A 62551-nucleotide genomic window follows, 5' to 3' on the forward strand; every position below is an offset into this window, starting at 1 on the left:
GACATTGAATAGGGTTTTTACTAAGGGATTCACATGGACAATGTCACTGTATACACCTACACATTAGATCACACTTACACAGGCCTGAGTCAGACAAGTCTTTTTCCAGTGTCAAACCACACACATCTATACGCTCAATGTTTCCATGGTGACCACAATGAACGAGCTGTTGTGCCAGTTGCAACCTAGGTCTAGTGTTCATAATAATGGACCGAGGCTTCCACATATCTACATAGCTGGAATACATGGAACAGCTTTCTCTCATGTAAACAGATCTATTCATGTCAGCCCTGGCTGAATCATGTCTAATTCAGGGAGCGTCCTAATTACTCCCTATTCCCTACATAGTGCACTACTTTGACCAGAGCCCAATGGGCCCTGATTAAAGGAGTGCGCTATATATTATAGGCAATAGGTTGCCATTAGGGACATGGACTTGATCTATCACTTTTGATCCCTCTGTAAACCGCCACCACAACGATCAACAAGGCTTAAAGGAAAACACAACATCATTTGGTCTTTCTCAAAAGTAGCTGTATATTGATGTATCTTTCTTGACTTTTTGGCTGAGCTGAGGAACAAGCTGTCTCAGAGATAGGAGGCCCTAGCCTGGTCCCAGATGTGTTTGTGCCATCTTGCCAACTACATTGGTGTGATTGTCAGCCAAACATGTTTAGTATGACAGCGAATGACAAGGAGTTTGGCATGGTGGCACTAACAAGACTGGCACTGAGGCTAAGATGGCTTCTCTCTGGGTGGGGGTGGAGGGAGGGCAGGGAAGGTTGTGGCTGGCTGGAGCTGGGGTGCCTTCCTACAGAAAGCATCACACATCGTTTACACAAGAAGGGGCAGAGGCTGATAGCAAGCACTTGCAGCGTTTGGAGTCAATTCAAGTTCAACTCAAAGTTATTTAGGAATGGAAATGTTTCAATTCATAATTATGATTTTTCAGTTCATTTTATAGGGAAATTCCTGAATTGATGGGAGTAATTGTTGAATTGGAATTGAGGTCCTCCAACCCTGTCCCTGCAGCAAAGACTAGTTGTATTGTGGTCGACGACAAACACTGGCTGATATTGTGATCATGATCACCATGGTAACTAGGAGGACCTAGGTTTGAAAATTATAGGAAATTTCCCCAAATTCCCAGGGTTTCCAGAAATCCCGGTAGGGATATTCTTGGAATAGAAGGGAATGTGTAGGAAATCTGGGTATCCTCCAACCAGGATTTCTGACCAGGGAATTTTGGGAAAGTTACTGGAATTTTGCAACCCTAGGAGGACCATAACGATCCTGGAGAGCGACGATGGGAAAGGAGAGAGGCTAGAGTAAGGAGTTGTCCTAGTGGTTGAGATTTTAAAGACGCTTAAAATGGAGTGGGGCTCTCGAGTGTAGTTTCTCATGGCCGTCGGCCAGCCAACCACTCCTGGAAATGTACTAGTATTTACACACAGAATGACTCAACAATAATCATCAAGGTAACATAATACAGACACTGACTCCACATAACATAACAGTCAACTTATGTAAGAGCCAGGACGTCAGTCAAAATAAATACTCAACTTCTATTAAGACTTTCTTATGATGATAATAATAATAACAACAACATGTAGAGGAATTGTAAACAATAACAATAACAGGTCAACTAAACCTCCAAGATTGCACGTTTTAACTGTAGCTAGAGACGCAAATGACATCTATATGCGACCTGGTAATATCGGGTTTATCAGTGTGAGCTATGCCGTCCAGTGCATTATCAAAACAAATACATTGTTTTGCTCAAAAATAGAAGGATTATATGTAACATATACAATTATATTATATCATTTGATATGTCATATGACTTTCATACCTGCTATCCAATAAATGGAATTCTGCATGCATTCTACAACACGTTGGAACATCAGCAGCATGATGACCTAGATATATGTTTCATATAATCCTTACATATATAGTGTCATATACTTTTCTGTCTAAGGAGTATTATACATCGCTTATCTATGTTGTCACAGATTTGATCCCAACATTAGAACATGATTGTTTAAAACCTCTTAAGGATCGGACCCTTTTCTCCCCCAAATGTTCACCTAAAATAACATACCCAAATCAAACTGCTTGTAACTCAGGACCTGACGCAAGGATATGCATATTCTTGATACCATTTGAAAGGAAACACTTTGAAGTTTGTGGAAATATGAAATGAATGTAGGAGAATATAACACATTAGATCTGGTAAAAGATAATACAAAGAAAAAAAACAATGTTTTTTTTTGTATTTTTTTTTACCATCATCTTTGAAATGTAAGAGAAAGGCCAAAACGTATCATTCCAGCCCAGGCACAATTTAGATATTGGCCACTAGATGGCAGCAGTGTATGTGCAAAGTTTTAGGACTGATCCAATGAACCATTGCATTCTGTTCAACATTTTGTATCAAGACTGGCCAAATGTGCCTAATTGTTTTTTTTCATAACTTTTCAAGTTCATAACTCCTCAAACAATAGCATGGTATTCTTTCACTGTAATAGCTACTGTAAATTGGACAGTGCAGATTCTCTCCTATCTGACTTGACTGCTGCAGGTTCAGATGGCGATGCAAAACATTCTGACAACGTTGCAGTGACGTAAGAAAGACATTGGGATGGAGGGATAGAGGAATGTAGCCGGGGATGTAAAGAGGAGGGTATAGACGGGTTTCAGGAGTCAAGTTGTAAAAGAATCCAGTCCAGGATGGATGAAGGAAATGAAGATATGTGGTCAACGGAGCATCAAAGAGAACCCAACCCTGAAGAGAGAAAGAGAGAGATTCTTTTTACAATAATTTTTGTGGGGGTTTTATGTGTTTTATTGAGCTAGGCCAGTGAAGAGAAGACAGGAAAGGTAGGAGAGACTGCGAGTCTGAATGACAGTAGGTCAGATTCCAACCCATGCCATCTCTGGTATCCTAGGCTGTGAGGGTCAGGGTTCGCGGCCCTGACACATTAACGCTTATTATTGAAAGCTATTATACAGTGCTATGTCAGGCGTTATAATTAGACAGTACGACTGACCTGGTGTTACTCCCAGAAGTAGCGGAGGTACCAGATAGTCTCGTTCTTCAGCTGAGGTCCAAACAGAGGGTTGGCCTGGGCTAGGATGGCTATCAGCCAGCTGCACACACACACACACACACACACACACACACACACACACACACACACACACACACACACACACACACACACACACACACACACACACACACACACACACACACACACACACACACACACACACACACACACACACACACACACACACACACAGTAGAGAACCTGGCATTAACTTATACAGCAACTAGAGAACCTGACATTAACTTATACAGTAAGTAGACTTAGAGATAACACAGAGTAGAGAACCTGACAGGACATCCATACTCACAATAACCAACAACAAACAGCTGTCAAGATCAAACTAGTGATGACAACCCTGTGAACAGAAAGAGTTAATACACATTACCATATCAGCTATCATCGCAAACACACACTATAACCTGCTTAATATGAACGACATCTTTGATATACAGTAGCTACTTAGCTACTACTGTGACAACTGCATTGCGAGCGGGCCAACAGCAGGGATGAGAGAGAGAGAGGATCGATGCGTATAAGGCTTCTGTCCAGGGCCCACTGTTTCCATCCCGTTCATTCATTACAATCCGAGATATAGGAACATATCCTTACAATGCTAAATATTTGCCTTAAAAAAAGCGAATATAAATATTTACCAGATTACCATTAATCAGATTACCATTATACACCATTTTTCGCTTCTGTTATGCGTTTGTATGGATAACGGTAGGTAGGACACCTACCCTCGGTTTGGTCCTTTGGGCACGAAAAAGGGTGCTACAATACCAACGAGCGCCCATAACGTGGTGAAACAGATCATCGGCAGCGCGAAAGAGCCCATCGTTACACCGAATAGATCACCGGCTGAAAGATAAATAAATATCAAATTGTGTCCTTAGCTAGAACAACAGCATCAACGGGTCCGCTGCGTTCCTAATCAAGAACCCCCTTGCAGTTTTCTCCCGCCTTCTCCCATTAAAACGCCTCTGATTGGCCGGGAGCATTGTGATTGCAGTCTTTGATTGGTTTAGATTGTGTGTGCGTCAGTATTAAGAAAGGAGCGACTGGCTAGTGGAATGCGTATAGGCCTAGTCTGACAGCAGATCGGAAGTGAAATGTAACAGTAACAAATTGTTGACACAATGTAACAATGTTGCCGAGTTAAAAGTAAGTATAGTTTGGACCACACTTTTCCCTAAAATTAATACACTGGTCACTGTAATGGCCTTGGTTATAGCTAATTATAAACTGGGTAATTCGAGCCCTGAATGCTAATTGGCTGTGGTAAATCAGACTGTATACCAGGGGTATGACAAAGTATGTAATTTTACTGCTCTAATTACATTGGTAACCACTTTATAATATCAATAAGGCACCTCGGGGCTTGTGACATATGGCCAATATACCACGGCTACGGGCTGTATCCAGGCACTCCACATTGCGCATAAGAACAGGCATTAGCCGTGGTATATTGGCCATATACCACACCTCCCCTGGCCTTATTGTGTAATTATAACTGGGTGGTTCAAGCCCTGATTGCTGATCGGCTGAAAAGCCGTGGTCTATCAGACCGTATACCATGGTATGACAAAACATGCATTTTTACTGCTCTAATTTAGTTGGTAACCAGTTTATAATAGCAATAAGGCACCTCAGGGGTTTTAGAATATATGGCCAATATGCCACAGCTTTGGGCTGTGTTTTAGCGCTTCGTGATGCGTCGTACCTAAGAACAGTCTTCAGCCATGGTAAAGCCATGGTACAGCCATGGTAAAGCCATGGTACAGCCATGGTACAGCCATGGTACAGCCATGGTATTGGCGATATACCACACCCCCTTATGGCCTTATTGCTTAAATATAATATGCTTAATCCGTCGGTTATTTTCAATGTGTTGCCACATTTAATAGCATAAATGCCAAGTAACAAACAACATGTGACTGAATGCTAAGTAGCCATGTTCCCAGCTGCTGTCATGCTGTAGCGCAAGTCAACAGCATGACTTCACCACAGACACGGATTTAGTTTTGTACTGTAGGAGATCTACATCTTTTCTCATACACTGAGTATAGCAAACAATAGGAACACCTTCCTAATGTTGAGTTGGGCCTTCATCACAGCCTCAGTTCGTCAGGGCATGGACTGACTCCACAAGGTGTCAAAAGTGTTCCACGGGGACGCTTCAAATGCCTCCCACAGTTGTGTCAAGTTGACTAGATGTCCTTCTGGTGGTGGACCATTCCTGATACACACAGGAAACTGTTGAGTGTGAAAACCCCCAGCAGTGTTGCAGTTCTTGACACAAACCAATGTGTGTGGCACCTAGTACCATATCCTGTTCAAAGGCACTTTTCTTCCATTCACCCTCTGAATGGCACACACACACACACACACACTTAATGTCTCAATTGTCTCAAGGCTTAAAAATCCTTATTTAACCTGTCTCCTCCCCTTCATCTACACTGGTTGAAGTGGATTTAACAAGTGACATCAATAAGGGATCGTAGCTTTCACCTGGATTCACCTGGTCAGTCTGTCGTGGAAAGAGCAGGTGTTCTTAATGTTTTTATACTCAGTGTATATATAATAAATATAGCTGGACAATGTTACTAATGGAATCATAACAGCATTATTTCTCTTCACACCAGATTAGTTCCTTTTCTCCAGGATCTCCAGCACTACTTTCAATTGAATTGAATTGAATTTTATTTGGGTTAAAAAATAATGCATCCAACAAGATGTGCATTTGTTTACTGAAGGATAACATGTGAAAGCATTATATAGGCCCAATGAAAACACTTATTTCCATAGTGGTCCTAGATGGTAGCCTGGGGTACCGGTCTTTTTGGGGGTAACATCCTTGTCACTGCTGTCATTTGGCAAAAAAGACACGGAGTGTCAGGGAGTGTTTCTCCTTTGCCAAGATAATCTATCTACCTGACAGGTGTGGCATATCAAGAAGCTGATTAAACAGCATTATAATTACACAGGTGCACCTTGTGCTGGGGATAATAAAAGGTCACTAAAATATGCACAAAACACAATGCCACAGATGTTTCAAGCTTTGAGGGAGTGTGAAATTTGCATACTGACTGCAGGGATGTCCACGCCAGCCTAACCTACACATCCAGCGTCTTCACCAGCGGGATCGTCTGAGACCAGCCACCCGGACAGATGATGAAACTTAGGAGTCTGTCTGTAATAAAGCACTTTGTGGGGAAACACTCATTCTGATTGGCTGGGCCTGGCTCCCCAGTGGGTGGGGCTATGCCTTCCCAGGCCCAGCCATGGCTGAGCCCCTTCCCAGCCATGTGAAATACAGTTATATGAACTGTAACTCAGTAAACTCATTGAAATGTTTGCATGTTGCTTTTATATTTTTGTTCAGTATATGTTGAAAGCAGGTGCTTCCACACAGGTGTGGTTTCTGAGTTGATTAAGGAATTAACATCCCATCATGCTTAGGGTCATGTATAAAAAATGCTGGGCAGGGCATGAGACAGCATTTTCCACCACTGTCAAAAAAACACCAAATTCTGGAATTTATTGTGAAAGAATGGTGTCACATCCCTCCAATATAGAGTTCCAGAGACTTGTAGAATCTATGCCAAGGCACATTGAAGCTGTTCTGGCTCGTATTAAGACACTTTATGTTGGTGTTTCCTTTATTTTGGCAGTTACCTGTATGCGCTCCATTGTATCAACTGTAGGGTTGTACTGCCAAACTACATTCTGTACATTTCCTTTTCAGACAAAGGGCATAGTGTTACATCACCTCCCGTTGAAATCTAGCCAGACTCCCTCTCTCTTTTCTCTCTCTCTCTATCTCTCTCTGTGTATCTATCTACAGTGTGGCAAAAAAGTATTTAGTCAGCCACAAATTGTTCTCCCACTTAAAAATATGAGAGAGGCCTGTAATTTCCATCATAGGTACACTTCAACTATGACAGACAAAATGAGGAAAGAAAATCCAGAAAATCACATTGTAGGATTTTTTATGAATTTAGTTTCAAATTATGGTGGAAAATAAGTATTTGGTCACCTACAAACAAGCAAGATTTCTGGCTCTCACAGACCTGTAACTTCTTCTTTAAGAGGCTCCTCTGTCCTCCACTCATTACCTGTATTTGAACTTGTTATCAGTATAAAAGACACCTGTCCACAACCTCAAACAGTCATACTCCAAACTCCACTATGGCAAAGACCAAAGAGCTGTCAAAGGACACCAGAAACAAAATTGTAGACCTGCACCAGGCTGGGAAGACTGAATCTGCAATAGGTAAGCAGCTTGGTTTGAAGAAATCAACTGTGGGAGCAATTATTAGGAAATGGAAGACATACAAGACCACTGATAATCTCCCTCGATCTGGGGCTCCACGCAAGATATCACCCCGTGGGGTCAAAATGATCACAAGAACGGTGAGCAAAAATCCCAGAACCACACGGGGGGACCTAGTGAATGACCTCCAGAGAGCTGGGACCAAGTAACAAAGCCTACCATCAGCAAGGGCATTGAAGATGAAACGTGGCTGGGTCTTTCAGCATGACAATGATCCCAAACACACCGCCCGGAAATGAAGGAGTGGCTTCGTAAGAAGCATTTCAAGAGTGGCCTAGCCAGTCTTCAGATCTCAACCCATAGAAAATCTTTGGAGGGAGTTGAAAGTCCGTGTTGCCCAGCAACAGCCCCAAAACATCACTGCTCTAGAGGAGATCTGCATGGAGGAATGGGCCAAAATTCCAGCAACAGTGTGTGAAAACCTTGTGAAGACTTACAGAAAACGTTTGACCTCTGTCATTGCCAAACAAAGGGTATATAACAAAGTATTGAGAAACTTTTGTTATTGACCAAATACTTATTTTCCACCATAATTTGCATATAAATTCATAAAAAATCACTACAATGTGATTTTCTGGATTTTTTTTCTCATTTTGTCTGTCATAGTTGAAGTATAACTATGATGAAAATTACTCATCTTTTTAAGTGGGAGAACTTGCATAATTGGTGGCTGACTAAGTACTTTTTTGCCCCACTGTATGTCTGTCTGTCTGTCTGTCTCTCTCTGTATCTCTCTTTCTCTCTGTCTCTCCTATATATATATATATACAGTACCAGTCAAAGGTTTGGACACACCTACTCATTCCTGAGTTTTCTTTATTTGTACTATTTTCTACATTCTGTACATTTCCTTTTCAGACAAAGGGCATAGTGTTACATCACCTCCCGTTGAAACCAAGCCAGACTCTCTCTCTATCTCAGCATCTGTCTGGTATGATACCATGTCAACATGACATGTCCTATGCCTTAACAGACATGCTACAATGTCATAAGAATGTCACAAAAAACCTGTAGGCAACAAACAGAGATTTTATTTACATTTTATGGCATAAATCATCCCCATACATTTCCAGAAATGCTATTGACAGCTAGAGGAAACCTAATAGATCAACATTGAAGATGTGGATTAAGCCTAGTCCAGGACTAAAAAGCATTCTCATTTACAGATTTTAAATTGAAATAACTTTTTAGTCCTGGACTTGGTGTCTGGGAAACAGGGCCTAATTTAAATAAATAAATGATTGAATGAACTCTGACCTACAAAGCAAACCAATCAATGTTTAGATCAGGGGTAGGCAACGAGATTCAGAGGCGGGACGATTTGTGTCGGAGCAGATGGTTGGGGGGTCCGGTACATAATAATCATTTGGTTGTCTGCTTTCCCCCTGCCGCAAGGTACTACCAAGGACACCTTGACTTGTGTGTACACTGTGACATTCAACACTGTGACATTCAACACACACACACACACACACACACACACACACACACACACACACACACACACACACACACACACACACACACACACACACACACACACACACACAAGCACACACAAGCACACACACACACACACACACACACACGCACACAAGCACACACACACAAGCACACAAGCACACATTCACACACTTGAGTCTGTTTGTTTGTCCATAGACATTTTTACATATTCAGATGTCACTGCATCCTTCCAAGTTCTTTGTGTCATCTCTAGCTGTGTAAACACATTATCACCAGTAAAACACCAGTCTCTAGCCCCATAGAAAAGCCTCTCCACACCAGGGTCTCTAGCCCCATAGAAAAGCCTCTCCACACCAGGGTCTCTAGCCCCATAGAAAAGCCTCTCCACACCAGGGTCTCTAGCCCCATAGAAAAGCCTCTCCACACCAGGGTCTCTAGCCCCATAGAAAAGCCTCTCCACGCCAGGGTCTCTAGCCCCATAGAAAAGCCTCTCCACACCAGGGTCTCTAGCCCCATAGAAAAGCCTCTCCACACCAGGGTCTCTAGCCCCATAGAAAAGCCTCTCCACACCAGGGTCTCTAGCCCCATAGAAAAGCCTCTCCACACCAGGGTCTCTAGCCCCATAGAAAAGCCTCTCCACACCAGGGCAGCAATAGGAAAATGACAGTAGAGGGTTTAGTCATATTAAAGCTCTATAGCAGCTCATGGTTATCATGTCACTGCAAGAATGGTGATGGTCATTCCTTCATTCTAGAATCAACTCTTTTTTTCTATGGGTTTTACATTCATCATCTCTCTTTATTGCTCTCTCTCTCGCTGTCTCTCTCCCACTCCCTCTGTCTACCTACTTCTTCCCTCGCTCGTTCTTTCTCTATGACAGTGAACTATCGCCACCTAGTGGTTTAAGGGATACTTTACTAGTCTGACTATGGACTCCAGGCTGTAACTTTACCCGGGTTGTTTACCGGACACAGATCATGTCAATGTACTAGAATAAATTCGTATAACACTACAGTATATTGTAGCGTTCAGTTTTTTTCACCAAATGGCCTTTAAGTAAGTAGGAACTGAAGTTTCAATATCCCGAAACAAGCATATCAAAACATGTTTCCTTTCAAAGCTCCCCTGATATTTTTAATGAAATTCACATCACAGTCCGCGGTTAATTTTAAGTTTCAGCTTTCATTTATTCATCTTCAGATGATATCTGAGTTTCATTATTGCTTTGCCAAGAGAGTGGTCGTGGCAGGCAGACACATGCCCACATGCAGGAAACGTTGCGGTCAAGCTAGTCTCGTGTAGCCCTACCTAACTATACAAGCTTTCCATGCGCAACCACACTTAGGAACACGGTATCAGGTGGAACTCGGATTTGGACGAGAGAGCGCTCGTAAAGCTTAGTGTAGAGGCGCATAGATTCTGTCTGTCGGATAGCTTGATCATTTACGAGTGTCAGATGTAGCTCGTCCGCATTCAGGAAACGGCGCAGATAAAGGCAGTTGAACGAACAACTAAGATCGATTCACCCGGCGGTTAAACTGTGGGGTAACCGCGGTCAATACTGGCACTTTTATCTAGTTTTAAAGTGATATACTTTCAGTGTTTTGTATATTTTGTATTCGAGTTGATAATGCTGGATGGTCGAACTGATGAAGTTCACAAGAGACATTTGCCGACTGCTGGGTATTGGAGGCGGTAAGTAAAAGTAACTGCGAGGCCACTGTAAAGTTATTGAACTCATAAATGTCTATGTATTTTACGTGTGTAGTGTTTATCGATTATCGATTTCTCGCTGGCGAGTCTACTCGACTGAAGACAAGTTACACAAGTTAACATGCTCCTATGCTGTGTGATAGCCTATTGTGATCACAAATAGGAGTGATATTATTTTGTTTATGTTAGTCATGTATGTTCCTATAAAAGGTTGCCTTGTATTTAAAGCGGTTGAAACCATAACAAGTCTGAGGGAGGAACTTGGAAAAATGTAACCTCTCTCAAATTCATAGTTCGAGTTACGGATGTAAGGACGGATCAGCCGTGATATCAAAATGATAGTTTTATTCATTTTTTGAGCCTGTATAGTGTTTGTTTACATATACTTTGTTTACAAACATTGGAGTAAAACAAGCTTATATTTTGGGTTCTGATGGGGTGCAACAGTTGAACTAAGCTCATGAGGATCAATGGATATATATATATATATATATATATTTAATTAATTTTAGTCCAAAAATGTATGTAGGAACTGCAGATTGGTCCTGTTTTAAATAAAGTATATTTGCTTTTGGGTTCCCGAGTGGCACAGCGGTCTAAGGCACTGCATCTCAGTGCTAGAGTTGTCACTACAGACCCTGGTTTGATTCCAGGCTGTATCACAACTGGCTGTGATTGGATGATCCATAGGGCGGTGCACAATTGACCCAGCGTCGTCCTGGTTAGGGTTTGGCCGCTGTAGGCCGTCATTTGTAAATAAGAATTTGTTCTTAACTGACCTGCCTTGTTAAATAAATCAAAATAAACCATTATTTTTGCTCTCTCACTCACAGAATCAGTATGTTTCTTCTTCAGTCCTTTGTGTAGGCTTTTCTGTCTCTCTGCTCGATCTGCATGTGCCGACACGCCACATCGGAATCTGAGACTTTGTTTCCATTATGCTTACAAGACACGGTGCAGTGCACATAGCTAAGGGGACACAGTCCTCTTGGCTCGAGGGTTGTGTGTCTTTGTGGAACAGATCTGGTCCTGTGTTGCTCAGATGGTAGGACCATGGGGCCTGTAATTCCAGGGTAGTGGGTTCAATTGCCGGGACCACCCATATGTAAATTGTATGCACGCATGACTGAAAGTCGCTTTGGATAAAAGAGTGTGCTAAATGGCATATGTTATGACATTAACTCTGGATGAATCTCTACCCTAAATGTAAGAGAACAAATTGATGACTAATTCCAATAGAACGCAGTCACCAGTAATTCCCAGACTCTTGTTTAAATCTAAAGGCCTTCTATTCCCTAGTTCCTGGTTTAGTCTTTTGTCTCAAATTGGTTTTGTGGTGGTGAATTCAGGACGCTTCTTCTATAAGCCAAGGCCACAGAGGACTGCAGTGTGTATAAGCCAAGGCCACAGAGGACTGCAGTGTGTATAAGCCAAGGCCACAGAGGACTGCAGTGTGTATAAGCCAAGGCCACAGAGGACTGTAGTGTGTGTATAAGCCAAGGCCACAGAGGACTGTAGTGTGTGTATAAACCAAGGCCACAGAGGACTGTAGTTTGTATAAACCAAGGCCACAGAGGACTGTAGTGTGTAGCTAGGCCTGGGCTATTGCACTCACTAACTGACATTGCTCAAGATACTCTCTACATGACCAAGATGCACTCTACATGACCAAGATGCACTCTACATGACCAAGATGCACTCTACATGACCAAGATGCACTCTACATGACCAAGATGCACTGCAATTGACCAAGATGCACTCTACTAGACCAAGATATAGGAATCAAACCTGCAATAATTGGGCCATGCTTTTAACAAAATGTCAATACACACTTCTGTGAAACACATAATGAACCCTTGTATGTGGATACCTGTAATGTTCCACACTTCCACAGTAGACTAACAGCATGTATTTAAACAGTAATAATCCACACTCTAATTGATACCCCCGATCAACAAGTTGAGAGAGAGAGAGAGAACATGGATTTTGGGATATACATAACATTCCTCTCTTCCACAGTAAACTAGTTAAACATCATTCCCAGGCTATTTTCAGCACCTCTGATTCCGTCAGATGAAGGTGTTGCAACAGCATCCGAGCAGAGAGCAGAGAGTCAGCAGACAATCTGGTCATTGTTGTTGTGGTATTCAAATGAGAGGCACCTGATCGCTGTCATCACACTGAAGAGGCCGTGTAGGTTTGACGATAACATCTGGGGCTGTCCGCGTTCCAAATGGCGTTCCACCTGGAGGAAATATTTGACTTTCAGTTTGATTGTCTTTTAGCTGCCTGAGAAATCCTCTTCCGTGATGACTCACACACACACACTACAGTCCTCTGTGGCCTTGTTTGGTCAAACCAGAAGGATGTCTTTGTCATAAGAGAATAGAGGGAATGGATTAGAGCTGAACTGATCCATTATACGACAGGGGAAACTTGGATTTTTTGCTGACACAGACAGAACCCACCCGTCTGTTTCATTGGGCCGATGAGGGTGATGAGGGTGGTATGGAGATGGGTTGTGTTGTGTGTATTCTTTGTGGGTGACTGTGTGGTGGCTAACTACTAACAAAGTGTTCTGCTTTGATTTGACTCCCTTCTGTCTTCTTCTCTGGTCTGTCAGCCTAAGGCATTATGGGTGACGGGGGGGAGGGGTACTTTGTCTCTGAGTGGCAGGAAACCACAGGCATGCAGAGAGAGACATATAAATACCACCAATATTTATCTGTTTATCGTCCCCCGCTATTCGAACTACAACTATTTACACATTGTTAAAACAGCTGATAATATAACACTTGAAATGTCTATTTTTTTCAACCTTTTTAAGTGCAATGTTTACTGTTAATTTTAAATAGTTTTTTGTTTGATGTTGTTGAATTAGTTTCTTCTCACTTGTTTATTTCACCTGCTTTGGCAATGTAAACAGAGTATGTTTCCATGCCAATTAATCCCTTTGAATTAAATTGAGGCAGAGAGCGAGAGGCAGAGAGCGAGAAGCAGAGAGCGAGAGGCAGAGAGCGGGAGAAAGACAGATGTTCAGAGAGAGAAGGAGTGGCAGAGGGAGTGAGACTGAGAGCATGGCAAAGAGAGAGAGACTGAGAGCATGGAAGAGAGAGAGAGACTGAGAACATGGCAGAGAGAGAAGGAGTGGCAGAGGGAGTGAGGCTGAGAGCATGGCAGAGAGAGTGAAGGAGTGGCAGAGGGAGTGAGGCTGAGAGCATGGCAGAGAGAGTGAAGGAGTGGCAGAGGGAGTGAGGCTGAGAGCATGGCAGAGAGAGAAGAGAGTGAGGCTGAGAGCATGGCAGAGAGAGAAGAGAGTGAGGCTGAGAGCATGGCAGAGAGAGAGACTGAGAGCATGGCAGAGAGAGAAGAGAGAGAGGGGGAGGTAAAGTCCTTCCCTATCAAAGTAGTGTAACACAAACAGCTTCTCTGCTGGCCTTGGGAACCAGATACACAGCATGGTTTTCATATCGCACCAGAAAGAAGGGTGGTTTTTCTGACAATGCTGCTGCTCGTTTTTAGCAGTGTAAGTCGTGTTTCAGTCATTGTTTATTTCTAACATAGGCTCAGTAAGAATTGATGGAAACAAAGACACAAAACTAACTAATATAAACTAATATGAGATGTTTAGACGAGGGTCGTTAAGGAGGGCACTGAAAAGTTTTGACACAGAAATTAGTTTCTTATTTGAAGAGATCAGGAAGTACCTTCCAGTTTCTAAAAGTTTCCCCAGTTTTGTGACTACTGAACATGACCCAGGGAGGAGCCGTTGTGTGTTTAAGGGGAGTGAGCCTTGTTGACCAAGGTAATCCAACATTCCAGAATGTTCCGATAGAAATGCATTGTGTAGATAGGATTGTCTATCTATCATGTCGAATAGGGCATGCTCTATATTATTCATTGCATTTCTATCTGCAATGTTCTGAACGTTTCACCTTACAGAACAAGAGCCCAGATGTCAGCCAGCCAGTCAGAAGTGCTGACAACGCTCTCTGTCCTTGTGAGAAGCAAACATACTGGTTGGATCAGGCCCTTTTCCTGTGCTAACTTTGCAGCTTGATCATTCCATTATGAAGAGGGAGAATATCTCATTCCACACATGGTTTAACACTTGCGTCAAGATGAGGTTGTTTGAGGCTGTTTTGAGTATATTTGTCATGGTTGTAGTTGAGTTGGTCTGCATCTCAAATGGCTCCCTGTTCCCTTTATAGTGCACTACTTTTGCCCAGGGTCGATAGGGCTTCGGCATGCTTTGGTTCAGCTGGCGCCTAGCCCAACTCTGCCAGGTGAACCGAACGAGTGTGCTCGCGTACTCCCTTAAAAGACCTTTGCTTAAAAGAAACAGAAAACGGTAATAGTACGTTTTGTTCATCTCGAGTCGCCGTAGCCAGTATACACTTCCTCAAAATAGTTAGAATTCATCGAACTCATGAAATCTGTCTTTCATTTGGACTTTTTTTTTGCTAAGGAGATCTTAGTCAAACAATTGTCCATTTAACTAAGATGTTTGGTGCAGTATTTTTCAAGGGAAAGGGGATACCTAGTCAGTTGTACATCTGAATGCATTTAACCGAAATGTGTCTTCCACATTTAACCCAACCCCTCTTAATCAGAGAGGTGCAGGGGGCTGCCTTAATCGACATCCACGGCACCCAGGGAACAGTTGTTGGCTAACTGCCTTGCTCAAGGGCAGAACGGCAGATTTTTCCACCTTTCCGGCTTAGGGATTCGAACCAGCGACCTTTCGGTTACTGGCTCAATGCCCTAAACCGCTAGGAAATGAGTGTTCTATAAATGAAGTGTTCTAACAGACACTTCATTGAAGAATCCCTACTGTTGACCAATAACCGATGAAGGGGTGTCGACTTCAGCTTGCCTTGTGAAATGTTGCGCGCCCGTACAGCCACATAAACACCTGCCGAAGACCAAAACAAACAAAAACATCACAGAAATACATGCACAAACGGTTTCTGCTGGGAATAACGCAGAGGCCTTTACATAATGTAAAATAACATCCTATTACTTATAGTCCTGTTGGGTCCCAGAGGTCAAACGCACGGACGCATACACACACACACACACACACACACACACACAGGCACACACAGGCACACACACACAGGCACACACACACAGGCACACACACAGACACACACACACACACACACACACACACACACACACACACACACACACACACGTTCCTCCTCTCTTCAGTTGCTCCTCTCTGGGTGTGTTTGAGTCTGGCTGCTAATGCCAAACAGATTGAGTTTCTCTTCCTTCCTCAGGCCCAGGCGACAGGCCTGCTGCTGGTTGGTCGGTGGTGGTTCTATTTCTGGACTTACAGGGATCCTTCTGTAAGGCTGAGTCCCAAATGGCACCATTTCCCTATTTAGTGCACTTCCTTCGACCAGGGGCCATAGGGGAGTGGTGGAGGATAGGGTTTCATTTGGGACGCACCCCAGTTCTTCCGTCACTGAACATCTGTTCTGGCTGCCGTCACCTCACAGGCTGACCGAGGTGGATGGAATCACAAGGCAAACATATTCCTTTAGCCCTCTGTTTTGTTTCATGTCTTCTGGCATTCTTTTTTATTGACATTGTTTTGTTGAGAGAGAGAATATTTGAAAACAAATCCATCATTGATAACACCCATATGTTCTATGTGAAATACCGCAGTGTGCAGTCACAGCAGTGAGATTTGTGGCTCGTTACCATGAGAAAAGGGAAGCCAGTGGAGCACAAACAATATTATAAATACCACAAATATTTATCTGTTTATCGTCCCCCGCTATTCGTACTACACCTATTTGCACATTGCTAAATATAGCTGATAATAACACTTGAAATGTCTATATTTTTTAAACCTTTTTGAGTTGTAATTTCGAATAATTTTTGTTGACGTTGTTCAATTAGTTTCTTCTCACTTTTGTTTGTTTATTTCACTTGCTTTGGCAATATAAACATACAGTATGTTCCCCATGCCAATGTAAACATACAGTATGTTCCCCATGCCAATGTAAACATACAGTATGTTCCCCATGCCAATGTAAACATACAGTATGTCCCCCATGCCAATGTAAACATACAGTATGTTCCCCATGCCAATGTAAACATACAGTATGTTCCCCATGCCAATGTAAACATACAGTATGTTCCCCATGCCAATGTAAACATACAGTATGTTCCCCATGCCAATGTAAACATACAGTATGTTCCCCATGCCAATGTAAACATACAGTATGTTCCCCATGCCAATGTAAACATACAGTATGTTCCCCATGCCAATGTAAACATACAGTATGTTCCCCATGCCAATAAAACCCAATGTAAACATACAGTATGTTCCCCATGCCAATGTAACATACAGTATGTTCCCCATGCCAATAAAACCCAATGTAAACATACAGTATGTTCCCCATGCCAATGTAAACATACAGTATGTATTCCCATGCCAATAAAACCCAATATAAACATACAGTATGTTCCCCATGCCAATAAAACCAAATATAAACATACAGTATGTTCCCCATGCCAATAAAACCCAATGTAAACATACAGTATGTTCCCCATGCCAATAAAACCCAATATAAACATACAGTATGTTCCCCATGACAATAAAACCCAATATAAACATACAGTATGTCCCCCATGCCAATAAAACCCAATGTAAACATACAGTATGTTCCCCATGCCAATGTAAACATACAGTATGTTCCCCATGCCAATAAAACCCAATGTAAACATACAGTATGTCCCCCCATGCCAATAAAACCCAATGTAAACACACAGTATGTTCCCCATGCCAATAAAACTCAATATAAACATACAGTATGTTCCCCATGCCAATAAAACCCAATATAAACATACAGTATGTTCCCCATGCCAATACAACCCAATGTAAACATACAGTATGTTCCCCATGCCAATAAAACCCAATATAAACATACAGTATGTTCCCCATGACAATAAAACCCAATATAAACATACAGTATGTCCCCCATGACAATAAAACCCAATATAAACATACAGTATGTCCCCCATGCCAATAAAACCCAATATAAACATACAGTATGTCCCCCATGCCAATAAAACCCAATATAAACATACAGTATGTCCCCCATGCCAATAAAACCCAATGTAAACATACAGTATGTTCCCCATGCCAATAAAACCCAATGTAAACATACAGTATGTTCCCCATGCCAATGTAAACATACAGTATGTTCCCCATGCCAATGTAAACATACAGTATGTTCCCCATGCCAATAAAACCCAATGTAAACATACAGTATGTTCGCCATGCCAATAAAACCCAATGTAAACATACAGTATGTCCCCCATGCCAATAAAACCCAATGTAAACATACAGTATGTTCCCCATGCCAATAAAACTCAATATAAACATACAGTATGTTCCCCATGCCAATAAAACCCAATGTAAACATACAGTATGTTCCATGCCAATAAACACCAATGTAAACATACAGTATGTTCCCCATGCCAATAAAACTCAATGTAAACATACAGTATGTTCCCCATGCCAATAAAACCCAATGTAAACATACAGTATGTTCCCATGCCAATAAAACCCAATGTAAACATACAGTATGTTCCCCATGCCAATAAAACCCAATGTAAACATACAGTATGTTCCCCATGCCAATAAAACCCAATGTAAACATACAGTATGTTCCCCATGCCAATAAAACCCAATATAAACATACAGTATGTTCCCCATGCCAATAAAACCCATTGAATTGAGAGAGAGAGAGTCTGAGAGCATGGCAGAGAGAGAAGGATTGGCAGAGGGAGTGAGACTGAGAGCATGGCAGAGAGAGAGACTGAGAGCATGGCAGAGAGAGAGACTGAGAGCATGGCAGAGAGAGAGACTGAGAGCATGGCAGAGAGAGAGACTGAGATCATGGCAGAGAGAGAGACTGAGATCATGGCAGAGAGAGAGAGGGGGAGGTAAAGTCCTTCCCTATCAAAGTAGTGTAACACAAACAGCTTCTCTGATGGCCTTGGGAACCAGATACACAACATGTGGTTTTCATTTCGGCACCAGATTTTTTTTTTGTCCAACACCGTTGCTGCTTGTGTCACGTATACTCCCTCCCCGGGCTCGAGGTCGTCAGGCTCATTATTACGCACACCTGTCACCATTGTTATGCACATCAGCGCCTCATCAGACTCACCTGGACTCCATCATCTCCCTGATTACCTTCCCTATATCAGTCATCCCTTTTGGTTCCTTCCCCAGGCGTTATTGACTCTGTTTGTGTTCCATGGCTGTACACAACGTGTGTGTCTCGTTCTGGTCTATGCTTGTTTAGTTATTAAAGATCCACTCCCTGTACGTGCTTCCTGACTCCCAGTGTAGATGGTACTCCTTGTTTAGTTATTAAAGATCCACTCCCTGTACGTGCTTCCTGACTCCCAGTGTAGATGGTACTCCTTGTTTAGTTATTAAAGATCCACTCCCTGTACGTGCTTCCTGACTCCCAGTGTAGATGGTACCCCTTGTTTAGTTATTAAAGATTCACTCCCTGTACGTGCTTCCTGACTCCCAGCGTAGATGGTACTCCTTGTTTAGTTATTAAAGATCCACTCCCTGTACGTGCTTCCTGACTCCCAGCGTAGACGGTACGGCTTGTTTCTTAGTAAGTCGTGTTTCAGTCATTGTTTCATTCTAACATAGGCTCAGTAAAAATGTATGGAAAAAAAGACACAAAACTAATATGAGACGTTTAGACGAGGGTTGTTAAGTAGGGCACTGACAAGTTTTGACACGGAAATGAGTTTCTTATTTGAAGAGATCAGGAAGTACCTTCTAGCTTCAATCAGTTTCTCAAAGTTTCCCCAGAACTCAAATGGGTTTCACTTGAAATGAAACTGAATGAATGAGCGATCAGGCTGGATCCACCAGGCGAGCGTTTTCCTGATTGTGAGGCTTGAGTGAATAAGCCAGAAACAAGGACGCTGATGGAAATAAAGAATGAAACCATTGTAGGCAGCTTCCCTGTGTGCAGGAATACTATGGACCCTGCCAGGCCCAGCACCAATAGGTCTAGGCTGCTTCTTAAATGGCACCCTTTTCCCTATGTAGTGCACTACTATTGACACTAGCGATAGGGAATAGGGCTCCATTTGGGACACAGATCCGGAGTACAAGGTACAGGAGGTTATCAGGGTCCGGTAAGGGAACCACCCAGGTGGCAGACAGGGGGGTGTTTAAGGGCAAGGTTCTGATCTGTCTGTGCTGCCCTCAACAAGCTACAGTTGGTCTGGATTGAACCTTTTTGTTAAAGTGTGTTCCAAATGTCACCCTATTCCCTGTATAGTGCTCTAATTCTGACTATGACCCAAAATAGTGAAATATATAATATAGGGTGCCATTTGGGATGCACTATATGAGTGTGTTGGGGGGAGGGGGGAAGTGTCTAATTTCTTGTTGGTAAGGTAACGATACACTTCCTGTACGGATCCACTGGTCCAATATGTTTCCACCCAAAGAACAAAGGAGAGTCTCTAGCAGCATGTGCACTGTACTGTGTTCTCTCTTCTCCTCCCTGTCCTCTTTATTCCTTCTCTTTTCCCTCCAGTCTCCATCTCAATGAGACTAACCTGTAGGGGAGAGTGGGGTATGTTGAGACATTTCTTACATTCAGCATCACTACGTCAAGGGAAATATAGTATTCTTTCTAACAACAACATCTATATATATTTCAGGATGTTGTGTATCCCTGGAAAGAATCAGAATCCATTCAAACATGGATATATCTGGGCTGCTGCCTCCTTCTCCTCCTCCTCATCTTTCTCCTCCTCTTCCTCTGTCTCTTTCTCCTCCCTGTTCTCTTTGTTCTCCTCCTCCAAAGCCTCTAACTTTCTCAGTGAGACCAACCTGTAAAGATCATGTTACAAAAGTAACACTAAACAAACACCAACGTGTTTTGTTTGGTTAATTTGTGTTCGATCTCTGGTTCTGTGTGTTTCTAGATGGGCCAGGTGAGCAGGAGGAGATGGAGCGGGGAGGAGGAAGAGGAGGAAGAGGGGGTCCAGGTCCAGCCGCGGGTGGAGAGGTCCTGAGTGGGGAGGAGGAGATGGAGCGGGGAGGAGGAAGAGGAGGAAGAGGGGGTCCAGGTCCAGCCGCGGGTGGAGAGGTCCTGAGTGGGGAGGAGGAGTTCAGTGAGGAGGAGAAGACCAGAAGGAGAGCAGAGAGACGCAGGGCTAAGAGAAAGGTGAGTGGAACACACACACACTTGTACTACGTCACACCTATACCACATCATAATCAACCTGGTAACACTTCAAATGAAGTTTCTCTTCTACCTGTGGAACCTGTAATAACACTGTCATTACTACAGTAACATTGTTGCTACATAGTCATTAAGAAATGTCTGTGTAATTAATGTTAATGAATAATTAATGACGTAATAGAGTTGAATAATGGAGTTGGTTTTTGATATTGCACCAGAGAAATAAGGAACCAGTGACTATTTGTTTATCTCTGTCATACCTGGTCTGGTCCACCTGTCATTATCTCTGTCATACCTGGTCCACCTGTCATTATCTCTGTCATACCTGGTCCACCTGTCATTATACCTGGTCTGGTCCACCTGTCATTATCTCTGTCATACCTGGTCCACCTGTCATTATCTCTGTCATACCTGGTCCACCTGTCATTATCTCTGTCATACCTGGTCCACCTGTCATTATCTCTGTCGTACCTGGTCCACCTGTCATTATCTCTGTCGTACCTGGTCCACCTGTCATTATCTCTGTCGTACCTGGTCCACCTGTCATCATCTCTGTCGTACCTGGTCCACCTGTCATCATCTCTGTCGTACCTGGTCCACCTGTCATTATCTCTGTCGTACCTGGTCCACCTGTCATTATCTCTGTCGTACCTGGTCCACCTGTCATTATCTCTGTCGTACCTGGTCCACCTGTCATTATCTCTGTCGTACCTGGTCCACCTGTCATTATCTCTGTCGTACCTGGTCCACCTGCCATCATCATCTCTGTCGTACCTGGTCCACCTGCCATCATCATCTCTGTCGTACCTGGTCCACCTGCCATCATCATCTCTGTCGTACCTGGTCCACCTGCCATCATCATCTCTGTCGTACCTGGTCCATCTGCCATCAGCATCTCTGTCGTACCTGGTCCACCTGTCATTATCTCTGTCATACCTGATCCACCTGCCATCATCATCTCTGTCGTACCTGGTCCATCATCATCTCTGTCGTACCTGGTCCACCTGCCATCATCTCTGTCGTACCTGGTCCACCTGTCATTATCTCTGTCGTACCTGGTCCACCTGCCATCATCTCTGTCGTACCTGGTCCACCTGCCATCATCATCTCTGTCGTACCTGGTCCACCTGCCATCATCATCTCTGTCGTACCTGGTCCACCTGCCATCATCATCTCTGTCGTCCTTACCCTCCCTCAACACACCTTTTACCATTCTCTCTTTACAGAGACAGAAAGAACGAAAGAAACTGGAGAAGGAGAAGAGCGCGGATGCTGAGCAGGAGGGAGAAGCGTCAGAGTCTGAGAGTGAAAGTGAGGAGGAGGAGGAGGTAGAGAGGGTAGTACCTCCTGCCAAGAACAAGCCCACGCCTCCTCTCACTGTGTCTGGGAACAAGAGCAACCGCCAGCCCCCTGTCAGGACCCCAGAGGAGGTAGGGGAGGGAGGGAAGGACATGGAAGGCAGGGAGGTATGGAGGGGAGGATACACCAGAGAAACAAATAGATATAGGATGATAGAAAGTATTTATTTGTCTCTTTCTGTCTATTATATCTGCGGCCCAAATGACACCCCATTCCCTATATAATGCCCTACTTCTGACCAGAGCTATATGATTCTATGGGCCCTGGTCATAAGCAGTGCATTATAAGGGTGCCGTTGTGGTTTACATCTCCTCCTCTAGGAGCCAGAGTGGGACGTCCGCAGTGCGTTTGTGGCCAACGCTGCCAGTCACATCAGACCCAAAGCCAGGACTAGTGCAGGCCACGCCTCTAGAGAGAACAAGGAGAACGAGTCTAGGACCAGCGAGGTGCGGAGGGCTGGATACACACACACACACACACACACACACACACGCACACACAGAGGCAGTGTTAACTGAGTTGTCTCATTTCAGGTGGAGAGTTCAGACCCTGTGAAGAAGGGAGCTTCACTAACAGGTGACATGAACACAATTGTCTCAGAATGATTATTTCTATTCACTGAAATGACCCCAGTTTAACACTGTATGTGTGTGTTCTCCTCCAGAGAAGGGTATTCAGTTGTTTAAGCAGGGCCAGTACTCTCAGGCTGTGGACATGTTCTCTGAGGCTATCCACTGTGACCCCAAAGACCACAGGTACACCTTAAAGCTTGACCTCTGACCCTAAATACAACGTATCGCACCAACTATGCTCTCTGACCTGAAATTAGATTTCTGTCAACTTGTGTTTTAATGTGTCCTCTCTCTCTCTTTCTTCCTTCCCTCTCGCTATCTGTTTCTCTTTCTCTTTCAGGTTCTTTGGGAATCGTTCATACTGCTACTGGTGTCTGGAGCTCTACCCCTCTGCCCTATCAGACGCTCAGAGGTCCATCCAGCTCGCCCCTGATTGGCCAAAGGGATACTTCCGCAAGGGGAGTGCACTGATGGGGTTGAAGGTCAGTGTCTGAGCTCTCTACTGTGAACGTGAACATTCCTGTAGGTGTGTGTCTGTCGGTCTGTCTGTGAAATCTGACTCCATCTTCCTCCCCTCTTCTCTCTCCAGCGGTATGGTGAGGCAGAGGGGGCCATGCAGCAGGTGTTGAAGCTGGATCAGGACTGTGAGGAGGCCTCCATTGAGCTCTTCAACTGCAAGGTCCTGCAGCTCATGGTGAGGGGAGACTGGGGTCAGGGGTCAAATCAAATCATATTAGTCACTTGCGCCGAATACAACAGGTGTAGTAGACCTTACAGTGAAATGCTTACTTACGAACCCCTAACCAACAATGTAGTTAAAAAGAAATTAATATGAAGAAATAAAATAACAAGTAATTAAAGAGCAGCAGTAAAATAACAATGGCGAGACTATATACGGACGGGGTACCGGTACAGAGTCAATGTGTCGGGGCACCAGTTAGTTGAGGTAATATGTAAATGTAGGTAGAGTTATTTAAGTGACTATGCATAGATGATAACAACAGAGAGTAGCAGCAGTGTAAAAGAGAGAGGGGGGGGGCAATGCAAATAGTCTGGGTAGCCATTTGGTTAGATGTTCAGGAGTCTTATGGCGAGGTCGGAGAGGGCAGTGTGGAGTGCAATAGAGATTGCATCATCTGTGGATCTGTTGGTGTGATATGCAAATTGGAGTGGGTCTAGGGTTTCTAGAATAATGGTGTTGATGTGAGTCATGACCAGCCTTTCAAAGCACTTTATGCCTACAGACGTGAGTGCTACAGGTAGGAAGTCATTTAGGCAGGTTATCTTAGTGTTCTTGGGCACAGACACGATGTTGGTCTGCTTAAAACATGTTGGTATTACAGACTTGGACAGGGAGAGGTTGAAAATGTCAGTGAAGACACTTGCCAGTTGGTCAGCGCACGTCCTGGTAATCCGTCTGGCCCTGCGGCCTTGTGAATGTTGACCTGTTTAAAACCTCTTGGAACTACCCATCCCGGATCCGGTATAATTGTCATCAACTACACTAATTAGCATAGCGAAATAATCTTACTAGAAAATATTCATATTCATGAAATATAGTGAAACACAGCTTAGCCTTTTGTTAATCACTCTGTCGTCTCAGATTTGGAAATTATGCTTTACAGCCAAAGCAAGACAAGCGTTTCTGTAAGTTTATCGATAGCCTAGCATAGCATCATGTCCAGCTAGCAGCAGGAAGCTTGGTCACAAATCAGAAAAGCAATCACGACAACGCCGAATCCAAATTATATTCATAATATCGACAGAAACATGGCAAGCGTTTTTTATAATCAATCCTCAAGGTGTTTTTCAAATATCTATTTGATAATATATCAACTGGGACAATTGGCTTTTGAGTAGGACCGAGAGTAAAAATGGCTACCTCTGTCTTTTACGCAAGAATCACTCTGAGAGCCCTCAGCTGGCCACTTACGCAATGTGGTCCTTTACGCTCATTCTTCAACATAAAGGCGTGAAACTACGTCTAAAGGCTGTAGACACCTTAGGGAATACGTAGAAAAAGGAATCTGGTTGATATCCCTTTCAATGGTCAATAGGGATGCATAGGAAAACAGATCGTTCAAAATAAGAGTCACTTCCTGATTGGATTTTCCTCAGGCTTTCGCCTGCATTATCAGTTCTGTTATACTCACAGACAATCTTTTTACAGTTTTGGAAACTTTAGTGTTTTCTATCCTAAGCTGTCAATTATATGCATATTCTAGCATCTGGTCCTGAAAAATAGGCCGTTAGGATAGAATTATGGTCAGATTTGCCAAATGGAGGGTGAGGGAGAGCTTTGTATGCGTCTTTGTGTGTGGAGTAAAGTTGGTCCAGTTTTTTTCCTCTCTGGGTGAGCATTTTCCTGTTTATGGCGGAATACAGCTCATTCAGTGTGGTCTTAGTGCCAGCGGTGGTGGTATGTAGACAGCTATGAAAAATACAGATGATAACTCTCTTGGTAGACAGTGTGGTCTACAGCTTATCATGAGATCCTCTACTTCAGGTGAGCAAAACCTTGAGACTTCCTTAGATATGGTGCACCAGGAGTTATTTACAAAAATACATAGTCCACCGCCCCTTGTCTTTTTTTTATTTTTATTAACTAGGCAAGTCAGTTAAGAACAAATCCTTATTTTCAATGACGGCCTAGGACTGTACTGAACTGCCAGAACCACAGATTTATTTTACCGTGTCAGCTCGTGGATTCGATCTTACAACCTTTCGGTTACTAGTCCAACGCTCTAACCACTAGGCTACCTGCCTCTACCCACTAGGCTACCTGCCTCTAACCACTAGGCTACCTGCCGCTCCAGGTCTGAACGACAACGCTGTTCTTTCCTGCCGATACAGCGTATAACCAGTCACCTGTTGATAATGTCGTCGTTCAGCCACGGCTCTGTGAAGCATAAAATATTACAGTCCTGTATGTCCCATTGGTAGTTTAATCTTCCGCGTAGGTCATCGATTTTATTTTCAAGAGTTTGCATGTTTGCTAACAGAATGAAAGGAATTGGAGGTTTATTCGATCGCCTACAATCGGGTCAGGCTCTAGTCTTTTGTTATAGGATAACTTTGGTGTTGATTGGTGAACTTGTGATGAGATTTTTTTGTCTTTTCTGTTTTGTTTCTGAGATATGATCTGATATCAGTTTATCAATTCACCCCTTCTCTCTCCTGTAGGATCTGGGTTTTGAAGAGGGGCAGAGTGTGTTGCTGTTGGAGAAGTTTACCACGGTTCAGGCTGCTCTCGGCTCCCCTGAGGCTGATAGAGGTATTGGGACAGGCTGATCTACCAGACCCCACCACAGGGGGCGTACTATAGACATGCTGCACTACCAGACCCCACCACAGGGGGCGTAGTATAGACATGCTGCACTACCAGACCCACCACAGGGGACGTAGTATAGACAGGCTGTACTACCAGACCCCACCACAGGGGGTGTAGTATAGACATGCTGCACTACCAGACCCCACCACAGGGGACATAGTATAGACAGGCTGTACTACCAGACCCCACCACAGGGGGTGTAGTATAGACATGCTGCACTACCAGACCCCACCACAGGGGGCATAGTATAGACAGGCTACTCTACCAGACCCCACCACAGGGGGCGTAGCCATTGCATTTAAAGAGTTTGATTTACCAAATATACTACAACAATATAGAAATACTTACTGTACATCTAACATTGATTTGTTGTGAGGTTTCGCTACAATATTTCATAGTAAAGTGAACCTTTTCCTATTCTTGCTGCAGTGGTGGACCTCTCCTCCCCTGAGGACTCTACTGGGTGAGTATGTTGAACTGGGTATCATACCTGGGTTGTTAGTGTGGCTCTCTACCATGTTATCCCACTGAGCTAAAGTCTAGGCATTAGCTTCGGGAGCTAACATGTATCTTCATGTCTCAGACAAGGTTATCTCGTCATTTGAGACCAGCTTTGTTGAGGCCACCGCCACTCTGTTTGTTATTCGTCATCTAAATGGTCCTATAATACATCATTTCATTTACATCCCTACAGTTCTAGAAGCTATAGACGGTCCCAAATGGCCCCCTATTCCAGGGTTTCCGTTAGGAAAATGTTGCGCTGGACATTTGTCAAGAAGCATTTGAATTTACCGGACATTTGAGAAATTTAACGGACCTCATATGCATTGGGTGCTTAAGCTGATTAGGGCGTCCACCATCTGTCAGAATGACAGAAATCACATTTAAATTATGGTAATTCATATTAACAGAACATGCAAGTCGAAGATGCAACAATGTGTGGTACTTATTACCAAATTCTGATGAGCACTTTGAAGATGTTAGAATAACTGTCCAAATGTATTTTTCCTCAACCAACAAGATGAGTAACAAACGGCAAAATAACTAGTAGTAGAAACGTTCACCTATTCTATTGGTCAACTTGTGGAGAAAGAAATAGCCTATACCAAACACTCTGGGACAGTTGTGGGAAGATAGATTCCAAATTCATAGTCGATCACCAAGCATTTCTGTGAAAAACCCAACGATAAAGCCTTGTGTTCCTATAAAAATTTTTGGGTTTCGCGCTGTTGATGGTAGGTGCACTTGATTCAGCAGCCCTAGTGCCGGGAAGGCAAAGTGTTTCCATTTTAAACCATTTCATGTGTCTAAAGGTAGAACTCCGCCTACTCGGCAGGCCCAGAGAGCAAATCAAGTGCACCTATAGGCCTACCGCTGCCCAATCAGATAGCTCAGATCACAGAGTCTGCACAGTTTCCTCGCTCCATAGACTGTAAAAAGAAGCCTTGAACTCACAGCAAAGTTGATCCTGTGAGATTTCAAAACGTTTAAAACCACGAGTAGAGAGACAACGAATACAGCAGAGAGCTGCTTTTTTCTTGACTGAGTTCATGTTTAAGTTGTTATTCAGCACTGTCAACACTTAGTTCATCCGTTTTATAAGCCATAAAATGTGAGTGTTTCAATAAGCTTGCGTCGTTGTTATTTCTCTGGTCATAGGAGTAACAACATAGGAGTAACAACATAGGAGTAACAACATTTAATTGGTTCATGAGGCAGAAGTAATGCAGTGCGACTTAAGCCTCACCATCAGCTGGAAGACTGTGTCCCCTTTTCTCAGCTGAAGGAGGGACAGAGGAGAGATGGTGAGGAGGGAGAGAGGAGGGACGGTGACGAGGGAGAGAGGCAGCCTCCGCTGCTCCTTCCCTTCCCTCAGATTGACCATCAGATGCTCCCTCCCCTCAGACTGACCATCAGATGCTCCCTCCCCTCAGACTGACCATCAGATGTTCCCTCCCCTCAGACTGACCATCAGATGTTCCCTCCCCTCAGACTGACCATCAGATGCTCCCTCCCCTCAGACTGACCATCAGATGTTCCCTCCCCTCAGACTGACCATCAGATGCTCCCTCCCCTCAGACTGACCATCAGATGTTCCCTCCCCTCAGACTGACCATCAGATGTTCCCTCCCCTCAGACTGACCATCAGATGTTCCCTCCCCTCAGACTGACCATCAGATGTTCCCTCCCCTCAGACTGACCATCAGATGTTCCCTCCCCTCAGACTGACCATCAGATGCAGGCCATCAGTACAGTACAAAAAATAAGCAAATTATTATGCTCACTCAGCTGTGCCTCACAAGCAATAGAACAAATTATCTATTACCAGTGTGACCATATACCTACAATTTTTGAAATGGTCTGAGAAGAACAACATTGGCAGGCCAATTCAAGTGCAGCCAATATTCAGTGATGATATATAGGCCCTATAGCCTACTGTACAAACCTCATTGCTACAGAACTGTGTTTAATTAGTTAATGTTGCAAAGGCTTATGTTTATGTCATGTTTTTTTAAATCTGAGCCGTAGATCTCTGCTTGCATTTTGACTCCATGATCTTGACTCAGAAAAGGTTGTTGACCGCTGGTGAACAATTTTTTCCTCACATTATAAATGCAACAATGTGCACAAGGCAGTAGGCCATGCGTGAATGTTTGTTCCATAATGACATTAGCGGGAGAACACCATTGTCAAAAGGGCACTGCACATGCGAGCGGTTTCATGTGACAGAGATGAAAATATTTGTTAGAAATTTTGAAAGAGGGGGCATCTGATATGCAACAACTAGCATGGGTTGCTGGTATGACTAGGATTGTGCCTTTGTCTACTGGACGAGAAAGAAAGTTGATATAAAATAATTGCCTCCACAGTCTGATTTTGGCTAGGCTACTTTAACGCAAAGTAAGACATGCCTAATAATGTGTAGTAAAACCATGGGTTGGAACCGGTTTGGGGAACAGACCCCGAAAATGAAGAACAGAACCAGAACTAAGAACGAAAGTGATCTATACTGTACCGGAACAGAACTGTTATTTTAAAAGCATGGGAACCGGTTAATAATGTTATTTTCTTTCTGGGCATTTTTTTCCAGTCCCACCAAAAACGCAACAAAGTGCCTATGCAAAGCCCCCACTCTGTCACTCAGAAACTTAACCCAGTGTCTGCCTCCCTGCCTGCCTGCCAGCTGAAAATTGTGTGTGTGTGTGTGTGTGTGTGTGTGTAGGCTAACTGCCCCTCCCTCTGAAGCATAGTCTACTGTAGCTACTGACGTTACACGCTTGATTAAAATATTTTTTATTAGAGAAGAATGGATTAACCTTTTCATTGCTAGTTAAGGATACTATAGTACTATATACATGTTTTTATTGGAATTCTGGTGCTGCTCTGCACACACAAGCTTGTTAGCTAGCTAGCTCTGGTCTAGCTCTCAAACTTTAGGCAGAATTATGTGTATTCAGATTCGGAAGACTAATGTCCTCAGAGAGGCAATTCATTTTGCAGCAGTCATAAAACATCACATATAACAAATACAAATAAATAGCAAAGGATATTTTCAAGCAAATAGGCAGGGTACGGCAGTTTCCCAGTGTACTGTAGTGGAACTGAGAGTCATGATCAAGGGTTTGTTCTGGTCCAATGTTAGTCAAGCCAACTCTCTGAAGTTCAGATAGGCAGGGTACGGCAGTTTCCCAGTGTACTGTAGTGGAACTGAGAGTCATGATCAAGGGTTTGTTCTGGTCCAATGTTAGTCAAGCCAACTCTCTGAAGTTCAGATAGGCAGGGTACGGCAGTTTCCCAGTGTACTGTAGTGGAACTGAGAGTCATGATCAAGGGTTTGTTCTGGTCCAATGTTAGTCAAGCCAACTCTCTGAAGTTCAGATAGGCAGGGTACGGCAGTTTCCCAGTGTACTGTAGTGGAACTGAGAGTCATGATCAAGGGTTTGTTCTGGTCCAATGTTAGTCAAGCCAACTCTCTGAAGTTCAGATAGGCAGGGTACGGCAGTTTCCCAGTGTACTGTAGTGGAACTGAGAGTCATGATCAAGGGTTTGTTCTGGTCCAATGTTAGTCAAGCCAACTCTCTGAAGTTCAGATAGGCAGGGTACGGCAGTTTCCTAGTGTACTGTAGTGGAACTGAGAGTCATGATCAAGGGTTTGTTCTGGTCCAATGTTAGTCAAGCCAACTCTCTGAAGTTCAGATAGGCAGGGTACGGCAGTTTCCCAGTGTACTGTAGTGGAACTGAGAGTCATGATCAAGGGTTTGTTCTGGTCCAATGTTAGTCAAGCCAACTCTCTGAAGTTCAGATAGGCAGGGTACGGCAGTTTCCCAGTGTACTGTAGTGGAACTGAGAGTCATGATCAAGGGTTTGTTCTGGTCCAATGTTAGTCAAGCCAACTCTCTGAAGTTCAGATAGGCAGGGTACGGCAGTTTCCCAGTGTACTGTAGTGGAACTGAGAGTCATGATCAAGGGTTTGTTCTGGTCCAATGTTAGTCAAGCCAACTCTCTGAAGTTCAGATAGGCAGGGTACGGCAGTTTCCCAGTGTACTGTAGTGGAACTGAGAGTCATGATCAAGGGTTTGTTCTGGTCCAATGTTAGTCAAGCCAACTCTCTGAAGTTCAGATAGGCAGGGTACGGCAGTTTCCTAGTGTACTGTAGTGGAACTGAGAGTCATGATCAAGGGTTTGTTCTGGTCCAATGTTAGTCAAGCCAACTCTCTGAAGTTCAGATAGGCAGGGTACGGCAGTTTCCCAGTGTACTGTAGTGGAACTGAGAGTCATGATCAAGGGTTTGTTCTGGTCCAATGTTAGTCAAGCCAACTCTCTGAAGTTCAGATAGGCAGGGTACGGCAGTTTCCCAGTGTACTGTAGTGGAACTGAGAGTCATGATCAAGGGTTTGTTCTGGTCCAATGTTAGTCAAGCCAACTCTCTGAAGTTCAGATAGGCAGGGTACGGCAGTTTCCCAGTGTACTGTAGTGGAACTGAGAGTCATGATCAAGGGTTTGTTCTGGTCCAATGTTAGTCAAGCCAACTCTCTGAAGTTCAGATAGGCAGGGTACGGCAGTTTCCTAGTGTACTGTAGTGGAACTGAGAGTCATGATCAAGGGTTTGTTCTGGTCCAATGTTAGTCAAGCCAACTCTCTGAAGTTCAGATAGGCAGGGTACGGCAGTTTCCCAGTGTACTGTAGTGGAACTGAGAGTCATGATCAAGGGTTTGTTCTGGTCCAATGTTAGTCAAGCCAACTCTCTGAAGTTCAGATAGGCAGGGTACGGCAGTTTCCCAGTGTACTGTAGTGGAACTGAGAGTCATGATCAAGGGTTTGTTCTGGTCCAATGTTAGTCAAGCCAACTCTCTGAAGTTCAGATAGGCAGGGTACGGCAGTTTCCCAGTATACTGTAGTGGAACTGAGAGTCATGATCAAGGGTTTGTTCTGGTCCAATGTTAGTCAAGCCAACTCTCTGAAGTTCAGATAGGCAGGGTACGGCAGTTTCCTAGTGTACTGTAGTGGAACTGAGAGTCATGATCAAGGGTTTGTTCTGGTCCAATGTTAGTCAAGCCAACTCTCTGAAGTTCAGATAGGCAGGGTACGGCAGTTTCCTAGTGTACTGTAGTGGAACTGAGAGTCATGATCAAGGGTTTGTTCTGGTCCAATGTTAGTCAAGCCAACTCTCTGAAGTTCAGACATTCAAAGTTCCTTCATAGAAGCTTCTCCTCCGCAGGTATGATTCTGTGGCCTAATTCAGATGATGCATGTCATCACTTTATGACCAACTCTCTTCTCACCAGTGTATTTTCAGTCACATCTAGCACCCTTCTCTCCACTTGTCTGTCCAATGCAGTACTTAGCTTGTCCGCTGCATAGCAAGTCATTTAATGTCGAGCTAAATGTAAAAACTAAATATATATATATATATTTTAGAGGTTTAAAAAGGAACGATATAAACAGTTACTTTTGTTTGAACCGGTTCAGAACATTATTTTGCTGGTCGGAACAGTGGAGCGGCACAAACAAAATAATGGTTCTGTTCAGAACGAATAGATTGGACAATTATTTTGGTTCCAACCCCTGATTTTAAAACGTTCAGGTTTCTATCAATTAAGTATGTTTTCAAAATGTGTACTGCCTCCATCTCACTGCAAAGTGTTGTGTGACGTGGTGATGAATCCTTCCTGTTCATTTGCTGTTTGAGGAGCTGTAGCAGCATCTCTCCTGCTGTCTGACAGATTTACCTCTCAGAGGCTTTGCATCTGTAGGCTGAGCGCGTGATAAATATAATGCATTACGAATATACTGTACACATGTCCCAATTTAATTCCACTGAATTATGCAAATGAACCTATAGACTGATAAGCATGACCAGTCAAATGTATTTAGATCATCTGGTATTTCCATAATGCTTTTTAGACTATTTCGCAATGGGATTATTTTCTTCTTCTCCCGGACAATTGGCCAATGGCAATTTTATTTATCGGCTTTTCATTTATTTTTTTTATCGGCCAAAAGCCGGCTATTACTGGCTAATGGAAACCCTGCCCTATTCCCTATATTGTGCACTTCTTTCGACAAGAGCCCTATAGGCCTTGGTCAAAAGTAATGAACGACAGTTGAAGTCGGAAGTTTACATACACCTTCGCCAAATACATTTAAACTCAGTTTTTCATCATTCCTGACATTTAATCCCAGTAAAAAATCCCTGTTTTAGGTAGGATCACCACTTTATGTTAAGAATGTGAAATGTCAGAGTAATAGCAGAGAATAATTTATTTCAGCTTTTATTTCTTTCATCAGTGGGTCAGAAGTTTACATACACTCAATTAGTATTTGGTAGCATTCCCTTTAAATGGTTTAACTTGGGTGAAACGTTTCGGGTAGCCTTCCACAAGCTTCCCACAATAAGTTGGGTGAGTTTTGGCCCATTCCTCCTGACAGAGCTGGTGTAACGGAGTCAGGTTTTTAGGCCTCCTTGCTCGCACACACTTTCAGTTCTGCCCACAAATGTTCTATAGGATTGAGGTCAGAGCTTTGTGATGGCCACTTCAATACCTTTGTTGTCCTTAAGGCATTTTGCTTTGGAAATATGGTTATGGTCATTGTCCATTTGGAAGACCCATTTGTGACGAAGCTTTAACTTTCTGACTGATGTCTTGAGATGTTGCTTCAATATATCCACTCATGATGCCATCCATTTTGTGAAGGACACCAGTCCCTCCTGCAGCAAAGCACCCCCACAACATGATGCTGCCACCCCTGTGCTTCACGGTTGGGATGGTATTCTTTGGCTTGCAAGCCTCCCCTTTTTTCCTCCAAACATAACGATGGTCATTATGGCCAAACATATCTATTTCTGTTTCATCAAGTCCCCATGTGCAGTTGCAAACCGTAGTCTGGCTTTTTTATTGCGGTTTTGGAGCAGTGGCTTCTTCCTTGCTGAGCGGCTTTTCAGGTTATGTCGATATAGGACTCGTTTTACTGTGGATATAGATACTTTTCTACCCGTTTTCTCCAGCATCTTCACAAGGTCCTTTGCTGTTGTTCTGGGATTGATTTGCACTTTTAGCAACAAAGTACGTTCATCTCTAGGAGACAGAACGAGTCTCCTTCCTGAGCGGGATGGCTGCGTGGTCCCATGGTGTTTATACTTGCGTACTATTCTATGTACAGATGAACGTGGTACCTTCTGGCGTTTGGAAATTGCTCCCAAGGATGAACCAGACTTGTGGATGTTTACCATTTTTTTTCTGAGGTCCTGGCTGATTTCTTTTGATTTTCCCATGATGTCAAGCAAAGAGGCATTGAGTTTGAAGGATTGGCCTTGAAATACATCCACAGGTATACATCTAATTGACTCAAATCATGTCAATTAGCCTATCAGAAGCTTTTAAGCCATGACATCATTTTCTGGAATTTTCCAAGCTGTTTAAAGGCACAGTCAACTTAGTGTATGTAAACTTTTGACCCACTGGAATTGTGATACCGTGAACTATAAGTGAAATAATCTGTCTGTAAACAATTGTTGGACAAATTACTTGTCATGCACAAAGTAGATGTCCTAACCGACTTACCAAAACTATAGTTTGTTAACAAGAAATTTGTAGAGTGGTTGAAAACGAGTTTTAATGACTCCAACCTATTTGTATGTAAACTTCCGACTTGTATGTAGGGAATAGGGTGCCATTTAGGTCGCATTCATAATGTTGTGGTGTTATGTTGCTGTAATGAATGTGTTTTTCCTCTTATCCTCAGGTCCCCCTGTCCCTCTCTCTGGGTGGGGAACGTCACCGTGGACCTCACTGAGAAGCACATATGGGACCTTTTCAAAACGTACGACCACCATGCCCCATTTCCATCTGTTTTAGTTCAGTAGCCTGACCTATCTATCTCCATATCCACTGCGTAGGCTTCTCTTGCTGTGAGTTTCTTTGTTTCTTACATGGTGTATGGTGATAATCATCAAGAAACATAACATTAACACCTTAAATGTTTCACTCAAAATGGCCGCCGGTCCCCCATTCTAATACTATGACATTTATCTGTTTGTTGAGTTGGAATGGTGATCATTATTCTTTTACGTTCTAATTCTATGTTTTTAATGTAGGTGTGGGGAAATCGAGATAATGGAGAACTCTGATACTAATTCTATGTTCTGTACCATAGGTGTGGTGAGATAGAGAGTATCAGAGTTCTACATGAGAGATTCTGTGCCTTTGTCAACTTCAAGAATGCCAACATGGCCGCTCGCGCCTTGGAGAGGCTCCAGGTGAGTGATGGGATGAAACATAATGCTGTCTAAATGCCTTCAACTATGTGAGTTGTGCTTTCAATTCCTCAGCTTGAACTTTAGGAGTGTGTACTGTTGGAACTATGCTATTGGTTCCATTGCACTTTTGGGACTATGCTATTGATTCCATTGCACTTTTGGAACTATGCTTTTGGTTCCATTGTACTTTTGGACTATGCTATTGTACTTTTGGGAGTATGCTTTTGGTTCTATTGTCCAATTGGAAATATGCTATTTGTTCCATTGTACTTTTGGGACTATGCTTTTGGTTCCATTGTACTTTTGGGACAATGTTTATTTAACCAGGCTAGTCAATTATTAATAACAAATTATTATTTACAATGACGGTGAGGCTAAAGGCCTTGTGTGAGTACGGATAACCCCCCAAACAGTTTAAATCTAATTAACATAATCAAAATCGCCTAAACCTGTCCGTTCAAGATAGAGATATCAGTCCAACGCATCCGCCGATGTCACACTTGCACGTCTGCGGTGAAAGGTGGCAGAGCGAGAGCGATGTTTGTCAGACAATGAGACATCCCGATGTCACGAACCGGCTCATAGCCCGTAACAAAAGGGAGACAACGTGGAGATAAGGAGAAACAAAATATATATTTATTAAATGAGTAACTAAGTATAATATACAATGGTGTGTGTAATCAGTAATCAGTAGTGTGAGTGTTTTGCATGAATGTGATAATGCAGGGTGTTGAAAGATGCTAAAGCAAACAACCAAAAAACACCAAGAAACACAACAAAATCTATAAAGGTGTCTGCATGGAGAGAGTCTCCTCCATGAATCAGGAAGAGGTCTATTTATCCTGGGAGACACCTGGCCCAGGTGTGTCTGCATGGAGAGAGTCTCCTCCATGAATCAGGAAGAGGTCTATTTATCCTGGGAGACACCGGGCCCAGGTGTGTCTGCATGGAGAGAGTCTCCTCCATGAATGGGGAAGAGGTCTATTTATCCTGGGAGACACCGGGCCCAGGTGTGTCTGCATGGAGAGAGTCTCCTCCATGAATCAGGAAGAGGTCTATTTATCCTGGGAGACACCGGGCCCAGGTGTGTCTGCATGGAGAGAATCTCCTCCATGAATGGGGAAGAGGTCTATTTATCCTGGGAGACACCGGGCCCAGGTGTGTCTGCATGGAGAGAGTCTCCTCCATGAATCAGGAAGAGGTCTATTTATCCTGGGAGACACCGGGCCCAGGTGTGTCTGCATGGAGAGAGTCTCCTCCATGAATCAGGAAGAGGTCTATTTATCCTGGGAGACACCGGGCCCAGGTGTGTCTGCATGGAGAGAATCTCCTCCATGAATGGGGAAGAGGTCTATTTATCCTGGGAGACACCGGGCCCAGGTGTGTCTGCATGGAGAGAGTCTCCTCCATGAATCAGGAAGAGGTCTATTTATCCTGGGAGACACCGGGCCCAGGTGTGTCTGCATGGAGAGAGTCTCCTCCATGAATGGGGAAGAGGTCTATTTATCCTGGGAGACACCGGGCCCAGGTGTGTCTGCATGGAGAGAGTCTCCTCCATGAATCAGGAAGAGGTCTATTTATCCTGGGAGACACCGGGCCCAGGTGTGTCTGCATGGAGAGAATCTCCTCCATGAATGGGGAAGAGGTCTATTTATCCTGGGAGACACCGGGCCCAGGTGTGTCTGCATGGAGAGAGTCTCCTCCATGAATCAGGAAGAGGTCTATTTATCCTGGGAGACACCGGGCCCAGGTGTGTCTGCATGGAGAGAGTCTCCTCCATGAATCAGGAAGAGGTCTATTTATCCTGGGAGACACCGGGCCCAGGTGTGTCTGCATGGAGAGAATCTCCTCCATGAATGGGGAAGAGGTCTATTTATCCTGGGAGACACCGGGCCCAGGTGTGTCTGCATGGAGAGAGTCTCCTCCATGAATGGGGAAGAGGTCTATTTATCCTGGGAGACACCGGGCCCAGGTGTGTCTGCATGGAGAGAGACTCCTCCATGAATGGGGAAGAGGTCTATTTATCCTGGGAGACACCGGGCCCAGGTGTGTCTGCATGGAGAGAGACTCCTCCATGAATGGGGAAGAGGTCTATTTATCCTGGGACACACCTGGCCCAGGTGTTTCCCTTGTAGCTGACGACCCTCCCAACTCCGCCCACCGGCATCCTAATAAGGGAACAAGAACAAAGAGAGAATACGGCAGACAGAGTGGGAGGGTCGTCACACCGAAAACATGAAAACGTCTGTACCAAAACTTGATTAAAAATAAGTTTGACTAAAAGGACAACACAGACAGAAGACACTGGCAACAGCTCAAATACACCAGCAAACAGTGTGTGTGTGTGTGTGTGCGTAGTGTAAAACAACAGGCTGCCTTACATAAGGCAATGTAAACTAGTGACATGGGGTGACAACTAGAAACAGCTACATGGCTCAACAACCTGTTCATCTATTTGTCCTTTGAACTCCTCCAGACACCAGGTCCTGGTGTTTTCGGTTGGCCCGGAGGGAATTCAAGATCACGAGCTGAGTAATGAAAGGGACTATTAGCATAAAACACGATTGAGATCTGAGCTTGTATTATGTGTTCTCATTTTGAGCTGGAAGAGCAGTGTTTCTTAACTGAATAAGAATGGACCAGGGTTTGAGGCTGCGTGTTGCTACTGATGTCCACCTGACAGCACTGTAGAGCTCTCAATGTTGAGTCAGACGTCTCTGCATGATCCACAGAGTCAAGAGCCTTCAGTGGAGAGCTTGAGTCTTGCACATAAATAGTATCACCATGGTCCAACACAGAGAGGAAAGTACAACGATTCAACTCCTTTCTGGCTGCAAAGGAAAAACAATCTTTGTGCCGGTAATAAAACCCAATACGTTGTTATTGGATCCATTGTACTTTTGGGACTATGCTATTGGTCCTATTGCATGTAGTATTTTGAATGTGCCTGCTGTTTGTCCTCCTGTCCAGGGTGTGGAGCTGGAGAGCACCAGGCTGGTAATCAGGTACCCAGACCGCTGGGTACAGAGAACCCCTCACTCTCCTCAGAGGACCAACTCTATAAGCCTCAACACCTCCTCAGCCTCTCAGTACGACTCCACAGGGTAAAGACATCCCGTCTGTCATTCAACACATCATTATGAGTTATTCTAAAGTGTTACCAATCATTTCATATTAACTTTTGAAATGTACAAAGTGATGGAAGGAGGAAGCAGGAGCTCAGGTGCAGGTGTTTGTGTTTTCATACTGTTTGTCTCTCTCTCCCAGGACCAGGAGGATGGCTCCCATCAATGGTGACGAGTGTTTATTCTGGAGGACCACTGGCTGTTTCTATGGTGACAGGTGTCGCTTCAAACACAAGCCTGACCAGAGAGGAAGAGACAGGAAACCATGGCAACCCTGACCACCACGCAGGGACTGGATAGTACAGAGGGAGGCGAATGATGAGGATGAGGGACTGTGTCCCTACTTTAAAAGGGAAAATGAGGTTGAGGGTGGGGGTGGGGGGGTGTCACCCCGTTTGTAGTCCTCTGGCACAGACCACAGATCCCAGACAGAACACTGGACATGTATAATGAGTGTGTGAAGTGTCAATCAAAGTGAAGAGGAGTGCACCTCTGATTTCCTTCCCCCTCTCCCTCGGCCGGAGCTGTGAAACATGGAAATGACATCATCATTAGAACTTGAAGGGATCTTTGTCCAGTGAACCTCCTCTATGATGACCATGTTGTAGACACTAAGGGGGATGACATCTGTTGTTATCATGTGTTTTACTGTGTATGTATGGTCATGTGACTGGACATGTGACCTGAATATGTCACTTTGAGACTCAGTGCCAGCCTGATGCCATAGGGTGCCAAGTAATTGTCCCTACAAGGGATGAATAAACAATGGTTTTTAATTGAATATGGGGCATGTTCCAGGCAGACTAAATTGCAGTCACCTGCCTTCTCTCACAACACCTGGATAAGTGTTTGTTTAAGATGTCAGCTGACCCAATCATGATATAGCAAACTGATGCAGGACTGCACAGTCAGTGACGTGGCACACAACCATGAGTCAGTCTGGAACGTCACCAGTGTCCATGGGGTGTTCTAACATCCAGACCACCTTAAATGAAACAAGTAGTGTACTACTGTGGATATTGGAACAAGACCCGTAACACCATCCTAATATTGAGTTGCGCCTCCCCCTTTCACCCTCAGAACAGCCTCGTCAGGACATGGACTCTACAAGGTGTCGAAAGCGTTCCACAGGGATGCTGGCCCATATTGACTCCAATACTTCCCACAGTTGTGTCAAGTTGGCTGGATGTCCTTTGGGTGGTGGACCATTCTTGATACACACGGGAAACTGTTGAGCGTGAAAAACCCAGCAGCGTTGTAGTTCTTGACACACTCAAACCAGTGCACCTGGCACCTAATACTGTACCCCGTTCAAAGACACTTAAATCTTTTGCCTTGCCCGTTCACCCTCTGAATGGCACACATACACAACCCATGTCTCAATGCTTAAACATCCTTCTTTAACCCGTCTCCTCCCTTTCATCTACACAGATTGAAGTGGATTTAACAAGTGATCATAGCTTTCACCTGGATTCACCTGGTCATTTATGTTATAGAAATAGCAGGTATTCCTAATATTTTGTACACACAGTGTTCGCTCGGTGGACTAAAACATGTGTGTTCAGTGGAGTAAAACATGTGTGTTCAGTGGACTAATACATGTCTGTTCAGTGGACTAATACATGTCTGTTCAGTGGACTAATTAAATTCAAGTGGACTAAAGTGACAATATGAGGAGCACAGAATGACTGTTTGAGAGCATCAATGTAAAAAGACAATCTGTCTGTATCCTCTCAGCATGTGGGGGAGCTGAGTGTACAAATGACTTAGTGTTTTATTATGTCAATCAGTTGTATTCATTCATAATAAAATATAGTTTTATCAAATCAGATGAAGTTTCATTATTAAATGTACATTTTATCTGCTGCCACGTGTTGTATATTTATATGTACGTTTCCCTCTGATTGGATTGTCTGAATTCACTCGTCGAGTGACAATTAAAGAAAAAAAACGACATTGATGAAAGATGTGAATCCCTCTACTGGCAAAGACAGACTGTATCTAGGAACAGGCTTTGCCTGTTCCTCTCTGCCCCTGTTCCTCTCTGCCCCTGTTCCTCTCTGCCCCTGTTCCTCTCTGCCCCTGTTCCTCTCTGCCCCTGTTCCTCTCTGCCCCTGTTCCTCTCTGCCCCTGTTCCTCTCTGCCCCTGTTTCTCTCTGCCCCTGTTTCTCTCTGCCCCTGTTCCTCTCTGCCCCTGTTCCTCTCTGCCCCTGTTTCTCTCTGCCCCTGTTCCTCTCTCCCCCTGTTCATCTCTGCCCCTGTTCGTCTTTGCCCCCTGTTCCTCTCTGCCCCCGTTCCTCTCTGCCCCTGTTTCTCTCTGCCCCTGGCCCCAGTCCTTTTTTGACTGCGTCCCTTTTCTCCACCCTTCCCGAAGTGTGCACTAACAATCACCATTCACACGCAGAGGCAGTGTTAACTGAGTGGTCTCATTTCAGGTGGAGAGTTCAGACCCTGTGAAGAAGAAGAGAGTCTCACTAACAGGTGACATGAACACAATTGTCTCAGAATGATTATTTCTATTCACTGAAATGACCCCAGTTTAACAGTGTATGTGTGTGTTCTCCTCCAGAGAAGGGTATTCAGTTGTTTAAGCAGGGCCAGTACTCTCAGGATGTGGACATGTTCTCTGAGGCTATCCACTGTTACCCCAAAGACCACAGATACACAGCACCTTAAAGCTTGACCTCTAACCTATGACCCCAAACACCACAGGCACACAACATAAAATACCACAATACTCACAAATTAGATTTGTGTAATCTTGTCCAAACTCTCTCTCTCTCTCTCTCTCTCTCTCTGGTTCTTTGGGAATAATTGATACAGCTAAGGGTGTTTGGAGATCTACTCCTCTGACTCATCACATGCTCAGAAGTCCATCCAGGTTTCTCCTGATTGGCAAAAGTGATGCTTCCACAAAGGGAGTGCACTAACAGGGTTGAAGGTCACTATCTGAGCTACTGTGAACGTGCACAATGCTTTGTGTGTGTCTGTCTATCAGAATTCTGACTCTCTCGCCATCTCTCTTCCTCTCCCCTCCCCTCTTCTCTCCAGCGGTATGGTGAGGCAGAGAGGGCCATGTAACAGAGTGGAGGCTCCTCAGAGGAGGAAGGGGAGGGACATCCCCTTTAGTGAATTTAAAAAGTTATCCTTTTTAGATGAAACTATGTAATCAAATAAATGATTAAAACACACTATTTTGCAATGAAGGTCTATAGTAGCCTCAACAGCACTCTGTAGGGTAGCACCATGGTGTAGCTGGAGGACAGCTAGCTGCCGTGACCTGGTACATTGATTTCCATACAAAACCTAGGAGGCTCATGGTTCTCGCCCCCTTCCATAGACTTACACAGTAATTATGACAAGTTTCAGAGCATGTCCTCCAACCTGTCAGAGCTCTTGCAGAATAAACTTGCAGAATAAACTGACATTTTGGCATTTTGAAAGCATAAGCTGCAGCTAGCTAGCACTGCAGTGCATACAATGTGGTGAGTAGTTGACTCCGAGAGAAAGACAATAGTTGAACAGTTTTGAACAAACACAGAGCGATAGATCAAACACCCTGCTCAAACAGAGGGATGCTATATTAGCTAGCTGGCTATGATGATCCAACACAACACTGGAACTCTCCTTCATTTATTTGGCGTGGGCTACGGCCAAACTGTAGCCTGTGTGGAGTTGGGTTAATAAAACGTACATTCGTAAACTCAATCCTCTGTCTGGACAATTGTTCCTTTATGATCTGGCCAGGTCATTGCACTATGTTGACTAGGACATTACTTTAGCTAATATGGTGACAACGATATAGAGTGTGTGTAGTAGTTTGACTTGGAAAGGTTTTTCCGCCTGGTCACATACAGCTGGTGTGTTGTACATTGCTACTATAACAACCTCCACTCTTCTGGGAAGGCTTTTCACTAGATGTTGGAATATTGCTACAAGCATTTCGCTACAGCATTTGGCTAACACCCGCAATAACATCTGCTAAACACGTGTATTTGACAAATACAATTTGATTTGATTGCTGTGGGGACTTGCTTCCCTTCAGCCACAAGAGCATTAGTGAGCTTAGGCAGTGATGTTCGGCGATTAGGCCTGGCTTGCAGTCGGTGTTCCAAAGATCCCAAAGGTTTTCGATGGGGTTGAGGTCTGGGCTCTGTGCAGGCCATTCAAGATCTTCCCCCCCGATCTCAACAAACCATTTCTGTATGGATCTTGCTTTGTACACGGGGGCATTGTCATGCTGAAACAGGAAAGTGACTTTCCCAAACTGTTTTCACAAAGTTGGAAGCACAGAATCGTATAGAATATCATTGTTTGCTGTCGCGTTAAGGTTTCCCTTCACTGGAATTAAGGGATCTAGCCTAAACCAAGAAAAACAGCCCCAGACCATTATTCCTCCTCACCAAACTTTACAGTTGGCACTGTGCATTGGGGCAGGTAACGTTCTCCTGGCATCCGCCAAACCCAGATACGTCCGTATGACTGCTAGATGGTGAAGCGTGATTCATAACTCCAGAGAACGCGTTTCCACTGCTCCAGAGTCCAATGGCGGCGAGCTTTACACTACTTCAGCCGACGCTTGGCATTGCGCACGGTGATCTTAAGAAATGGAAACCCATTTCATGAAGCTCCCGACGAACATTTCTTGTGCTGAAGTTGCTTCCAGTTGTAGTTCGGAGCTCGGTAGTGAGTGTTGCAGCCGAGGACAGATGATTTCTACACGCTACTTGCTTCAGCACTCAGCGGACCCCATTCTGTGAGCTTGTGTGGCCTACCACTTCACGGCTGAGCCGTTGTTGCTCCTAGACGTTACCACTTCATAATAACAGCATTTACAGTTGACCAGGGCAGCTCTAGCAGGGCAGAAATTTTACAAACAGACTTATTGTAAAGGTGACATCCTATGAAGGTGCCATGTTGAAAGTCACTGAGCTCTTCAGTAAGGCCATTCTACTGCCAATGTTATGGAGATTGCATGGCTGTGTGCTGGATTTTATACATCTGTCAGTAATGGGTGTGGCTGAAATAACCTAATCCACTAATTTGAAGGGATGTTCACATACTTTTGTATAGTGTATGTGTCCCAAAAAAAACACATTTTGTTATATCTCCTAGATATAGGACAGTCACTTCAAAATATTATGTCTTTTTTTAATTTAGCCATTTATGAATGTGTTACTCAATGTGTTTATATGGGCTACAGCAGTAAAGGACTAATTCAATGTTTTATAAAATCATTTTTATGTATTTCTTTTTTTTACCAAAAGGGGTACTATATTTCAAAATCAAATAGCTAAATGATCCATGGTATGACCACCTTAAAACAATTCCAGATGTCAGCTAGTAGAACCCCCCCAAACGGCTCAGACATTTAGAGGTTCAGAAACCGAGTGTCAGAGGGAGCAATGACCAGCAGCAAAACACACAAATCAAATCTAATTGTATTTGTCACATGCGCCAAATACAACAGGTGTAGACCTTGCTGTGAAATGGTTTACTGACAAGCCCTTAAGCAACAAAATAATAGATTTTTTAAATGATAAAAATGATTTAAAAAATGAATTACACAATAAAATAACAATAAAGAAGCAGCAATAAACAATTACATGAAAGATTAATCATTGTCATTTAAAAACACGCATCAGTCAGACACAATGGGACACAATAATCCCAGACAGACAGACAGATTTAGCTATATGGATGTCAGGGTTCACTTTGGGTCCATTGTTCTGAAGATCAGTGAGCTGAAGACATCTCTTTCACACAAGAAGTGGATATACAGAGCAGCTTGCCTTGGCCTTGGCCTAATGACAGCTCACTATTGTCTGTTGTTTCTAGCTAGCTAATGTTGATAGCTAAATGACAGCTAACTAACTAGCTCTCTCGCTAACTATGGGGTCTTGCTGTAATTCAGTGGCAGCACATCATATTGTTCACAATCCAGTACATTCAGAGTAGCTGTGTGATGCACCAAAATGCTTGTTTATCGGTGAATAACAGCCTCTTCATGTAGCTAACAAGCTAGTTGAGATCACTAGTTCACTCAATTCAAACGCCAGTTCAAGTCCCAATAACACAGTATTTTTACGTGCATGCCTGGTTTATTCTATATATATTTTTAACATTTTCAAATGTTATTTTACCTTCTATTTTGTATGTTTTCATTGGACTAGTAGGGACATATGAAGCCTGGAGGCTGCAGTAATGTTGAGATGTCAGTAGGGAGAGCTCTAGTCTAGAACACTGGAACCAAAGATACTCCCCTTTCATCTGTTCTGGAACCTTCAGTACCAGCTGATGAGGAGTGATGGGAATGGGTCACATGTTGTCTCTTGTAAAACATGTAGGTCCACTCCTCATATAAAGAAATGTAACTACAGTATGCTGACTTTAGACCATTTTCTATTTAGATACAGTAATATCCCTTATGTGACATGCTGTTCCTGCATGTTAATGGCCTGACGAGGCTACTTTAAAATGTGTCAACCACAGAACTCACACATTGGCTACGCTTGCTTCTACTAACACTTATAGTAGACTACTTCTTGTTTCCACACAGTGACAGTAAGTTGACTAACTGTTCAAGACCTCTCCCCTTCACTTCACTCTGTAAGTACGCTTGACAATATCTTGAAATATAGTTTTAGTTTTGATGTTTTTAGCCAAACATCACATGACTTCCTGTATCTTTGTACTTGTTGGTTTATTTTGAACTGTGTTCTGGTTGTAACATCAGGGCCTGTATTCATAAAGTGTCTCAGACGGTCCATATAATTATGATCTAAAAGGCTAAACTGATCCCAGATCAGCTCTCCTACTCTGATACACTTTGTGAATACTGACCCTGGACTGGGGTTTCATGGCAAATGCCAAACGTCCTGCACGATGTTGGGCTGTAAGCACAACCCCCACCTGTGGACGTCGGGCCCTCATACCACCCTCATGGAGTCTGTTTCTGACCGTTTGAGCAGACACATGCACATTTGTGGCCTGCTGGAGGTCATTTTGCAGGGCTCTGGCAGTGCTCCTCCTGCTCCTCCTTGCACAAAGGCGGAGGTAGCGGTCCTGCTGCTGGGTTGTTGCCCTCCTTCTGCCTCCACGTCTTCTGATGTACTGGCCTGTCTCCTGGTAGCGCCTCCATGCTCTGGACACTATTTTGACAGACACAGCAAACCTTCTTGCCACAGCTCGCATTGATGTGCCATCCTGGATGAGCTGCACTACCTGAGCCACTTGTGTGGGTTGTAGACTCTGTCTCATGCTACCACTAGAGTGAAAGCACCGCCAGCATTCAAAAGTGACCAAAACATCAGCCAGGAAGCATAGGAACTGAGAAGTGGTCTGTGGTCCCCATCTGCAGAACCACTCCTTTATTGTGGGTGTCTTACTAATTGCCTATAATTTCCACCTGTTGTCTATTCCATTTGCACAACAGCGACAAGACAACACATTCTAAGATATTATAAACATTCCATATAGAATAGTCAACATATTGTTAACATGGTTCTGTATTTAAATAAAAGTGGAAATGGGTGACATTTTGTCAATTTTAGAAATGTAGGGCCCATTTTAATACAGTAACCTCCCTTCTCTGATGTGCTGTTCTGGTCATCATGCATGTTAATGTATTAAAGAGGAAGGAAAGGACAGTTCTGTATCCGCTACTTGGGTCCTAACTATGTAACAACCACAGAACTGACACTTACTGTCTGTCTCCACACACTATCCTTCACTTCACTCTGTAAGTACTCTTGACAATATCTTGAAATACATTTTCTGGTTATTTGTTTTTAGTCATTTGTCATATACTTGAGGGTAATGTATCATTTTAGTTGTCGTTGTGTTTTGGTTGTTACATCAGGGCCAGTATTCATAAAGTGTCTCAGTGTAGGAGTGTTGATCTACATAGGGATGAGATTATTAACCAGGGTAAAAAAGACAAGCAAACAAACATTTGAATCCCTGCTCAGTGTGTGGACTCCTGTGTGTGTGTGTGTGTGCGTGTGTGTGTGTGTGTGTGTGAATGACACAGTGGATTTATCTGAGGGCCCTTTAGGACCAGACTGACAGGGAGTAGGGTTGACATCTATACTGTGTAGGATGTGTGTTTGACCTTTTCTACATCCACATCAAACAGCTCTCTAGACTTTAATACAGACCCCATAGGCCTTATGAGCCTTCCCTGCAGATGCTTGTTGTATATTTGTAAGTGTGTGTGTACGTGCGTGCGTGTGTGTGTCTGTCTGTGTGCATACGTGTGTTTGTGTGCGAGTGTGTGTGTGCATGTGTGAGTTTGTGTGTGTGTGTGTGTGTGTGTGCATGTGTGAGTTTGTGTGTGTGTGTGTGTGTGTGTGTGTGTGTGTGTGTGTGTGTGTGTGTGTGTGTGTGTGTGTGTGTGTGTGTGAGTCACTTGCTATTCATTCTCACAGCTTGGGGATAGGAGCTGTTGAACCTGGACTGAAGTAAATAGTATTAACATGAGACACAGTGATGGTGGGTTGTGTTTAGGAGTAGTATTAACATGAGACACAGTGATGGTAGGTTGTGTTTAGGAGTAGTATTAACATGAGACACAGTGATGGTGGGTTGTGTTTAGGAGTAGTATAAACCTGAGACACAGTGATGGTGGGTTGTGTTTAGGAGTAGTATTAGCCTAAGACACAGTGATGGTGGGTTGTGTTTAGGAGTAGTATTAACATGAGCCACAGTGATGGTGGGTTGTGTTTAGGAGTAGTATTAACATGAGACACAATGTTGTTGGTTTAGATAAAATGCACATTCGACTTTATAGAATATGGTCCTCTGTACCTCAGTTGGCACGTAAAGGGATGCACATATAACTAACTGTAAGTCACTTTGGATAAAAGCATCTGCTAAAGGACATTATTTATGGACTGCAGACTACAACACACTACACAGTCAATACAGCAGGCTATGGTGATGTTCATGGATGCCTCTGATAGATTAAGATACTACTAGTACTGTACAATAGAGGAGGCTGGTGGGCAGCGCTATAGGAGGAATGGCTGGAATTAATGGAACAGTATCCATTCATTCTATTCATATTACTGCACAAATGAATAAGGACATCAGGACTGGAGGCTGCAGTAATGTTGAGATGCCAGTAGGAGGAGCTCTAGTCTAGAACACTGGAACCTTCAGTACCACTTTGATGCAGCTGATGAGGAGTGTAAATTGAATGTGCTTGTTGAATCGAATGAATGACATCATTGAACTGACCAAATGTGAATGGAACTTTGACCTGTTCCATGTAGAACTCAGAGGGTCAAGGCAACACATTCTAAGATATTATAAACATTCCATAGAGAATAGTCAACATATTAAGATGGTTCTGTACTTTTAATGAAAAGTGGAAATGGGGGACATTTTGTCCATTATAGAAATGTAGGGCCCACTCTAATACAGTAACCTCCCTTTTCTGACACTCTGTTCTGGTCCTCATGCATGTTAATGTCTTAAAGAGGAAGGAGAGGACAGTTCTGTATCACATACATGTGTCCTGACAACTTTACATATTAGTCAATCACTGAACTGCCACTCACTACCAGTCAGTTAACGCACTGTACAAGACCTCTCCTCCTCTTCTCCCCTTCACTTCACTCTGTAAGTACTGTAATTACAATAAAATATATAGTTTTGGGTTATTTGTTGAATATATCTTGAAATACAGTTTTAGGTTATTTGTTTTTAGTAATAAGTCATATACTTGAGGGTAATGTATCATTTTACTTGTTGTTATGTTTTGAGCTGCGTTTTGGTTGTTACATCAGGGCCAGTATTCATAAAGTGTCTCAGTGTAGGAGTGTTGATCTACATAGAGATGAGATGATTAACCAGGGTAAAAAAGACATGTAAACAAACATTTGAATGCCTGCTCAGTGTAACACTGCACTGTTTGCGTGTGTGTGTGTGTGTGTGTGTGTGTGTGTGTGTGTGTGTGTGTGTGTGCGTGTGTGAGTCACTGGCTGTTTAGCCTCACAGCTTGAGGATAGGTGCTGTCATTGAACCTGGTGGTCAGTCTTTAGGCTGCTGTACAGCTTGACGGACTGTAGAGGATTGAACATTTATCCTTCTATAAATGGGGTTCTGAGAATAAAACAGCTTCAGAACAATCAATGTAGAAATATGTGTTTACAGTACTACAGATCTGTTTAAAAAGTGATTGGTGATGATGATGACTTTAATGTATCCATTAGGAAATTATTTTTGCATCATACTTCATGTCATCTTAAGTAGACAGACGTAGACAGACATGCAACACGTCACACACATTACATACATAGTGCAATAGACTTACAGACAGACAGTATTCACATAGACAACCATATAGCACAATACAACACAACACAATATGAGCCTGGTTCATTTTCAGTAATGAGGCCCTGTACCCCATTTACAGTTTCTACTTCAATGTATCAGGTGGAGTTATTCACCAGCTATAGAGTGAGTTGTTGTTTATGTTTCTAAGACTGCAGGGTGGGAGATGCAACAATGTCCTTGAGAACAGCAGGAAGTGTGTTGGTGGTATTTCTCTGGTCTGTGACAGGTATGGTCTCATTCATTACTTGATATGTTTGTCAATCTACAGACATTTGTAAAATATTAAAATTACATTTGTGTTTTATTATTCTGTTGTGTTCTGTTAGGAGTCTCCAGTTCACTTCAGTAGTTATCTTTCACACCTCTCTTACCTTACTGATTGATGCTTATGTGTTTTCTCATCACACTCGACTCAACTCAGCAACTATGGCAACAAAGTATGGACAAACCCTACAGTCAGTGTGAGCCAATTGGCAATGGCTTAATGTAATACCCTTGTGTTCTGTGACTGTTCAGCGGTCCTGGGGCAGAATGGCTGGAGTGTGACTTACACCACTCAGAGAATCTGTGCCTTGAAGGGGTCAACAGTGAAGCTGACCTGCTCTTTCAGATATCCCAGAGGTCATAAAGTCACATCAACCTTCTGGTTCACTAAAATGGAGGCTGGTATAGAACCTGAAGATATAGGTCAGAACCAAGAGTATGCAGGTCGTCTGGAGTATCATGGGGATAAGAAGAAAGACTGTACCCTGAAAATCACAGACCTGAGAGAGAGAGACTCAGCTACGTACACGTTCAGATTTATAACAGATCAGACAAGAGGGAGATATTATGGCGATCCTGGAGTCACTCTGACTGTCACAGGTACAGTTACATTCAATATAGTTAAACTGTTGATTTCCATTTAGATCGTGAAATTGTCTTGGTTTGTGTTTATGTCTGTGTAACATAGGATTTATTCCATCTTTGTATTAGAGTGATAAGTCAGTGATAAAGGGATTTACAGTGATATTGTTTTTTTCTCCAGGTCTTCAGGTGAAGGTGACTGGTGGACATCAGGATAAGACACTGACCTGTAGCACCACCTGTACTCTGACTGACAACCCCACCTACATCTGGTACAAGAACGGACACAAAGTAAAGGAGGACACCTCCAGCCTGGACTCAGACTCCTTTAGTGATACAGACAGTTACTCCTGTGCTGTAAAAGGCCACGAGGATCTCCACTCTCCTGCAGTGTGTAAGTGTGGACTTTTTTATACACATTTCATATAAATACAATTTGGTTCAGGTCGAGACTTTTGTCAATAAATCAATGAATATTGATCATTATTTAAAAACGATGGTTTTCACTACTGTAAACTGGTTAACTAGTTGTATTCTACTTCATAAACAACATCAGTGTGTACTGGAAGGTATTGCAATAAAATATTTAGGAGATGTTATATTGTATTTTTGTATTTAAGGTCAGAACTGTTGGAGTGTGACTTACACCCATCAGAGTATCTGTACCTTGAAGGGGTCAAAAGGGAACATATCCTGCTCCTACACATATCCCAGTTATCATGAGATCAAACATGCTTTCTGGTTTACTAAATGGTCTGGTCTGAAGGCTGAAGATCTGAGCTCAGTGCCAGGTTATGAGGGTCATATAGAGTACCTTGGGGATAGTTTGGTATATTAACATTGGAGTGACAGATATTGGCTCCACATGATACTTGAATGGATCATCTTCAATAAGAGGTTGGTTCTAAAAGTCATTGTGTGGAAAATTACATTTGTGGAAAGTTTGTGTAATATTTTTACCTGATTTAATATGTACGATTTTTAAATCCACTGTCTTTTACATCAGATGGACCAAGGAACACCTCAGTGTCAGTCAGTCCTTCTGGTGAAATAGTGGAGGGCAGTTCAGTGACTCTGACCTGCAGCAGTGATGCCAACCCACCTGTGCAGAGTTACACCTGGTGGTACAAGAAGAATGGAGGTGAACATCAGAGTATGACAGGACCACAGCATGTCTTCAATCAAATCCAGTCATCTGACACTGGAGAGTACTACTGTGAGTCCCAGAATGAGATGGGGACAGACAGGTCTAGGACCATGAACATGGATGTGAAGTGTGAGTAAAGTACAGCTCAGTGTTTGAATGAGAAGGTAGCAAAACAATTATAACTAAATGAAGTAGTCCTGAAGTACAACATCTCCAAATGTGTATTTATTAATTTTATTAACGTTTTGTGTAAGTTAGAGTTTTAGATAGTTCTCTGACTTAACAGATCATTTATTTTTGACATGACATATCATTTGTAAATATACTACTGTCCTATCCGTCGGACAAATTCTCCTTTACTAGATAACCCAAAGAACACCTCAGTGTCAGTCAGTCCCTCTGGTGAAATAGTGGAGGGCAGTTCAGTGACTCTGACCTGCAGCAGTGATGCCAACCCACCTGTGGACAAATACACCTGGTACAAGAAGAACGTAACCTCACCAAAAGCATCAGGACAGAGTTACAGCATCACTAACATCATCTCTGAGGACAGAGGAGAATATTACTGTGAGGCCCAGAATAAATATGGACGTCTCAACTCTTCTTCTGTGTTTGTGGACGTTCAGTGTAAGTTCACCTCATCTTTTAATCAGAGGATCACATTTAAATGTATATTTCAATAACAAGTAAAACACTATTTAATACACTGTTGTTACATATTGTCCACCAGATGGCCCAAAGAACACTTCAGTGTCAGTCAGTCCCTCTGGTGAAATAGTGGAGGGCAGTTCAGTGACTCTGACCTGCAGCAGTGATGCCAACCCACCTGTGGACAAATACACCTGGTACTTTCAAAACGAGACTTTTCTAAATGGATGTGGACAGATCTACAACATAAGTAACTTCAAGTCTAAGGACAGTGGACATTACCACTGTGAGGCCTGGAATAGAAAAGGATCTAGGAACTCTACAGCTCTGATGATCATTATACCAGGTGAAGTTTCATCTTATATATTTCAATACAAAATTACATTTCAAGCTATTATTAATAGTTATACATTGGCCTATTGTACTTTGTTTTATAATTATATATCGTTGAGATTAGATCAGTTAACAAATATTGTATTATTGTCCTGGACTATGTTTATGTTCAGTTTATTATATGCCAGGGCTCATATCATCCATATTTTAATTTAGGTAAACAAACAGTTCTGACTGCAGCTGTAGGAATCATAGTGGTTGTTCTGGTTCTCATCCTCTGTCTCTCTGGACTCATGTGGTTCAGGTGAGAGATTCTTTTAAAGATTATTTCACTCCAACTCTTTTTTATGAAATTACTTTGTTCATTGATTGATTGATTCAGGTGAGTGAAGAAGGGAACATTGATGTTTGTATTATTATTTTATCATATCACTGATTTGTTATTAACTTCATTCATTCATTCATTCATTTATTTATTGTCCCAACGCCCTTAACTGAAGGTTAGAGCGTTGGACTAGTAACCGGAAGGTTGCAAGTTCAAACCCCCGAGCTGACAAGGTACAAATCTGTCGTTCTGCCCCTGAACAGGCAGTTAACCCACTGTTCCTAGGCCGTCATTGAAAATAAGAATTTGTTCTTAACTGACTTGCTTAGTAAAAAGAAACTGTTAAACTGTATTAGTAACAAATCAACTTCCAGTAGAGAGCAGAACTCACTCTGTTCCTCATTACAGGAGATCCACAGGAGGAAGTGATGCCACAGCAGACACACAGGTAAATCAGTTACACCAGGACCCCCACCCACAACTCATCAGGCTTTGATTCAGCTGTGTAGTGCTAGGGCAAATAACAAAACGTGCACCCAGGGGGGTCCAGCTCTGAGTTTAGGAAACCCTGAGTTACAACCAATTCACTGTGTCACTACAGTCTCTTTCATACTATTTTCATTGTTCTCTCCCTCCCTCTATCTCCCCCCCCCCCCTCTCTCTCTCTCTCCCCCCCCTCTCTCTCTCTCTACAGAGTGTCCGTCCTGACTGTAACAGTGACACGTACACAGCTCTGAACATGAGGACCATGTCCTCTGACTATGACACTTTGGCAGTAAGTCTCTTATCATTCATTTAGATTTTTGTTAGTGTGTTTGTGTTTTATACAGTACTTAAATGGGTATAGAGAAAATTATGGAAAGACTAGTGTCTCAATGAACTCATGCCTCTCTGTCTCTCTCTCCAGAGTGTCCATGCTGACCCTACCAGGGACCCCAACAGTGACACATACACAGCTCTGAACATGAAGACCAGGTCACCAGAGTATGACACCCTGGCAGTGAGTTTGCGTGTGTGTGTGTGTGGCTGGTATGTGTGTGGCTGGGTGTCCATAAAAATGATGTAAAGTGCTCAATCAGTGTGTCTTCTTTCAGAATGTGAGACTCTCCCAGTGACACATCCCCTCAGATAGATGCTGAGCCCTCCGATTATGAGAACGTAAGAGAACTACCATGGACCCTGGACTGAAGAGAACCACCACAGAACCTGGACTGAAGAGAACCACCACAGAACCTGAATTGAAGAGAACCACCACAAAACCTGGACTAAAGACAGCCCCCGCAGAACCTGGACTGAAGAGAGCCCCTGCAAAACCTGGACTGAAGAGAGCCCCCGCAGAACCTGGACTGAAGAGAGCCCACCGCAGAACCTGGACTGAGGAGAGCCACTGCAGAGCCTGGACTAAAGAGAGCCACTGCAGAACATAGAGTGAAGAGAGCCACCACAGAACCTGGACTAAAGAGAACCACCACAGAACCTAGACTGAAGAGAGCCACCACAGAACCTGGACTGTAGATCTTCGGCACTAAACCAAAGAAAGGCCTTACATCTCTATTATCCTGCTGTCATATCTAGAAGTGTGAGGACAGACACCGAGAGATGAGAAGAAAGTACAGGGAGTGAACATTTAATAAATAACAGACATGAAACAAAACACGGACAGTGTCTGGACAAGGGAAACAAAACACGGACAGTGTCTGGACAAGGGAAACAAAACACGGACAGTGTCTGGACAAGGGAAACAAAACACGGACAGTGTCTGGACAAGGGAAACAAAACATGGACAGTGTCTGGACAAGGGAAACAAAACAACATCAATGCTGACAGGGGCATCAAACTGAGGAATAGACAGATTTAAGGGAGGCAATCAATAAAGTGATGGAGTCCAGGTGAGTCCAATGAAGCGCTGATGCGCATAACGATGGTGACAGCTGTGTGTAATGATGGGCAGCCAGGGAGGGGGAACGGGAGCAGGCATGACAAGTAGGTTTTCCAGACCATTAGTAATTATGTAAATGCTGGAGTTGATTTCTCAGTCCTTGACATTATAATGATGTAGATTGATAATTAATGGGATAGATTATGCTTCTGCTATTTTCTATGGGATTTTGCCTTTTCCAGATTTTTTATAACATAAATATCTGTCTTTTCTCGTGTACATATTTGTTTACTATCTATAGTTTAGACTTTTCGATGTTTTTATTACCTAATGTTCTTTTCTCAGTGTCTAATACGGATAATATTGATAACAGTTTTTGTAATGTGTATCTCTCTTGGACCAAGGTGCTCTTGAAATGTACAAATGATCTACTTTGTATTGTTGTCAGACATTATTGTGCAACAGCATTCATGAACGTGAATATTAATAACATAATCACACTTGTTTTCTTGTGACATTATTCATTATTACCTCCTTTAGATAAAGTGTGATTCAGTGTAATGTATGCATCATGTTGTAAATTAGCTCACAATAAATACAAAATATTGTGTGAAATATTACAGTGGTCTTTATTGTCTGTTGAAAATCTTAAAGATGAATTTATTCATGTTTTCCACAGTACAGTAGACAGTTATTATAATATTGAATGACATCATTGGTTTTCAAGCTTTGAAGGCGAGTCGAGATTGACTCATCTTCAAATCACCTTGTATGATAAATAACTACTCAAGATTAATTGCAGATCAGTCAGTCACAATTTACCCAGGATACATCAGGGTTTTGAAGCTCTCGAACGCGGCCTGTGATAGCGAGATGTGAGAGCAAAATTGCAAGATTATGTTATAATACTTTTATTGCATCAAATGGTTGTTTTCTGCAACATAATAGAGGAGTGTGTTTTCTACTGAGGATGGGCCTCTGGGAGAAAACACTGACAGGAGATGTATGATGTCTTTTGGGTGATTAAACCTAAAGAGACCTCATTCCAGAGCATGAGTTAATGTTTCTGTTCTACAGTTGAGAATGGAAGTTTACATACACCTTAGCCAAATACATTTAAACTCAGTTTTTCACAATTCCTGACGTTTAATCCTCCTAAAAATTCCCAGCTGTAGGTCAGTTAAGATCACCACTTTATTTTTAGAATGTGAAATGTCAGAATAATAGTAGAGACATTATTTAAGCTTTTATCTCATTCACCGTTGGTCAGAAGTTCACATACATTCAATTAGTATTTTTTTATGTAACTAGACAAGTCGGTTAAGAACAAATTCTTATTTTCAATGACTGCCTATGGACAGTGGGTTAACTGCCTTGTTCTGGGGCAGAACGGCAGATTTTTACCTTGTCAGCTCAGCGATTCGATCTTGCAACCTTTCGGTTACTACTCCAACGCTCTAACCTGCCGCCTTCCACAAGCTTCCCACAATAAGTTGGGTGAATTTTGGCCCATTCCTCCTGACAGAGCTGGTGTAACTGAGTCAAGTTTGTAAGCCTCCTTGCTCGCACACACTTTCAGTTCTGCCCACAAATTTTCTATAGGATTGAGGTCAGGGCTTTGTGATGGCCACTCCAATACCTTCACTTTGTTGTCCTTAAGCCATTTTGCCACAACTTTGGAAGTATGCTTGGGGTCATGGTCCATTTGGAAGACTAATTTGCGACCAAGCTTTAACTTCCTGACTGAGATGTCTTGAGATGTTGCTTCAATATGTCCACATAATTTTCCTCCTAATGATGCCATCTATTTTGTGAAGTGCACCAGTTCCTCCTGCAGCAAAGCACCCCAACAACATGATGCTGCCACCCCCGTGCTTCACGGTTGGGATGGTGTTCTTCGGCTTGCAAGCCTCCCACTTTTTCCTACTCATCTCACATATATTACTGTAAATACCTTATTAAGGGCAGTGATACAGACACAGTAGTGGTATGTGATGGAAAAATTTAAAATCTAGTTTTTCACATCAGAGGACATACACTACGACAAAAAGTATGTGGACACCTGTTCGTTGATTATCTTATTCCAAAATCATGGCCATTAATATGGAGTGGGAGTTGTCTCCCCTTTTGCTGCTATAACAGCATCCATTATTCTGGGAAGGCTTTGCACTCGATGTTGGAACATTGCTCCCATTCAGCCACAACAGCATTAGTGAGGTCGGGCACTGTTGTTGGGCGATTAGGCCTGGCTCGCAGTCTGCGTTCCAATTCATCCCAAAGTTGTTAGATGGGGTTGAGGTCAGGGCTCTGTGCAATCCAGTCAAATTCTTCCACACCGATCTCAACAAACCATTTCTGTATGACCTTACTTTGTGCTGAGGAGCATTGTCAGGCGGAAACAGGAAAGGGCCTTCCCCAAACTGTTGCCAAAGTTGGAAGCATAGAATCATCTAGAATGTCATTGTGCGCTGAGGCATTAAGATTTCCCTTCACCCGAACCATGAAAAATCGATCAAGACCATTATTCCTCCTCCACCAAACTTTACATTCGGGCAGGTAGTGTTCACCTAGCATCCTCCAAACCCAGATTCATCCTTCGGACTGCCAGATGATGACGCATGATTCATCACTTCAGAGACCGCGTTTCCACTGCTCCGGTCCAATGGCAGCGAGCTTTACACCACTCCAGCCAACGCTTGGCATTGCACATGGTGAATCTTAGGCTTGTGTGCGGCTGATCTGCCATTGGAACCCATCCACTCTTCCCATCAGGGAGACTCTAGTCCAGTGTATGATAACGTCGCAATCATGGCCATGAGCCCTACAGACAACCCCACAGACAACCAGGATGACATTCACTACGCCAGCGTCCACTTCTCTCATTCCAAAAACCAGGAAGTGCCTCTGTACTCCACCGTCCAACTGCCTCAATCCCAGAAACAGGAAGAAGATGTCCAGTACTCTGCTCTGAAGATCAACAGCTCCACTGCTGACACCTGGTGAGCATATTCTGCATTAATGTCATTCATATGCTGCTGCTTATTGTAGGAGATGTCATCAATATGCAAAACAGTTGACCCCTAGTGACCACTAGTGATATCCTTTCCTAAAACTACCAACCCAACAATGGACATCTCAATACAATTACTATGACATGTCTATAACAAGGTAGTGATGTGATGATGATTTTCTGTCTGTGTTCCAAATGGCACCTTATTCCCTATTTAGTGAGCCCTATAGGCCCTGGTCAAAGCTAGTGCACTATAAAGGGTATAGGGTGCCACCATTTGGGACGCAATTATTATTACATTTCTGTTTCTCTCTCCTCATACCCACAGCAGCACAATCAGCTGAGGAGGACTCCTCTGTTCTCTACAGTACAGTCAACAAACCCAGAACCAAGAAGACCTGAACACAACAAACCCAGAAACAAGAAGACCTGAACACAACAAACCCAGAACCAAGAAGACCTGAACACAACAAGTTAAACCAAAACATTGTACACTATATATTAAAATGTATGTGGACACTCCTTCAAAGTAGTGGATTTGGCTATTTCAGCCACACCGGTTGCTGACTGGTGTATGAAATCGAACACACAGCCATTCAATCTCCATAGGGAAAAACATTGGCAGTAGAATGGCCTTAATTAAGAGCTCAGTGACTGCACGTCAACTGTAAGTGCTGTTATTGTGAAGTCTAAACGACTACGAGCAACAACGGCTCAGCCGCGATCTGTCCTCGGTTGCTACACTCAGCACAATAACTGTTCTTCGGGAGCTTCATGAAGTGGGTTTCAATGGCAGGGCAGCCCCACACAAACCTAAAATCACCATGCGTAACGCCAAGCGTCAGCTGGAGTGGCTTAAAGCTAGTTGCCATTGGACTCTGGAGCAGTGGAAACGCATTCTCTGTAGTGATGAATCACTCTTCACCATCTGACAGTCCCACGGACAAATCTGGATTTGGTGGATGCCAGGAGAACGCTACCTGCCCCAACGCATAGTGCCAATTCTAAATTATGGTGTGGGTATGTTTTTCATGGTTCGGGCTAGGCCCTTTCATTCCAGTGAAGGGAAATCTTTACAACGACATCTTTACAATGACAATTCTGTGCTTCCAACTTTGTGGCAACAGTTTGGAGAAGGCCCTTTCCTGTTTCAGCATGACAACGCCCCTGTGCACAAAGCGAGGTCCATACAGAAATGGTGTGTCGAGATCGATGTGGAAGAACTTGACTGGCCTGCACAGAGCCCAAAACGCTCACACCATTTTGTAGTTGGGGTACGCCCACACCATTCTATAGTTGGGGTACGCCCACACCATTCTTTTGTTTGGGTACACACACACCATTCTGTAGTTGGGGTACGCCCACACCATTCTTTTGTTTGGGTACGCCCACACCATTCTGTAGTTGGGGTACGCCCACACCATTCTGTAGTTGGGGTACGCCCACACCATTCTGTAGTTGGGGTACGCCCACACCATTCTGTAGTTGGGGTACGCCCACACCATTCTGTAGTTGGGGTACGCCCACACCATTCTGTAGTTGGGGTACGCCCACACCATTCTGTAGTTGGGGTACGCCCACACCATTCTGTAGTTGGGGTACGCCCACACCATTCTGTAGTTGGGGTACGCCCACACCATTCTGTAGTTGGGGTACTCCCACACCATTCTGTAGTTGGGGTACTCCCACACCATTCTGTAGTTGGGGTACTCCCACACCATTCTGTAGTTGGGGTACGCCCACACCATTCTGTAGTTGGGGTACTCCCACACCATTCTGTAGTTGGGGACTCCCACACCATTCTGTAGTTGGGGGACTCCCACACCATTCTGTAGTTGGGGTACGCCCACACCATTCTGTAGTTGGGGTACTCCCACACCATTCTGTAGTTGGGGTACTCCCACACCATTCTGTAGTTGGGGTACTCCCACACCATTCTGTAGTTGGGGTACGCCCACACCATTCTGTAGTTGGGGTACGCCCACACCATTCTGTAGTTGGGGTACGCCCACACCATTCTGTAGTTGGGGTACTCCCACACCATTCTGTAGTTGGGGTACGCCCACACCATTCTGTAGTTGGGGTACTCCCACACCATTCTGTAGTTGGGGTACGCCCACACCATTCTGTAGTTGGGGTACTCCCACACCATTCTGTAGTTGGGGTACGCCCACACCATTCTGTAGTTGGGGTACTCCCACACCATTCTGTAGTTGGGGTACGCCCACACCATTCTGTAGTTGGGGTACGCCCACACCATTCTGTAGTTGGGGTTACGCCCACACCATTCTGTAGTGGGGTACTCCCACACCATTCTGTAGTGGGGTACTCCCACACCATTCTGTAGTTGGGTACTCCCACCACCATTCTGTAGTTGGGGTACGCCCACACCATTCTGTAGTTGGGGTTCACGCACCAACACCATTCTGTAGTTGGGGTACTCCCACACCATTCTGTAGTTGGGGTACTCCCACACCATTCTGTAGTTGGGGTACGCCCACACCATTCTGTAGTTGGGGTACGCCCACACCATTCTGTAGTTGGGGTACTCCCACACCATTCTGTAGTGGGGGTACTCCCACACCATTCTGTAGTTGGGGTACTCCCACACCATTCTGTAGTTGGGGTACTCCCACACCATTCTGTAGTTGTTGGTACTCCCACACCATCTGTAGTTGGGGTACTCCCACACCATTCTGTAGTTGGGAGTACTCCACACACCATTCTGTAGTTGGGGTACTCCCACACCATTCTGTAGTTGGGGTACTCCCACACCATTCTGTATAGTTGGGGTACTCCCACACCATTCTGTATGTTGGGGTACGCCCAAACCCATTCTGTAGTTGGGGTACTCCCACACCATTCTGTAGTTGGGGTACGCCCACACCATTCTGTAGTTGGGGTACGCCCACACCATTCTGTAGTTGGGGTACTCCCACACCATTCTGTAGTTGGGGTACTCCCACCACCATCTGTAGTTGGGGTACTCCCACACCATTCTGTAGTTGGGGTACGCCCACACCATTCTGTAGTTGGGGTACGCCCACACCATTCTGCTAGTTGGGGTACTCCACACACCATTCTGTAGTTGGGGTACTCCCACACCATTCTGTAGTTGGGGTACTCCCACACCATTCTGTAGTTGGGGTACTCCCACACCATTCTGTAGTTGGGGTACTCCCACACCATTCTGTAGTTGGGGTACTCCCACACCATTCTGTAGTTGGGGTACTCCCACACCATTCTGTAGTTGGGGTACTCCCACACCATTCTGTAGTTGGGGTACTCCCACACCATTCTGTAGTTGGGGTACGCCCACACCATTCTGTAGTTGGGGTACTCCCACACCATTCTGTAGTTGGGGTACTCCCACACCATTCTGTAGTTGGGGTACTCCCACACCATTCTGTAGTTGGGGTACTCCCACACCATTCTGTAGTTGGGGTACTCCCACACCATTCTGTAGTTGGGGTACTCCCACACCATTCTGTAGTTGGGGTACTCCCACACCATTCTGTAGTTGGGGTACTCCCACACCATTCTGTAGTTGGGGTACTCCCACACCATTCTGTAGTTGGGGTACTCCCACACCATTCTGTAGTTGGGGTACTCCCACACCATTCTGTAGTTGGGGTACTCCCACACCATTCTGTAGTTGGGGTACTCCCACACCATTCTGTAGTTGGGGTACTCCCACACCATTCTGTAGTTGGGGTACTCCCACACCATTCTGTAGTTGGGGTACTCCCACACCATTCTGTAGTTGGGGTACTCCCACACCATTCTGTAGTTGGGGTACTCCCACACCATTCTGTAGTTGGGGTACTCCCACACCATTCTGTAGTTGGGGTACTCCCACACCATTCTGTAGTTGGGGTACGCCCACACCATTCTGTAGTTGGGGTACTCCCACACCATTCTGTAGTTGGGGTACTCCCACACCATTCTGTAGTTGGGGTACTCCCACACCATTCTGTAGTTGGGGTACGCCACACCATTCTGTAGTTGGGGTACTCCCACACCATTCTGTAGTTGGGGTACTCCCACACCATTCTGTAGTTGGGGTACTCCCACACCATTCTGTAGTTGGGGTACTCCCACACCATTCTGTAGTTGGGGTACTCCCACACCATTCTGTAGTTGGGGTACGCCCACACCATTCTGTAGTTGGGGTACTCCCACACCATTCTGTAGTTGGGGTACTCCCACACCATTCTGTAGTTGGGGTACTCCCACACCATTCTGTAGTTGGGGTACTCCCACACCCTGGTGGGGTACTGTAGTTGGGGTACGCCCACACCATTCTGTAGTTGGGGTACTCCCACACCATTCTGTAGTTGGGGTACTCCCACACCATTCTGTAGTTGGGGTACTCCCACACCATTCTGTAGTTGGGGTACTCCCACACCATTCTGTAGTTGGGGTACGCCCACACCATTCTGTAGTTGGGTACGCCCACACCATTCTGTAGTTGGGGTACTCCCACACCATTCTGTAGTTGGGGTACTCCCACACCATTCTGTAGTTGGGGTACTCCCACACCATTCTGTAGTTGGGGTACTCCCACACCATTCTGTAGTTGGGGTACGCCACACCATTCTGTAGTTGGGGTACTCCCACACCATTCTGTAGTTGGGGTACTCCCACACCATTCTGTAGTTGGGGTACGCCCACACCATTCTGTAGTTGGGGTACGCCCACACCATTCTGTAGTTGGGGTACTCCCACACCATTCTGTAGTTGGGGTACTCCCACACCATTCTGTAGTTGGGGTACGCCCACACCATTCTGTAGTTGGGGTACTCCCACACCATTCTGTAGTTGGGGTACTCCCACACCATTCTGTAGTTGGGGTACTCCCACACCATTCTGTAGTTGGGGTACTCCCACACCATTCTGTAGTTGGGGTACTCCCACACCATTCTGTAGTTGGGGTACTCCCACACCATTCTGTAGTTGGGGTACTCCCACACCATTCTGTAGTTGGGGTACTCCCACACCCATTCTGTAGTTGGGGTACTCCCACACCATTCTGTAGTTGGGGTACTCCCACACCATTCTGTAGTTGGGGTACGCCCACACCATTCTGTAGTTGGGGTACTCCCACACCATTCTGTAGTTGGGGTACTCCCACACCATTCTGTAGTTGGGGTACTCCCACACCATTCTGTAGTTGGGGTACTCCCACACCATTCTGTAGTTGGGGTACTCCCACACCATTCTGTAGTTGGGGTACTCCCACACCATTCTGTAGTTGGGGTACTCCCACACCATTCTGTAGTTGGGGTACGCCCACACCATTCTGTAGTTGGGGTACTCCCACACCATTCTGTAGTTGGGGTACTCCCACACCATTCTGTAGTTGGGGTACTCCCACACCATTCTGTAGTTGGGGTACTCCCACACCATTCTGTAGTTGGGGTACTCCCACACCATTCTGTAGTTGGGGTACTCCACACCATTCTGTAGTTGGGGTACGCCCACACCATTCTGTAGTTGGGGTACGCCCACACCATTCTGTAGTTGGGGTACTCCCACACCATTCTGTAGTTGGGGTACGCCCACACCATTCTGTAGTTGGGGGTACTCCCACACCATTCTGTAGTTGGGGTACTCCCACACCATTCTGTAGTTGGGGTACTCCCACACCATTCTGTAGTTGGGGTACGCCACACCATTCTGTAGTTGGGGTACTCCCACACCATTCTGTAGTTGGGGTACTCCCCAACCATTCTGTAGTTGGGGTACTCCCACACCATTCTGTAGTTGGGGTACTCCCACACCATTCTGTAGTTGGGGTACTCCCACACCATTCTGTAGTTGGGGTACGACCACACCATTCTGTAGTTGGGGTAGTACCCCACACCATTCTGTAGTTGGGTACTCCCACACCATTCTGTAGTTGGGGTACTCCCACACCATTCTGTAGTTGGGGTACTCCCCACACCATTCTGTAGTTGGGGTACTCCCACACCATTCTGTAGTTGGGGTT

General features: G+C 44.0%; 3 protein-coding genes across 6 annotated transcripts; 2 read left to right on the forward strand and 1 right to left on the reverse strand.

Annotated features, from left to right (window-relative positions):
* Positions 1 to 2652: 2652 nt before the first annotated feature.
* Positions 2653 to 4067, reverse strand: LOC116352723 (V-type proton ATPase subunit e 2-like). The gene is made up of 4 exons (XM_020470497.2): positions 3854 to 4067; positions 3421 to 3468; positions 3051 to 3150; positions 2653 to 2785 (listed from the first exon to the last, which is right to left on the reverse strand). Exons 1-3 carry the CDS (start codon positions 3949 to 3951, stop codon positions 3057 to 3059), a joined length of 240 nt encoding a protein of 79 aa, XP_020326086.1. The 5' UTR covers positions 3952 to 4067; the 3' UTR covers positions 2653 to 2785; positions 3051 to 3056.
* Positions 4068 to 10350: 6283 nt separating this feature from the next.
* Positions 10351 to 39859, forward strand: LOC109878245 (uncharacterized). Its single transcript, XM_031818444.1, has 14 exons — positions 10351 to 10608; positions 20626 to 20867; positions 22112 to 22315; positions 22565 to 22690; positions 22778 to 22820; positions 22909 to 22999; positions 23157 to 23298; positions 23406 to 23510; positions 26000 to 26090; positions 26577 to 26610; positions 34392 to 34469; positions 34803 to 34905; positions 37876 to 38009; positions 38173 to 39859. Exons 1-14 carry the CDS (start codon positions 10551 to 10553, stop codon positions 38306 to 38308), a joined length of 1587 nt encoding a protein of 528 aa, XP_031674304.1. The 5' UTR covers positions 10351 to 10550; the 3' UTR covers positions 38309 to 39859.
* A 4669-nt stretch (positions 39860 to 44528) lies between these two features.
* Positions 44529 to 54167, forward strand: LOC109878259 (B-cell receptor CD22-like). 4 transcript variants are annotated; one of them, XR_004208245.1, is made up of 12 exons: positions 44529 to 44639; positions 48520 to 48597; positions 48888 to 49235; positions 49399 to 49611; positions 50224 to 50493; positions 50728 to 50991; positions 51095 to 51358; positions 51562 to 51649; positions 51728 to 52118; positions 52365 to 52445; positions 52578 to 52670; positions 52765 to 54167. XR_004208245.1 is itself a non-coding variant. In XM_031818445.1 (12 exons), exons 2-12 carry the CDS (start codon positions 48543 to 48545, stop codon positions 52783 to 52785), a joined length of 1737 nt encoding a protein of 578 aa, XP_031674305.1. In that variant the 5' UTR covers positions 44534 to 44639; positions 48520 to 48542; the 3' UTR covers positions 52786 to 54167. The 4 variants fall into 4 exon arrangements, 2 of the variants coding, with proteins under 2 accessions (XP_031674305.1, XP_031674306.1); XM_031818445.1 differs by having other exon boundaries at positions 44534 to 44639; positions 52079 to 52118; XM_031818446.1 differs by having other exon boundaries at positions 44593 to 44639; positions 48527 to 48597; positions 52079 to 52118; positions 52765 to 54166.
* The last annotated feature ends 8384 nt before the right edge of the window (positions 54168 to 62551 follow it).

Source organism: Oncorhynchus kisutch, unplaced genomic scaffold (assembly GCF_002021735.2).
Source record: "Oncorhynchus kisutch isolate 150728-3 unplaced genomic scaffold, Okis_V2 scaffold1391, whole genome shotgun sequence".
Taxonomy (NCBI): domain Eukaryota; kingdom Metazoa; phylum Chordata; class Actinopteri; order Salmoniformes; family Salmonidae; genus Oncorhynchus; species Oncorhynchus kisutch.

Coding starts and splice junctions, on each gene's coding strand:
- LOC109878245 (XM_031818444.1), top strand. CDS start 10,551: ATGGTCGAACTGATGAAGTTCACAAGAGACATTTGCCGACTGCTGGGT. Junction 22,821..22,908: donor GAAGGGAGCTTCACTAACAG/GTGACATGAACA, acceptor GTTCTCCTCCAG/AGAAGGGTATTCAGTTGTTT. Junction 26,611..34,391: donor TCCCCTGAGGACTCTACTGG/GTGAGTATGTTG, acceptor TCTTATCCTCAG/GTCCCCCTGTCCCTCTCTCT.
- LOC109878259 (XM_031818445.1), top strand. CDS start 48,543: ATGTCCTTGAGAACAGCAGGAAGTGTGTTGGTGGTATTTCTCTGGTCT. Junction 50,494..50,727: donor CATGAACATGGATGTGAAGT/GTGAGTAAAGTA, acceptor CTCCTTTACTAG/ATAACCCAAAGAACACCTCA. Junction 52,671..52,764: donor CAGAGTATGACACCCTGGCA/GTGAGTTTGCGT, acceptor GTCTTCTTTCAG/AATGTGAGACTCTCCCAGTG.
- LOC116352723 (XM_020470497.2), bottom strand. CDS start 3,951: ATGGGCTCTTTCGCGCTGCCGATGATCTGTTTCACCACGTTATGGGCG. Junction 3,469..3,853: donor CCCAAAGGACCAAACCGAGG/GTAGGTGTCCTA, acceptor TTCTGTTCACAG/GGTTGTCATCACTAGTTTGA. Junction 3,151..3,420: donor GCTGTTTGTTGTTGGTTATT/GTGAGTATGGAT, acceptor GTGTGTGTGCAG/CTGGCTGATAGCCATCCTAG.